The 72,089-nt window shown below is 33.9% G+C and overlaps 1 protein-coding gene across 4 annotated transcripts; it reads left to right on the forward strand.

Moving 5' to 3' along the window:
* The first annotated feature begins 15,903 nt into the window (after positions 1 to 15,903).
* LOC145258057 (small ubiquitin-related modifier 2-like) lies at positions 15,904 to 50,876 on the forward strand. Of its 4 annotated transcripts, none has more exons than XM_080115787.1 (5): positions 15,940 to 16,060; positions 28,445 to 28,550; positions 31,807 to 31,938; positions 48,201 to 48,272; positions 50,422 to 50,876. In XM_080115787.1, exons 3-5 carry the CDS (start codon positions 31,822 to 31,824, stop codon positions 50,488 to 50,490), a joined length of 258 nt encoding a protein of 85 aa, XP_079971913.1. In that variant the 5' UTR covers positions 15,940 to 16,060; positions 28,445 to 28,550; positions 31,807 to 31,821; the 3' UTR covers positions 50,491 to 50,876. The 4 variants fall into 4 exon arrangements, with proteins under 4 accessions (XP_079971910.1, XP_079971913.1, XP_079971917.1 ...); XM_080115791.1 differs by having other exon boundaries at positions 15,952 to 16,060; positions 28,445 to 28,486; XM_080115795.1 differs by having other exon boundaries at positions 15,965 to 16,060; positions 28,445 to 28,490.
* Positions 50,877 to 72,089: the final 21,213 nt, after the last annotated feature.

A 72,089-nucleotide genomic window follows, 5' to 3' on the forward strand; every position in this document is an offset into this window, starting at 1 on the left:
AGAACGTGTAATCTCTGAAAATGCTGGCCAGATCATGAGAATTAATGTTCATAAATAATTCAGGTATGTGTTGTGTTATTTACATCTGTTAAAATAACTGTTTGTCTACAACTGTTTCGATGCGTCCACGTCAATCGGTTCCTATTAGAACTGTTGCATAAATGTTAAAATATATAGCCTAGATGACCACAAGCAGACATATATTCACATACAACATATGACACGTTTTATAATATATCTTGATATACAACATCATAACTATCGACAGTATGGGAAAATAATGAAGCAATTCCTATACAAATCTTTCATGCTCTATATTTTCAACTAATACTGCAGCATGTTTTCATACAAGAATATGCACATTTTGTTACTATTTAATAAATATTACTATTTATTCCCTTTGACACACTCTCTCAAATATGTAATTTCACAGAGGTAGTAGTAAATATTTCCCTCTCTTTAAATTTAGTTCTCCCATGGACCCATAAATCTTTTTTTCACATCCCACCGGTGAATTATTTGCCTTCTTAAATACATCCATTTTGTATATATTACGTTTCAATAAAAACTTGAAATAACAAACGCTCCTATTTCATACTTAGTTTAACAGAATGACGTAATCATCAGTTGTCAATACACATTAACTGAGGCAGTCGCTCATTAGATTAACAATTTGTATTTTTGAACATGGACAGAAACATTTGCAGTTTCTCTTTCACATATGCTTAAACAAACTATTCTTCTTAAAAATGGTTTTATATCTTTAATTACCTTTTCTTCCTAATTTAAAACCCTAATTTACTTAATGCATTTCACTTACTAATCGAAAACACAGATGCACAATGATATGCCCACAATTCTATGGAAAGCAATGAAGTCTCTACTGATCATTTCATAAAACTGAATATGCATACATTTATTCAAAAAGAATATTTCATATTTTTTTAGTTAGAATTTTCCTATATCACCCTTGGCAATGCCGGGAAGCAGGCCCAGCTAGTATATATATATATATATATATATATATATATATATATATATATATATATATATATATATATATATATATATAACTCAAATGACATTGTAATGGGTGTTGTAACCTAACATCCAGTTTACGACTTCCGGTAACACATGCATACATAAACATAAATCCATAACAGCGTAAACAAATAAACACAAATATTGTTTTACTGTGTACGTTTTCAGCATCCCAATTGTTTTTTTTTTCGATTTTAAATCATCAAATAAACAATTTTTAATACTTTCAACATTTTTTTTACATCCTTTATTACCGTATTACGTTTAAGTTATTTAAATACAATGTTCTTACAAATAAATCTACTTTAACCCGTTGACAACCATAAGAGCATTTTACAACGGCGATTTACCCACCGCCTTTCTTTTTTTTTTAATTTATTCTCGATTTTTAATACACCTTTCTTAAAAAACATTCATACATTTTTTTTTCTACACTACCAACATAAATAAATAACCCCCAAAATATGTTTTTTTAAATTTGCGTTGCAAATAAATAATCAACGCGACAATAAAACGTATTGTTTTACTGTGTACATTTTCAGCACCCCAATTGTTTGGGGGTTTTTGCGTTTGAATTTAACTTTAAGTATTTTTTTTTGTGTTTGAATTTAACTTTAAGTATTATGGTATCTGTTCAGTGCACATTTACCTATAAGTATGGCAAACCACTTATAATTCAATGGCTGTAAGTCATAGAAATCTATCTATATTTTTTTTTCATTTTTTATACTTTGAAAGAAATGTTTCTGTTATGTAACAAAAAACTATTTCCTTTACATCACAAGTGTCACGCTCATACATTAATTCCATAGCTAATATAATATACTGGCCCAATGGGTTGCGGGTAGTCTAGTACATATATATATATATATATATATATATATATATATATATTAGCATGGGTGCCGGGTGTTGCCCAGATGTTTGGAGGTGTGTGTTAAACAAAAAAAAAAAAGTGGTAGTAGGAAGGCAGGCTCGAACCCATACCGCGAAGGAGGAAAAGAATGGAAAAAAACGTGATGTCTTCACTGTTACAACCACCGCCAAACCAGAAGTGATGTAGGTTTAAATGAAGCTAGACAATCGAAAAGAAGGGATCACTTTTGAAAATATCGGAGAAAAAAGTGACCCCTCCCTGTAGAAAAGTGCCCAGTTAAGGATGAAGAAATTAATGTTAATGTTTTTAGCCAATTTTTCGGTATTTGTCATCTGAAAGGTCGAGCTTAAAAACGATACTGATCTTATGAAAATCCGTTGCCTCTGTCGAAAGTTTTAGGCAGACATGCAAACATACATACATACATACATTTATACATTGGTAGCTCAAATTTTTTAGCCAAACCGATTAAAAAGCTTGCACTATCTCTGAATACCCTTTATGTAAAATTCCAAATGTTTAGACCAGTAATTGTCTTTAGTAATTTGGTAGAGACCGCAGAGGTCAATTTTTTAAAAACTTTGACCCCTATTATGACCCCTTAACATTTATTGTTTTGGGCTCAAATCAAGTTATTAAGTTAGATCCCTGTCCAAGGAACCTATATCCAAAATTTCAAGTGTTTATACCCAAAATTGGCGGAGGAGTTTGATAGAGTTCTCAAAGGCCAAATTGTTGAACTTTGACCCCTTAACAGCCAAATTTCTGGATTACAAAGATTTTCCCAAATCAAATTTCGAGTCGGTAGACTGAAAATTGACAGAGTTATTGTGTGGGGAAATGTACAAAGACACACACACACACACACACACACTTTCACTTTTATAGATATACTAGCATTTCAGACCGGCGTTGCCCAGGTGTTTGGAGATGTGTGTTGAGCAAAAAAAAAAAAAAAAAAAGTGGTAGTAGGAAGGCAGACCTGAACCCATACCGCAAAAGACGAAAAGAATGGGAAAAAAGTGACGTCTTTGCTGTTACAACAACCGCCAAACTGGAAGTGACGTACGTTATAATGAAGGCAAGACAATCGAAAGGAGAGGATGACTTTCAAAAATAGCGGCGAAAAAAACCGACCCCCCCCCCCATGTAAAAAAAGTGCCAAGTTGAAGGTGAAGATATTAATGTTTTTAGCCAATTTTTCAATATTTGTCATCTGAAAAGTAGAACTTAAAATTATACTGATCTAATAAAAATCCGTCGCCTCTGTCGAAAGATTTAGGTAGACATGCAAACATACATACATACACACATACATTTATATATTAATAACTAAAAATTTTCAACCCAAACCGATTAAAAAGCTTGCCCTATCTCTGAATACACTTTATGTAAAATTTCAAATGTTTAGACGAGAAATTTTTTGAGTAATTTTGTAGAGATCGCTAAGGTCAAATTTTTTCTAACTTTGACCCCTATTATGACTCCTTAACATTTACTGTTTTGGGCTCAAATCAAGTTATTAAGTTAGATCCATGTCCAAGGAACCTATATCTAAAGTTTCATTTGTTTATACCCAAAATTGGCGCTCTAGTAATGACGTGGGAGATCAACGAGGGGTTTCGGGAGCATCTATCCGACCGCTTCACCCAACTACCCAGACTCAGGGTCGAAGAGTTTGGCAGCTATTTGGTTGGCTCACCGCGCCTTGTGGCGGCTCGAGTGGCTAGTTGGTATGGTCAAGTTACGGAACATGAGATCATTACTGTGTTGAAGCAGATCGGCTAAAACAAGTACCTGGGGCTTGATCGACTTCCTTATGAATTCTACTTGAGGCTGTCGCCCATGTTGGTCCCTATTCTGAAGGATGTGTTCAACTACTGCTTTGCTCAGTGATCTTGTTGCGGGGTGGCCAGAAGGTGGTTAGCCAACTGACCGTGCAACTAAATATATATCAGACACAAGGACGAGGAAGAAAACAACAGGACAAAGAAGAATGACAAACTCGGGTGGTTTAGTTTAAAGACGAAGATTCGCCTTTTATTTAAGCAAACGAAAGGGTGGCAAATGCGAATTTTCTCACTGGGCGACGTTGGTCCGGGATCCGTCGCCGGTGTATTCTGTCAGGGGGATGCTTGTCGGTTCGCCGTAAGCTGGAATGACGTCGGAGGAATCGGCGTGGTAACTGATGCGGGTGATTGGTTGACTTGGGTCCGACTGGGATAGTACTGATACGTTAGCCTCAGGTTATGAGAGGAACGGACGGACAATTGGCAACACTGAGGTTTCAGCATTCATTAGGTACGGACGGGCGCTCGGATCGGACAGTCACTGAGGAAGAAGTCAGTGTATGAGAGGTACGGACGACATGGAGGACGGAGTCGTGGTTATGAGGTGGACTTCTACGGCGTGGAGACCGGAGCCACGGTAGTGGTGGTGGACTTCTACGGCGTGGAGACCGGAGCCACAGTAGTGGTGGTGGACTGGACTGCTACAGTGGTGAGACTGGAGTCACAGTGATTGCGCGAGCGTCGAACGGTTAAGGAACCGTGAGCAAGTGCAGAGCTTTGCCGAAAACCAAGCCAACGAGTGGCGAAAATATCGCCGAAAATATTCAGAGGGCTGCTAGATACTGGGGGCGGGCAGGAAGTTGTTTCTATTTCTAAACAACAGTTAATATTAATTCCCGGATGTGTTCTTTACGAACAGTCGATGCTGAAGGATTTCGTTGTTTGTATTTCACGAAGTTTTTCCAGGAAATTAAAGTTTGTTGTTTTTGTTTTTGTTGTAGAAAAGATGTTTTTTTTAAATTTCTTTTCTACAACGGGGCCCTGAAATCACGTGACAGCCGCCGACATTACTGCTACTGCTGATTTTGGCAAAGGCCGTCAATTGCTTGTCGTCTGTTGCGCTGTTGTTGTTGTTGTTGTTGTTGTTGTTGTTGTTGTTGTTGTTTACTTGCTACTGCTGATTTCGGCGGAGTCTGTTAATTGCTGGTCGTCTGTAGTGCTGTCGTTGTTGTTGTTGTTGTTTGTTAGCGGCCAAGCCGCGACAATCTATCCCTGGACAGGTGACCAAGAGAGTGATCACATAGCTGACGAATGGTCAACGGCATAGAGGGTTGGAAAATCTAGATGATTTTAGGCCCTTGACTCTGCTAAACACAGAGTTAAAGATTTGGTAAAAGTTCTTGCGAATCACTTGCAGGCGGTCATCACTGACTTGATCGAACAGCTCTTCTTTGGGATAAGTGTAAGCATTATGTTTGCAGGAAGGTCTGCGTTCAAAGTCTGAGTGAGGGAGGCCTGGGAGTGCCCAATCTCATGTGTCACAGACATGCTGAGGGGTTGGCATTCTTGTGTTGTTCACAAGAGGAGGACAATTCATGGGTCCCTGCAGTTGGAAGTGCCTTTCCCAACCTACAAACTCGATCCTTCGGTTAAAGGTCGACGTAGACCAAAGGGGAAACAAAAGTTCTTTACCGAATGCCGAGCCGCACTTAGAGCCTTGCCGGGGACCAGAGTCCTCGAACAGCCTAGGAAGAGCCTTTATCGGGAACTAGTGATGGATATCGCTTTGGATCCCCTGGGGAAGTGGATGGGATGGTTGAAGGAGGAGATCCGCTCACAGTGGAGTTGGGCGCCGAAACGGGACTTTCTTAATAACTCTGAATTTTCCATTACCTGGCGACTGGCCCGAAACGCACTGCTCCTCCTTCACAAACTTTACTATTTAGTTGAAATCATTCCTTCCTGTTGTCAGCTGTGCAATGAACGCACGCTATAAACATCGAGCATACTTTTTACTATTGTAGCCAATTCCAGGGACTTCTGATGTATGTCAGAGAGGTAACGGCTCGCATCGACGACAAGCGCCTGTTTGAACTGGATGCAACATACTTTGTGGACAACATGGATCCACCGCTGCCCAGGGAGAAAGGAATGGTTTTTCTAGCCAACCTAGCAGTAGCGAGAATAGTGATCTGGATCACACGCCTCAAAAAGGTTCATGAGAGGATATCTGTTCAGGATCGGGATCTGGTTGTTTATTTTAAATATTTGCTTAAATTAAAGATCAGATGCGATTGGAAGAGATTGCCTTGTGTGGACTTTGACAAGAGGTGGGAGCATAACACTAGTTTATGCTTCCATTGAGGAGCCAGGTTTGAATTCATGCTCCCTCCATAAAGCATAGCACGTGCGGTCCTGGGTCTTTCAGAACCCAATCCTCTAAGCTAGTATAGACACATAAAAAGACTCTTGACTGGTGATATGACTGAGAATCCATTACTCCCATTCTTTTTTTTTTGGTATTAGAGAACTTTCAAGTTTGTCCAACCCATGCTCCACTGTTATTTTTCATCCCCAGTCTTCCCACACTCGGAGGTCACCTTCCACCCTTTCTTCCTCTACACAATATTTTTTCTCCCAAAGTCCTATAGAAAATACCGCGATCCCAACTAGAGATCTTCCTGCTTGTTTTCAGTCCCCCAGAAAACAGTGGGCGATTTACCATTTTGATTAAAAACGGAGGAACCATCCTAACACATCCCACTAGGCATTATGTTTTGTTTAATTTTCCACCTTCACAAACATTTTATCTAGCCCCCCCCCCCCCCGCGAACTTTTTTGTACATATTTACATACCAAATTTAAAGACTTTCTCTTATTGAATTGAACTCTTTTCTTTTGCACACACACACACACACACACACACACACACACACACACACACACACACACACGCACACACACAAAATAACAAATGTATATATTTTTATTAAAATGCTGGGAAATGATTAAGTAGAGTGAATGTGGTAGTATGGTAAATATTGTCAGTCAAGAGTAATCTTCCAAAGTTCCAAATTACCATAGTTACAAAAGACCCTGCACCCTCCCCCTCCCCAAACGTCTTGTAGGGCCTTGTGCCTAAGTTTGTTTTTGTTTGTGAAATTTTTACTTTTAATTGTTAAAAAATTGATTGTAACTTTTTTTTAAACCAGAATAAACAATATGAACAAGATCAAAGTGTAGTATCTGTTCCCTTAGCATACTAACTTTTTTCACTTTGGACTGACATCCTTCTTGGGAAGTCAGGACTCAGGACCGACTCCATTGTGTGGTAATCAGGACCCAAAACCCGATCCCTTTTTTGGGAGTCTGAACTTTTGGGACCGACAACACTATCTTTGGTAGACGCGACCTGATTTTTTCCTTTGTTTACTCTTTGTTTCTGCTTCCTCTCTCCAAGCAGAAATGGTCTAATCTCTCCACATTTAATTTGCTTAGTAGCACTCTGACCTGCTAAGCACCCACTAAGTCTTCCTTCTCTGCTCTCCCTCTAACAGGGGATTGAGCTGATAACCGGGGTTCATTTCTCGCTTCTGTTTTGGGGTAATTGAGAATGGTTTGTTTACTAACTTTCTTCATTTCCGCCTTCCTTTCTCAGGGCAGAAATGGCTAAGCCCTCTTCCTAATTGCTCAGCAACACTCTGACCTGCCAGCACCTACTGCGTCTTCCTTCACTGATCTCTCCCTCACGGGGGATCTGAGCAGCTAACCCCGACGTCCCAGCAAGGGGAGGTCAAACCCACTTTCTCGCTTCCGATCCCACTCCTTCCTATCCACCCACCCATTTCCCCTATTTTTCTTCCCACATCTCCGTTACACTTTGGTCTATGTCACTGGGTCAGACGAGCACATATGCTGACTACAAGGATGCTGGCCAAGAAGAACCAACTACCTATCCAGCGAGACTCCACTCCCCAAGAAGAAGACTCCCCGAAAGGAGAGCCACACCTACCCAACCAGAGGAGGCCGAGAATAATGGGGCAGGGCCGCAGCCAGTGGCACTCCAAGTCACTGCTACACCAACAGCAACAGTACCACCAAACCGTCTCCCCAAGAGAGCAACTCCCCTGTGAAGGGAGCGGACAAGGAAGAGGATGCTATGGACATTCAAGGTGGATCACAGTCGATGGCACTTCAAGTTCCTCATTCCCCAGCACCACTGCATAAACATACCACTCCTGCTCCCCAAGAGGCCAGCTCCCCATCTTTGATTTTTAGTATTATAGAACCTTTGAGTTTGACAAACCCATGCTCCACTCTTTTATTTTTCATCCCCGGTCTTCCCACACTCGGAGGTCACCTTCCACCCTTTCTTCCTCTACACAATATTTTTTCTCCCAAAGTCCTATAGAAAATACCCCAATCACAACTACAGGTCTTCCTGCCTGTTTTCGGTCCCCTGGAAAACAGTGGGCGATCTACCATTTTGATTAAGATCAGGAGGGACCATACTAACACATCCCACTAGGCATTATGTTTTGTCCCCCCCCCACCTCCTCACGAACCTTTTTTGTATATATTTATATGCCAAATTTTAAGATTCTTTCTCAATGAATTGAACTCTCTTCTTTCGCACACACCCACACGTACACACAAAAAAAATGCACGCACACACACACACACACACACACACACACACACACACACACACACACACACACAAAATTTCAAATGTATATAATTTTATTTAAATGCTGGGAAATTGTAGGCATAGACCGATTCATACCATCCAAGAAATTCACACAAAAACGTAACAGCCACCCATGGTTCTCCCCAGAATGTGCTGCTGCCATCACACACAAAAATCACTTTTTCCATAGCTACCAACGTAATAGATGTACTGAGACTAAAGCTGCTTTCAGGACTGCCAGCAACCACTGTAAAAGAGTAATAAAAAATGCAAGAGAGCTATATGCTCAGTCCATTAAATCCAAAGTAGCTGAGCAGTGGCTTGGTTCCCACCAGTTTTGGCAAATAGCAAATAGGATCCTGAACAGAAGCATGCGTTCTATCCCAACCATCATCAATGGACCTGAGGTCATCTCGTCAGCATCAGACAAGGCCAAACTATTTGCCAAGAACTTTGCAGCTAATTCTACCCTATGCGATGAAGGCCATCAACTCCCTGTATTTCCTCCTATAACAGGCAACACGCTATGCAACATATATAAATACCTGTGCATGAGGTCGACAAGCTAATCAAGAACCTTGATTACAGTAAAGCAACTGGCCCTGACGGCACTCCAATTATAGTGTTGAAAATTCTTCAACCAGAACTTGCCTCCATACTTACAAAACTGTTTAAGCATTGCCTTAAGGAGAAGTGCTTTCCAACACCCTGGAAAACCTCATCAGTATGCCCTGTATTTAAGAATTCAGGTAATAAGTTATCTCCCCCTCAGTACAGACCAATAAGTCTCCTGTATGTTATGAATAAGCTGCTGGAATCCATATTAAATAAAGAAGTAGTCAACCACCTCAGCAGAAATAACCTTCTTAGTGACATGCAATATGGTTTCCGTTCTGCTAAATCTACAGCGGATGTGCTAACAGTTATATCTCATAGGATTAGTGAATCTCTCGACAAAGGCTTCCTTTCTAGGGCAATTGCTCTTGACATATCAAAGGCCTTTGATAAGGTATGGCATAAAGGCCTACTTCACAAGATTTCCAGCTATGGTATAACTGGAAATGTTTTCTCTATTAAATCATTTCTCTCTGATAGGCTCATAAGAGTAGTGGTTGATGAGCAAAAATCAGAAGGCCACAGTATTAATGCTGGAGTCCCTCAGGGGTCCATCCTGGGCCCAACTCTCTTCCTGATCTACATCAATGATCTCCCAAAACATATACTTAAATCATTTGTTGACATCTATGCTGATCACACGACCATCTATGGCAACACATCAAAGGCCGTAAATGACAAAGTTCTCTCTGATTCTCTCTCCTTTGATCTTGAGCGTGTGGTACCGTGGGGGAAGAGGTGGCTGGTAACTTTTAATGCATCTAAAACCAAGCTCCTATCTTTACATCATCAACGCTTTAATCCCCATCTGGCATCAATTGAAATGAATGGCTCTCGTCTTGGGGAGGCTCCATGTTTTAACAAGCTTCTGGGATTGACCTTTACTCCTGATCTGAAATGGAACATGTACATCAAGTCTGTTGCCAAGGTCGCTGGAAAAATGGTAGGATCCTTCTACCACTCCAGAAGATATTTCACTGCTGATGCAATTCTCTATCTGTATAAAAGCCGAGTACGTCCAAGGATGGCGTACTGCTGCCACATCTGGGTAGGAACTGCTAAAAGCAGCCTATTCTGCCTTGACAGAGTACAAATAGACTTTGTGGCTAAGTGGATGATGCCCTTTTCTCTTCCCTGCAACCTCTCTCCCATAGAAGAGACGTTGCGGGCCTGTCTTTGTTTTATCGTTACTTCAATGGCAAGTGCTCACCTGAGCTCCAATCTCTGGTCCCCCCCTCATCAATCTTTCATGATAAACACCCGTCTAGCTGAAACCACTGTCATTAATTTTCCCCACTCTTTATCTGTACCAAAATCAAAACGTAAATTCCATGAACAAAGCTTCTTTCTTACAAGTGCACGCCTGTGGAACTCTGTTCCGTTTGTCTGTTTCCCACCTGACTACAACTTGGATGTCTTCAAGTTCAACATAAACGAATTCGTGATGACCCGCCCCCTTAAGTAAGACACTTTATCTCCAGTACTAGTGATTACTACGATACTATCCCATTGATATAGCAATAACCCTTGTCCTCAAGTGGCTTCCGGGCCTTTATAAGTGGTGACTACCATGTAAAAGAAAAAAAAGATGAATAAGTAGGTTTAACCCCAAAGAGTGAATGCGGTATTGTGGTAAATGTTGCTAGTCATTGTAGGGCCTTGTGCCTAAGTTTGTTTTTGCTTGTGAAATTTTACTTTTAATTGTTAAAAAATTGATTGTAACTTTTTTAAAACCGGAATAAACTATATAAACAAGATCAAAGTTTAGTATCTGTTCCGATGCTACTTTTAAGTTAATTTGTCCTGGTCAATGGAGGGGAAACCCTCTATTCTGAGACAATTATTATTTTTGGTCTCAACCAGAGTGCCCCTTTTACCTTTTTCAGGGAGCTGGTTTAACCCCCATATTAAAAACGACCTTGTGTCACATTTTGCTTTCATGGAGAAGCAAATAAATACTAATATAAAGAAAAGGTTTTTAATATGAATATCAGTGCACACACACACAACAACTTTCTAGGAGTAACATAAAAATAAATATTTTAAATTATTTAAACTCTTCATCTTTATAAAATGTTGCAATTTTTATGGGCTTAAGTTTTCGTAACATGAAATATTAAGGGGGTGGAAGGTAGCATACCTAAAAAAATATCTCCCCTTACATATTTAACGAAAATTGCTTTTGAAATATAAGTTCATCTAGAAATGAGTAAGTATCGAAAATTTCATGAAACTCTGATCATTAGTTGATTTTTGCTAATTTTTTTTTTAAACACTGGTATGTTTATGCCTTCGAAATAATCACTACATAGGAAGGTTGTTTTAAGGAGTCGATAATGTAAACACTATCTCACATTTTCAATATTTTCGTACGCTGTAAAAATTTTATAAAATATTACTAGTTTATTTGAAGTTTGTGCAAGCCTGTTCTAGTCTCACACAAAACATGTGTTCACATCTCAAGCCACTTTTCTTGTTATGCACATATGTGCACACAAACATACGCACGCATGTACACCAACGTACATATATTCATGTTCACGTACATACACTCACATTCACGTGTATACACACACATGCTAACGTACACATGTATGCACACATGCGCAAAAGACCACCGGAAACAACTACAAAAGCAAGAGACCTGAGCTGTTTCCTTCTTTTCGATTCGGCTCCCGACCGGGGCGGTCGACAGACCAACCGCTTCATGTCCCCTGTTACTATGTGTAGGGCAAGAGCCAACAGACTGTACATACACCTAACACGCTTTCTCTCTCCATGGCCTGGATTGACTTTTTCACTCTCTCTCTCTCTCTCTCTCTCTCTACAACAATAGACTTTCCTTCTCACCAGTTAACAGCGAGAGACGCACGACAAACTAAACTTGTGCTGTACCCTTTTCTTTCATTTGTTTCTTCATGAAATAAATTTGGGTTCGTTTATTTCAATAAACGCATTGTTCATTCCTTTCTCAATTCATTTCTTCTATTTTGTACGACTGGGTGATATATATAATATATCCACCAGTCCACTACAAATTTGTGATCCGAACGTGAGATGAACATGCATTTCCTTCTATACCACAAGTCCCGCAACAAACTGGCAACTGACTGACGTGAAACGAACACGCATGATGACGCTACTTTTTTTAAATGAATTGTTTTGAGCGAGACGCACGTTTTATTTGATAAACAAAAAAAAAAAAAAAACGAACTTTTCAACAAAGAAAGACAACCAGTAAGCTACTACCGACAAGAATCTCAACAAGCAACAATGGCATCGAAACCCCCTTTTTCCTCTTCGTGCTAACGGACCTCATTTTCCAAAACTCTTTTCCATTTCAGACAACCGGCACATCACCCCGTTATTTTACTAAACACAAGCAATGTTGGGTATACAGACAGCGAGGAAAAAGAATTTCTCCACCAGCGGATGAACTACAATGACGAAACCCCTTGTCAGACTCGGCTAAGATAAATAAACACGGAGCTGTCGACTTCATACCGAATTAAAAAAAATTCGAGCTTGACAAACATTTTTCATGGTTTCCTGACATTACCCTGCAACAAACGCGAGAAGCAAAATCACATAGGCCTATACACATTCTCTCCTGCACAGCAGATGCAACAACAAAGTAACAATAACAGGACATCCCTATTAACACATAGGAAGAAGCTGAATCAACAATATGAGTTGAGATGCACCACGCACATGGATAAACTCACAACTGAAAGTTTCGTTGACAGCCGGCAACTGGACACTCACCGTTCAACATGAACGAATGTGCAACAAGCGCCCATACAGGCAATGTACACACACTACCGCAGGCTCACTTGCGAAGACACCGCAACTGCACACACCACGTCAACACGAACAAAAATTTTCCTTCAAAACAAAGAATTCACTTCACTGTCCAAGCAACTCGTTGCACATGTCAACATAAAAAAAACAAACATATGTAACTCTAAAAAAAGTAAACACCTTTTCCACGCGTAAGTAAATACTTTTTTAATGAACACACTCCATTTTTGAAACAACCACACCAACAATAAAAAAACAGGATGAAAAGTCAATTGCCCAAAACATTACTTATTTAAAAAAAAAAAAAATATATATATACACTGCATATTTTTTTCCCTAGGAATGGGAGTATTGTGCAAACCTGTTCTAGTCTCACACAAAACACACGTTCACATCTCAAGCCACTTTTCTTGTCATGCACATACGTGCACACAAACATACGCACGCATGTACACACACGTACATATATTCACGTTCACATACACACACTCACATTCACGTGCATACACACATACGCTAACGTACACACACGTATGCACACATGATTAACATCACTTCCCTTTAAAGGAAATGCACACATGCGCAAAAGACCACCGGAAACAACTACAAAAGCAAGAAACCTGAGCTGTTTCCTTCTTTTCGATTCGGCTCCCGACCTGGGCGGTCAACGGACCAACCGCTCCTTTGGGGCACGCTTCACGTCCCCTGCTACTATGTGTGGGGCAAGAGCCAACAGATTGTACGCACATCTTACACGCTTTCTCTCTCCATGGCCTGGATTGACTTTTTCACTCTCTCTCTCTTTCTTTCTCTCTCTCTCTCTCTCTCTACAACAATAGACTTTCCTTTTATTAGTTAACAGCGAGAGATGCACGCCAAACTAAATACATGCTGTACCCTTTTCTTTCATTTGTTTCTTCATGAAATAAATTTTAGTTTGTAAAAGAGATTTTGAAGGCAGTCACAATGCGAGGAATGAATTATAGTCGCTGTTGGTAAGAGGAGATGAGAAAAGTGGCGATTTACAAATCAATAAGTACATACATATATATATATATATATATATATATATATATATATATATTTTTTTTTTATATATATATTCATTCAGTTGTATGGTAAAATGTCTTACTTGTAACTTGTAAGTCTATGCGACGTATTCCATTATTAATTTCGGAAAATTTTCCCTTTTCAAATAGTGTGCGTAACAGGTTGATTCAAAGCATGCTGAAATTTTAGTTTGTTTATTTCAATAAACGCGTTGTTCGTTCCTTTCTCAATTCAATTCATTTTTCCTATTTTTTATGAGTGGGTGATATAATATATCCACCAGTCCGCTACAAATTGGTGACCCGAACGTGAGATGAACACAGATTTCCTTCCATACCACCAGTGCGCTATAAACTTTTTTTTTTTTTAATGGTATAAATATATTATAATGTAATATATAATATTAAATTAGATCATAGTTACATCATGTTACATACATGAGTAAATCTATGTTGCGTGTTGGAGGTCCCTAATAACAAGTTACGACGGCAAATGAAATGTAACTTATACAAAATAGTACCCGAGTTCCTGAAACGGAAAAATGGAAGAAAAAAAAAAAAAATTTATTTATATTTTATTTTTTTGGCCAAGATCAAAGTGTAGTATCTGTTCTTCAGATGCGGCACTTCCATTTCTCGTTCTCTTTCAGTGGAGGAGAAATCCTTCATGACTGAGGCAATTTTTATTTTTGTACCTTTTCTCCATGATAAAAAACGACCCTGGTGTCTAACTTTGTCCCGTGGGGAGGCATTGTAAATAGGCACAATTAAAGTAAAAATCAGTCCCGGGCAACACCGGGTTGTTATACAGTTTCGAATAATTCCTCTTTAACATCTATTTTCTTTACGGGCCTTCGTATTTTTGGACGTCACCTGGAAATAAAAACAGTTTTACTTCCTTATATTTAATGGAAGCGGAAATGATTAAAAAAATAATCAAATTTAAAAAACAAACAATGGAGGTTTTATTTTCATATTTTATTTAAACAAAACGTTAAACATATACAATAATTGAAAGTTATGAAATATTAAAAAAAAAAAAAAAACCGTTGAAAGAATCTTAATTTAATTAAGATTTATCAGGACTAAAATTATTGGTGCTAAAGATAAGTCCCATGGTCTAGTCGGTAAACTCCGGTAAAAATCTAGAACAGCCGATAGGCGATTACAAAATGGGACCCAGGTTCCTGAAACGGGAGAAGGAAAATAAAAACAAAAATAATCTTATTAATATTTTTATTGTTGAATACCTTTTCGGTAAATTATTGCTTTTTATGCATTTATTTTGTCGTAATTATTGTTTATTTTTCTTAAATTCATTCACATGGACATTTTATTTATTTTTGTAAATTGTAAGAAATAAAATGCAGCAATTTTTAATAAATAAATAAAATGTCCGCGTACGCGTAAGTGAAACAAAAATTAAAATTAACACTAGGAAACAATTATCATCAAAACATATATATATATATATATATATATATATATATATATATATATATATATATATATATATATATATATATACATACATAACTATGCAAAAATTTAAATAAATCAAAGAGATCCTGTTGCCTTGAATTGAAATAAACATTTTTTCGTTTTCCGTTTCAAGAACCGGAGTTTAATTTTGTATAATCGCCTTTCGGCTGTTGTAAATCGTTACCGAATTTTACCGAGCTAATTTCGGTAGCTATTGTGAGCTTATCTGTATAAGTACCAAATTATTATTATTATTATTATTATTATTATTATGAAGTAAATATTTTTCTGAAAAAAAAAAAAAAAAATCCTTCTCCTTTCGTGATTTATTACAAGTGTTCCTCTAATTAGTGTTCTCAATAAAAGAGGAAAATCATAACAGCTATTCTGATTGGACAAAAATGCCTTCCATATAAACAACTTGGTAATATAATAAAATAAAATATTAATATTTATATTTTAAGTATGGTTCGCTTTAATTGTTTTATATAAGAAATCTAATCTGTTATAAGTGATTAATTATTATTTTTTAAGTGCAACTAAATTAAAAAGGTCAGCATAAGGTCGCTTTTAAAGACCAATCAGTGTCAAGATAACATTTGCACCATTTAGAAAGAGAGTGCGCCATTTTTATACGTTGTCTTTTGAGGTTTGAAAGTCGGACCCCCCGAAAAAAAATACAGTTTGCTGCTGCATCATGCCTGATGAGAAGAAGGTAACAAGAAAATTATTAGACAGGAAATGTTCCTAACTATTTCATAGTTTTTCTTCTGGCGTCTTTTTTGTCCAATTTTCGACCGTGTTTTTCGACTTTTGGAATCTATGTATGGTGTGTGTGTGTGAAATCTCAGTGGGTCTACCCCCCCCCCCTCTCTTTTTTTTTTCCTCCCCGGCATTAGTCCACACCGGACTCGCGGTTTTAATTTTTCCTTGTTGAATCTACTACAAAAGTGATTGAGCCAAAAACTCTCTACTCCTCTCCTGTTATGTGTAATACATTATGCATAATACACAAGTTGTTTATTTTTATATATATATATATATATATATATATATACCGGTTCTAGTTTAGTATCGAGCACTGTTGGAGTGGCATATAATCTAGATTTATCAATAAAGAAGTTTAAACTTGTATTTATTACACAATGATAATTAAAATATTAAAAGTGCCTTAGCTTTCTTAATATTGTTAAAGCTCTGCCTGAAAGTATATCGAGCACTGTTATTTATATTGCATACAAAATTTGTTATTCGTCTCCTAACATATCATGGTTTTGATCTAACAGCTTCCTAAGAGACCCTCACTAAAAAAAAATATTTCAAAATACCATGCGTCCTATGACCAATTCATCTTCTCTATTATTAAAGTACAACTGATCTAAGGTTTTTAGATTAAACCTGCCTCACTACTTGTGGTAAAATACATTAATTTCCTGTCATCTAGGATGTCCCAAAATCTTTAATACAAAAATACATTGTTGCCAGTATTAAATCGTAATATTTCCGTACGCTTTCGCTTTACTATTAATACTGCTATTTTTTTTATGGCCTTTAGTTTCTCCTTTTTAAATATAAATCATGGCTAAATATTTTTTTCAACGTTAGTAATAAAATTGACGTTCAACTTCCATGAAATTGCTTTGTACGTTCTAAATTCTAAAAAAAAAAAAAAGACCCATTTTTAAAATTAACCCTTCCGTATTTTTCAGTACATTAAAACTTAGTTTTTTTTTTTGTTGTTTTTTTGTTAGATTGTTTTAATCTTTTTATATTAAATAGGAATTATGAGTTTTTTAAAACTTTTTATGCTAGCTATTAAATGTTGAATCTAATTCATTTCATGGCTCCATTCTCTTATTTTCTTAAAACGTTACTTCCTGAGAGTCTGGCTTCTTTGTTTGCCAACCTTGTGCTTATATTTAGTTTCTCTTTATTTTACCGCCGGATTTTTTTAATTTTATCTATTTGCATGACTTATCACTTGAGTCTTTATTCAAAATATTTATTCTTATATAAAGCCTGGAAATCATTGGTTGGAAATATAGATGCAGTACCTTATTTTTTTTTACTTTTTTTTGTTTTTGTTACTGGAATTAGGATTTTTATGAATAGAGACCGCGTCGGTTTTCCTTTTTAAATTTTTTTCCCCCCATGGAGGGTGCAACATCTATTACGAAAAATCTTAATCGTTTTTAATTTCCATTCATAAAAAAAATAGTCCCTTCTTACAGACTTTATCAAACCGATTGTTGCCGAAATAAACCTTAGAGGTAAATAAAGATCGGTCTTCAAAAACTCTAATAAAATTAATGTACATATAGAACATTATTGAGTTAAAATCAATGTAGGAAAGACGCTTTAAGTTTTTCCTTCTTGAGCGATACAAATAAAGCGTTCATTACACTTCCGGTCCAGTAAGAATCCATTTTAAAATCTTAATCTCCCCCCCCCCCCAGCAAATTTCAAGCGTGCATGTTTTTCTTTTTATAGATTACATGCGTAATTTTTAACTTGTATCTTAATATTGTTAAAAATATATCACAATATTTCATCGCATTGTTTAGACCTTCAATCTTTACATTACCCTAATTTTAAAGTTCAGGTACTTGTACACTTTGCCACCGTGCTGAAATATTATGAAAGCCATTCTGGTAAATTTTTACGACGTGCCCCACCCAGCGTATTATAAACACCCCGACCTACCCGTGTTAAGAACGGCTTTCGGAACACCCCACCCCAACCCGTTAACATGGGAAGGTTGGAGTTTTTATTCCGAAAGCCGGTCTTAACATGTGGTGGTTGGGGGGGGGGGGTTATACTACGCTGGGGCTGGTCGTGAAAAAATACTGTCATTCTTAACATGGGAGGGAGTTTTGTAACTATGTGCTTCCACCTAACAATTTAATAAATTACGTGAAGCTTGAATTTAACATGAAAAACTAAAAATAGCGCGGTGGCAAATGCACGAGTACCAAAGTTCATTTTGAAAGTTTGGCTGTTTTAATTTTTTCTCGAATTCATACGTTTATTCCATTGAGTTAAAGCTACATTTCAATGTAAAATGTTACAAATATTTAAAATATTAAGTTTGAATCTATACTTTGGACTATTCCATAGTTAATTTTTGCTAATAAAAATAACTTTCAAATATTCGTAAATCTTTGAAAGAAAATTATAGACTTTGAAAACCTACAGAATTCGCAACTTGTAGATTGGCTACGAAGTTGTTCAACAATTTTTACTTGTTTTTTCTATTTGCCGTCGTATTTTGATAGATCAATGTATAAAAAAAAAAAAAAGATATTAGGATTTTAAATCTTAAATTTTAATTTTCACATCTGTTCAGTTATTAATTGGCTCGTCTGAACGAGTTATGGGGTTTTCTCCCCTTCATCATCGTTAAAAAATAGAAAGAAAAAAAAACAAAATTGCATTCCTCCTCCTTCCGCCATATCGCCCCCCCCCCTTTTCATGGCGGTAGATTTTCTACTTTATTTATATTTTCGGTCACCCGAGATTTTTTTCCTCTCGTATTTATTCTCTTTAAAATTAAAAATCTGATAAAGCTGGTGGGTTCATTATAAAATTTGATCGTTTTTATTTATTTTTTTTGACACCACGTGACTTTAAAATTGACAAATTAAAGTTAATTTTAAAACTCACGTGGTGATACTACTGTTTCCCTCTCTTAAAATCGTCTTGACAAAAGAATCTTATCTCAATGAAATTTGTATTCATGTTTAACTTGGATTCCAATAAGATTCGTTCTCAGATATTGACTTTCTAAAAACGTCTTATTTGGCGCTCAATTCCCAAACTAGTTACTAACAACTTGTTTCTGTTTCCTCACCAACCTTGCCCATCTTGACTATTCTAGGTCAAGCCTTACAGAAAAAAAAAAGAAGCAATCTTTGAGGTTTTATTTGCCGGACAGTTTGATCAGTTTTGTTTGTTTTCCAGATTTTTCTAGCAAATTTTCAGACCTAAATTTGCTATCTGAATTTTGATATTTTTCGCTCATTTTATGGAAAATATTTTGTAAAGTGAAGAAACGAGTATTTAACAAATGCTACCAAAGGAAAAATAAATTGCTCTGCTACTTACCTGGATAGGGTTTTAGTAACTTAGTGTAACTCTGTAACGGTAACGCGTTTTAGCTTGGATGTCAAGTGTTACGTTAGAACAAAAATGGCGGATATAAAACTCTTAAATTCTTGATAGTCGCTTTAAAGTCGGAAATTAAACAATGATAGCCACCCAATCTAACTTATGGTACTTGTGCACTTTTGCCACCATGCTGAAATAACGTTATTTTGAAAGCCATTAACATGGGGAGGGTGTTTTGTAACTATTCTGTGCTTTCACCTAACAATTTAATAAAGATATCGTGAAGCTTTAATTTAATCTCCAAACTATTTTAAAATGGTGCGGTGCCGAAAGTGCACAAGCATCTAACTTTTTTTGTACTAGGGCACTTATTGGTCTGTGCTGAAATTGTTTAGAAAACCATTCTTAACATGGGGAGGATGTTTTGTACCTATTCTGTACTTTAATCTTACACTTTAATAAAAAAGATACCGTAAAACTTTCGACTTAAATACTATTTAAAAAATAGCACGGATCAATAAGTGCATTAGCATAGTTTTCATGTTTTTGACCACTTTTTCCTTTTAATTAACATTTCTCAAACTTTAAAAAATGTGAAAATTAATGAAAAGTATAGTCATTTTTAGCTAAGAGATAGCCAGAGTTTAAAGTTTTCCAAATAGGTTTATTAATCTGATTTTTTTTTTTTTTTTTTTTTAACCTTTAAACATTGCCACTAAGACATGATTGGGGACCACATCTGCAGGCGCATCCTAAGTGAAGATATGGGTACTAGGGCAGAAATAACGTTATTTAGAAAGCCATTCTTAACATGGGCAGGGGAGGGTGTTTTGTACCTATTCTATACTTCAACCTTACAATTGAATAAAAAATATAAAACTTTAATTAAACTTGGAAATACGATTTAAAAAAAATAACGCGGATCACTCTCTGCTGCAGTGCTGCACTGCTGCACTAGCACCCAAGATATGCACAGGGAGATGTTTGTTCACACTACATTTAAACTTCTGCAAGGACGGAATTCCAAAGTTTGAGGAAATAAGCTATTACAGTACAAGTAAAAATACATCTGGTATCTAGGGACCTCTACAGTGAAGGAGTGTGGTTTTGCTGATTGGCAGTTTAATCGAAACTACGTGGGGGGAGGGCAGTGTAGCAAGTGTAATGGAGTAACTTTCATTAGAGTATTTGTAAACCACAGATGCAAAGTTAGAATGATGTAAACATATTAAAGACTTAATTTTGGGACCCTCCCTCCAAAAGGAAAGCTGGTGTTTGCTGTACCAGTCCAGATATAACAGTACTCTATGCTTGAGCGGATGGTTGTTTTGTAAATAGTATTCTGACAGGTGTGATAAGCTTTTTAGCACGGTAAAGGGAGTCCACCCTTCCTTGCAGCAGTATTCTAGGTGTTTACAGCTTGCCTCTTGTAAATATGATGATATCTATATATGATTATTACAACTAAACATTAGTCGTTTGGGGGTAATGCAGAAATAATTTACTTGGCTGAAATAGGAATTAAAACAAAAACTTTATTACAGAAATTACCTTAATATATTTAAAATTTTGGATTTTCACTTTTTATGTAAAGTGTTAAATTAGATTTGTTGCTGAATGACTGCACTTAATATATAATTTGGTTACTTACGCAGAATACGAACCATGCTGTTTATAGGTAAGATTTTCATGTTAGGTTTTACGAGTTCTATTCAACTTTTAGGTGAAAGTACAGAATGGTCCTTAATTCATGCTAAGAATAGCATTTGAGCATTTTAGTTGTGGACAATATTTGTTTTGAAGTTTGAAGAATTGAATATTTATCGGAAAATGTCAGGTTTGTATAACTTTTTGGTAAAAACAAATATACTGAATTAACACAAAGTATTATGTATTAAATTAAAATTATAAAATTAATCCTAATTTCGAAATAAATTACAAGACTTTTTTTTTTCTTTTTTTTTTTTTTCCAAACGTTGGTGCCTCTTCGTTATTAGCACGAAATTCGGAAGTTAAATGAATTTTCATTAAAACATTGGTATCTATTTGTCATGTCTCAAATTAGTTAATGAATTTTAAATAAAACAAATTTTCAAGTTTTATTAAACTCTTTTCCCATATTTTTTTGGGAAAACGTGACTTAAACAAGGCAGTAACTCAGTTTGGAATTGACATTTTTAAATAACTCTTCAGCCTTTTTTTTTTTTTTTTTTTTTTTTTTTCAAAACTTCCAATTTTCGCTAAATTTCTTCGAAAATTATTTTCATTACTAATTTTCTGCCTTATCGTTTTTTTTTTTTGTGATAAAACAAATAGATACTATTGGTACTTGAAATTCACTTTCGCTCTGATTACTAAAAATGTACTCAAACTCTTTAAGGATTAATTTTTCTAAGAAAATTTTGAAATGAAGTTGGAAATTGTGCAGGTAAACCAACAAACGGTTAAAAATCAATATTACCATGGCCAATAAGTTACTTTTCTCCCGACATAACCGCGATGACTGTCAGCGGCCACCTTGTTGATTACAACAAAGTTGTAAAAAAAAAAAAAAAAAAAAAAATCAATGCTGTGAAATAAAAAGTTAGGTAGAAAAGTAACTTTTAATGAGAATGGTAACATTGTATATTTGACCCCCCCCCCCATAGTCTGTTGGCTTAACTGCACAATTTTCTAAAAGTTATAAAAATGTATAACTAAAAAAAAAAAACCTGATCTTTTTTGTTTTTAACAAATTTAAACATTGGTAATAAATCAAATTTAAAGCTTTGCTATTGAATTCTCCCTGTTCTGAATGGAGTTCTTAAAAAAAAAAAAAAAAAAAATGGAGTGGGGAGGGTCCACAATAACTAAAATGCGCAAGTGCCAAGTGTTATTTCAGCACGGTCGGTATTCTGCATAAGTATACCATAATTTTTTATTTTTCATTCAGGAAAATGATTTTTAAAAGAACTTCAATCGGTTTTTTATTGCTTATTGTACTTTCTGTAGTTTTGTCTTTTTGTCTCGTCCATTTACAAATTACTGCATGCATTGGTTAAAATATTTGCAACTTAAGTTTGTTTTTGTCTGTCGGTGAACACCAGTTGCTTAATGGACGATTTTTTATTTAAAAAAAAAAAAAAAAAAAAAAAAAATTAAGTCGTGATAACATGATTTTTCTCATGTGTACAAATAAACCATAATGCTTGCCTAGTTGCCTACCCACGGGGACAGACGTACGTTACGTTTTTAATGTGGGGAATTTCCGAGAGGGTGGGGGCACTCCGTCTACATCCCCTACGCAATAAACACTACAATCCTAGCTTTAATTTAAGCCGGAAATTAGGTTGTATTTTTGTTGGTTTAAACAATCAGTTAAAAAAAAAAAATTGGAGAATCTTGATTAATCTGTGCTTCATACCATGAAAACCAGGTTGTGAAATGTTGGCTAAAAACAAAATGATAAAACTATGAAATGCTTAATTTAAAGAAAACATTGTATACACGAAATATAAACGGCTAAAATTTTATCAAGAAATAAATCTTATGACAAGAGACGATTGGTGCATTAGTGTCAGAAAATCACCATTAAAATGCATGATGAAAACTTGAATATTTAGACTTACTATCTTTTGAAACTTATAACTACTTTTAAAAAAAAAAATGTAATTCACCCCCCCCCCTTTTTTTTTTAAATCGGTTTTCTTTAAAAAAGATTTCAAGAAAATCAACGAATTTTAACTTACTTTGAATATATTAATTCCAAAAAATCACTTACCTATATAAAAAAAATACTTATCAATGGGTACTTCGATTCTTCATTAAGAATTTATCCATATTTATATTTTATATTCCATGTCCTTTTTAAATAAAATACTTTAAGCAAGGATTAAAAAATAGCACATCAGATGTTTCAAAAGGGGAATAAAGGGAGGTAAATGTCTCCTTTTATTAGTTAAAAACTATGGTGGCCTGTAAGGGCCAGAATTAATATCCCTTTCTATTGCTGGCTGTAAACAAGTTAGTCACTATAGGCCATTGTATCTGAAAAATGATCACATTTCACAGTTTTTGCCAATAAAAAAAATTCCACTCTACCAAATTTCGATTTAAAAAAAAAAAAAAAAAAAAATTCTCTCTTAAAGAAATACAGGAGTTTTTTATTCAATATATTTTATTTTGTCTTTATGAAGTGATTTTTTTTTTTTTTTTTTTTTTTTTTTTGTCTAAAAAAAAAAAAAAACAACCCATTGAATGAAGCAGAAAAAATTGTAGGTATTCAATCTTTTCAGGACAAAAATTAAATGTGAGGTTTCACTTAAAAAAAAATCAACGTGGTTTTTAAAAGGTTTAAACTTTTGACTTTACAGGTAAATTTGCACAACTTTTTTTCTTTTTTTTTTATTAGATTATTTTATTTATTGATCTTTTATCTTCAATTTGTGATATATAAACCTTGGATGAGAAAATTTCAATGTGGGGTGTGAGTGAATTTAAAAAAAAAGTTTGTCTAGAATATTCAGTTTATTGGAAAGAGCATAAAATTTTGCATTAAAAACTGTAAAAATTGAGCCAATAGAAATATTTTGATAGACTTTTAAATTGAAAAAATTTAACTTGTAAAATTCAATTCATTTTCTTACGTTAAAAAAATATCTGCATGAGCACGCACAGGCACTTTGTAAACGCTGTTTTTCAAAAAAAAAAAAAACTTATAGTTTATTTTGGAAGCATATTCCATAAAGAAATTAAACAAACTGCTTTAAAAAGAGAAATTACGAGTTTTGTATATTTTATTTGCAGTTTTGTGTTAAGGGTGCCAAAAATTCTGACACACTTATTTGTGCATCTTCATAAACTAAAACGAAAATCTCTAATGGCTAAAGAAAAAAAAAAAATGGTAGTAAGGCGACAATTCTTAAATTTCATAAAAATATTCCAATTTTTTGTAATTTGGTGTACACTAATATTTTTCAATACTAAGTTTTCCTGTCGTTTTCATTTTAACTGCCATAAGCTAACAGAATGCAATTTCGGGCTTGAATTGGTAAAAGCTGCATATTTTGATAAGGGTCAAAGTGTAATATCTGTTTTGACTTGCAACACATTTTGAACGGACTAAATTTTTGTATTCAATTTAGTACCTCTCTTTGGAAAGTCCCCCCCCCCCCTGTGAAAAAACTTGGCACTTTTTGCATGACAACATGAGGCGATTGAGAAGAGTTATCGGGCCCCTGTTCTTGTTGGCCCTTTTTGTAAACCTCAAATAGTGTCTCCAAGAATGCAAAAATATATAACACAAAAACATGAAAAGCAAAACATTTGTATAAAAAATGTTTTAACATTTCTTTTCAATGAGTGATTTATAACTGAAAATAAAATGTTAACAAAAGATTGTTTTTAAAATTAATTGGGATTTTTTTTCCAGTAAGATTGTATAAAATGTAGCAACCGATTTCTAAATCGGCAATGGTGTGGTCAGAATGAAGAATATGCTAAAAACATGAAACATTTCCAGAATAAAATTTATAAAAATACATCAAAATATAATTTTAAGACCATGAAACGTTTATAGAAGTTCACAAATAAATTTTTTTCTTGTAAAGAACATTTGTATACACAAATACATCGATATAATTTGAAAATATAAAATGTATCGTAATTTAGTTTCAATATTTTTTTTTTTTTTTTAAGAAAAATTTTCACAAACTTTTAAGAGAAATACGAGTTATCGACCCATGTTTTTGGACTAATAAACACCCTCTATTGGCCGTTCTTGAAACTAAAATTCACACCTTTGGCTGAAGTTTCCTACAGAAGTGCCAAAAAAAAAAAATCAAGTGAAAACCTTGATTGGTGGAGATTCAGAAGGCGCCCTCCTTTATTTTAGTTTTTCCAAAACTTGCAGTGGTCATTATCACACTTCAAGTGCTCAAATTTTTTATTTGAACATCTTTATTCACCAAAAGCTTATGCTATTTTACCTTTTTAGTTAGCTGGTGTAACTAATCCCTCCTCTTAAAATGCTGCTTCTTTCCTTTTATGTCAGTTGCACCAGTAGGTGTATCAGAATTTTGGGGGGAATTTGACACCCCTAACACAAAACTGCGAATAAAAAAACTCGTAATTTCTCTTTCAAGTAGGTTGTTTATTTTCTTTATGGAATATATTTCCAAAATAAACTAAAGTTGTTTAAAAAGAAAAAAAAAATTATTTTTTAAACTGTTTACAAAGTGTCAGCGCGCCTTCATGCAGCCTTTTTTTTTTTTTTTTATGTAATGAAATCAATTGAATTTTACGAGTTAAATATTTTTCAATTTTTAAAAATTGAAAAATATTTAACTCGTAAATTCTATCAATTTTTCTATTGGTTCAATTTTTACGATATTTTCAGGGTCAATGTAAAATTTTATGCTCTTTCCAATAAACCAAATATAATATTTATTTTGGGCAAACGTTTTTTAAGTGAAAGCTTGTTAAGTAAATATTGGATGCTGACGACAATTTTTCTATTTCATTCAATGTTTTCTTTAAGATATTAAAAAAATTCACTCGATAAAGAATTAAAATATATTAAAGTAAAAATTTATGTATTTCTTGAGAAAAGAAGAAAAAATTCAACTTTTTTTTTTTTTTTTTCGTTTAAGGCAAAAACTTGTAAAATTTGACTTTTTGATCTATGGGGACACCTATTTCTTCACGCACAAGGCTAGACGGCTAATGTGAACACAACGTTTTTACTTCCTTGTGTCCATCAGTATTTCAAAACAAGAACATCACTTCCGGTATTTCGCTAACAATGTAAAGCTGCTTGCATAACGGCGGCTTTTTCAAATAGTCATTTAAAAATTTTCTTTTTAAAAAATAAATGGGATTTAAAATATAAATATGGATAAATTCTTAACAATGAAGAATGGAAGTACACATTGAATAGTATTTTTTATAGGTAAGTGATTTTTTTTGGAATCTATATTTTTATAATCAAAGTAAAATTTCGTTGATTTTCTTGAAATCTTTTTAAAGAAAACCAATTTAAAAAAACAAATATTGCATCATTTGCTATTGAACCTTTTTTTTTTTTTTTTTTTTTTTTTTTTAATCTGGTCTTTGCTCCTTTTAATTGAAAAAAAAATTAGGGTTTGAATTCCATTTTTCAAGTAGTTATAAGCTTGGAAAGATAGGAGTCCGAATTATTCAATTTTTTTTTTTTTTTTTTTTTTTAACGCATTTTTAATGTATGTTTCTGACACGCCTATTGCACCAGCTATTTTAAAAGTTAAAAACGATGCTATCTGTTTTGAACTTAAGAGCGTTGTCCATGACTCAATAAAAACAAGTTACAACAGCTGAAAAACAATGGTACAAATGAAACCAACGTTCAAGAAACAAAAATAAAATTTAAAGCCTTTCTTTTTTTTTTTTCTTTTTTTTTTGTCTGTGTGTGCATAATTTCTTTTATACAATCTTTTGGTTAGATATTACTACTTGAAATAAGTTTCAAGACACAATACTTTTACAGTTTACGCCTTAAAATAACGTTCTTTATGTAGTGTCCATTTTTTAAAGTGAAGATGCTCATGTGTTTAAAAGTGAAATATATGTACTTATTGTTATTTTGCGATTTCTAAAAAAAAAAAAAAAAAAAAACTTCCACACCTTGCAACAATTTCAGTTTTAACTATGAAAATTAAACAAATCTTTTTTTTTTTTTTTTTTTTTTTTTTTTTTAAATCTGTAAATGTAAAAATTGGAATGTGTACATTAATTTTTCTATATATATATATATATATATATAATTTTTTTTTTCTTTTTCTTCCCTTCTAATTTTAATTTATGGAGGGGATAAGTAGAAAAAATAAATTCAACACCGAAACATTTTAAATTTATTAAAATTTAAATCTATGATAAAACCGTGATTATTATATATATATATATATATATATGGTACTAGTGCAGAGAGTGATCCGCGCTATTTTTTTAAATCGTATTTCCAAGTTGAAAGTTTTTTATATTTTTTATTCAATTGTAAGGTTGAAGTATAGAATAGGTACAAAACACCCTCCCCATGTTTAGAATGTTTTTTTAAATGTTATTATTTACGTCCGGATCACTCTCTGCACTAGTACCATATATATATAATGATTTTCAAAGAATTAGGTACCTGAAAAAATAGTCTCGTATTTTTTGTATCCTGAACACTTATGTATAGACAAATTTTCCTTTGTCAGCTGAAAATTTCGTAAAGTTCCACTGTACATAGATATTAAATAAATTTATAATTTTAATAAGTATATCTGTATGCATACCAAAAATTTAGCAAATGACATTCATATTTTTAACCAGCTGTCAATTTTAATGTGTGCACGAATTGATGACATCACCCCCACCCCAATGTAGGAAACTGGAATTCTCCACAATCTATAAATTGCAAAAGTGTCTAAAACAATTGTGTAAATGTTTTTCAGCTGTTCTTGTAATTTGTTACCAAACTTTACTAATCCAGTATTGTCTGCACACATACCTTTTTTCTAACGTGCTTCTGACATATTCAAATTCAATAATCTAACATTTTCTAGGTAAAAGTGCTTTTTGTAATTTGTACACTATTTTCATTGCACTGGGATTCTTTTACAAGATATTTCAGCCTTCATGGTTTGAATTTTAAACTCATAATTAGCAAAAAAAAAAAACTATAGATTTAATCTATAACAACCATGTTTTATATCTTCCAGATAACTGTTCAAATAATGGTAGTTTCAGCAGAATAATTTAAATATTGTATTTCTTAAATGCCCAACTAATTAATACTGCCTGTCCCATATCGTAGCAGTGATAGAACTAAATCTAATTCTGATAACTTTAATCTAATAACGTTATCAATAAAATAAAGACAATTCTTTTATAAGAAAACCTTTTGTTCACCATTTTATTTTCCCTTTTTCTTGAGTTGCCTAGTTCTACTTTTGTTCCCACTTAACCACATGCTGTGTAACTTTCTCGTTGAATCTAGAGTTCCTGTCACTGACCCTGCTTTGGCTTACCTAAAGAATTAGCAAGTATTTCCATTTCTGAAATTCCCCTGTCCATCCAAATCCTAATCCAGTAAATTTATTGCTGTAAGTTTTGAAGCAGATCATTTCATTTCGTTCCATTTCTCTGGTGTTAAAAAAAAAAAAAAAAAAAAAAAAAAAAATTACAACCGATATATTTGCTTTGTAAACGTCTTCTAACTGCTTTTTATTAATAAAAAAATATAGACTTGATGTAGTCAACAACAGCGAATCAGAAACAACTTTTTCATATCTTACCAAACATTTTATTTTTCCATTTTCTTTTGTCTTGATACTCCTTTGCTGTGCATGCTTTGGCAAATTATTTCATTTGTGCTTTGCATTTTTATATTTTCATTAAATTCCTCTTATTCTGCCTTCTTTCAGCTGTCTGCTCTGGGTGGTTGCCTATTCATACTTGTATAGACCTCTATCCATAACCGGCTCAGATTATCTTTGGAAAAGTAATCTAGCAGTGCTGGTCCTAATATAGAATTTAGCCACTAAATTTCAATAGACAATCTATTCCATGCTGATTCTGTCAACATTAGCAAATATATTGAATGTCCTGCACAAAAATAAGTTAATGGGGAACCTATACGTGATTGAAGCCAAGTACCTAATTTTTGTATTAGAATCGGTATCCTTATTTTTCACAACTTAGGCAGCCATGGCTAGTGGTCTATAAAAGTACTTTTTTTTTTCTTTTTTTCTTTTTTTTTTTTTTTTTTTTTTTTCTATCCTCACTTTTAATTCGCCATCTTTTAATATCTTGGCATGAAATAAACAACAATGCTCTAACAAATTCTCTTAACTAGAAAGCTTTATATGTAATTATAAGTACTTTTAAAAACTTACTTGACATGTTCTTGTGCAATATTTTTATGCATACTTCCTCTTCCTTATGAAAATCTTATGCCTGGTTTGGTTTATCCGTTTTTACAGCATATGAATTTAAAAGCAAATTTAATAGGTCATTTTAACTTTATATTGTAAACTTTTCAACTGTTGTGCATTAGCTATTTCCTAGTTAATAATAGTGCATAAATAGATCTTTGGGATATCAGTGTATGATGCTGATTTTATTGTAGTATGCAGTAATAACTAGTAAACGAATCCTGCAATGGGTGTGGGATAAGAATTCAAACTTCTTGAGCAACATGAGTGTTAATTTTAATCTGAAACGGAATTTTTTTTAGTTCCAGTTGAATTTACCAGTTCTCAAATCTTTTTTTCAAAAATAATTTTGATTTGAAAATGATACAAGTCATTGTTTTAAAGCTTAGCTTAAAACTTTGACATATTAACATTCACTTTTAGCCAATTTTAGTTTAATGGAAAATTCTCACCATAAACCATTTTTTATAAGTGGCAATTCAATATTGATTTGGAACAATTGAGCTCAACATGTAGCTTTCTGATAAGTCTTGTTCTTACCATGTTTTTAATCATTTGCTGCTTTTATTTTCTGACTTGCCATATTAGGACTAACATTTATTACATGATTATGCATGTCACTATTGGGAGCCATTAAAATAATTATTAGTGCAAAATTATGAGGTATTTAAAAAAAAAATAAAAAATAAAAACTAGGTTCATATTTCTGGAATTATGAAACTTTATGGTAAGATTCCACTTATTAACTTGATATTTTCAGGGAGGAAAGGATAATTTAATTATATCCTTAATTGTTAATACTAAATCTTTTTGCTAGAAGTTCTTTTTGTATTAACTTTGGTTCATATTAAGTTTTGTGTAATTCTATTACAATTCTCTCTTCCCCCCCCCCCCCGTTATTCTCCCTTCACTCCAGATCCTTATTAAAATTGTCATATGCCCTGCTCCTTATTCACGTGTAGGTATGTCTGAGATTTGCTTTATTATAAAATCCTGATTTTAAAGCATTTACATTCCAGATAATTTATCCTTTCTAAATGATTTTAACATGACAAGCTACAAAAGTTTTACTGATATTAAAAAAATATTACAATCTAAACATTTTGTACCATTTCTTATTCTTACATAACCAGTCTTATTGTTTTATCAGTTACAATTAAGTCGGTTTACATAATTATTGGGTTTTAAATAGTGAAAATTGGATTTTTAACAAGGTTTTAAAAAATTTCAGGAAAAAATATTTTTCATGGTTTCTATTTTTGGTCCTTAGAAATTTACATTTTAAACTTAAGCAACAGATAAGTGTTACTTTTAATCTGAAACAGGATTTTTTTTTTTTAAGTTCCAGTAGAATTTACCAATTCTGAAATCTTTTTTAAAAAATAATTTTGATTTAGAAATTATAAAATTCATATTGTTTTTGTTTTAAAGCTTGGTTTAAAACTTTGAAATATATTTTAACATTCACTTTTACCCCATTTTAGTTTGTAATGGAAAATTCTCTCACCATAAACCATTTTTTAACGGGCAATTCAATATTGATTTGGAACAATTGGGCTCAACATATTGATTTTTGGAACATTTGGAAGCATTCAATCTATAATAAATTAATAACTTAACAATTTTGAGATTTTTCATTATCAGGAAATCCCATGCAAAATTTGATACAAAATTTATGCCTTGTATGGTGGTAATGTTAAACAGATTTGTATTTTTTTAAAAATTTTTATTTTAATTTTATTTTATTTTTTTTTTTTTTTTTTATATCTCAAATGAGGTTCAGATATTTCTATTTAAATTAATCTTTCATTTAAATGATGAAAAATTGATAATGTTTAGTAGGCAAACTTTATTTTAAGAGCAAAATGTCTACTCTGGGATCTTTTCCATCCCAGGCATTTTTTATCTACATTTGTTTAGATCATATGAAGAACCACTTTTTTTATTTTAAATTCTTGCATGTATCTTGCATTACAAGGTTTCTTAAGCATTTTTTATCGTTTGATCTTAAATGACATGAAAAATTTTATTCAATGGATGAAATGTTTTCGCTTTGGTTATGTGTTTTGATGACTCTCTTTCTCCATGTGATAACATCTTTAACACGTGTGATAAACATTGTAATTATTGGCTCTTTGCTTTATGTTGTTAAACATTAAGAATATTCCATATTTCCTGCTGATTAGTTGGTCAATAACAAGTTCCAACTTGTCAAATTGGAGTGGTATTTAATTGTTCATCTCCATGTGCCCTCATTCCTATCCCCCCCCCCCCCCGGCCCATTTTATCCTTTTTTTTTTTTTCTTTCAGATTGGTGTGTTTTTTTTTTTTGTTTTTTTTTTTTTTTTTTTTTTTTTTTTTTGTTTGTTGTTGTTGAAATTGCAATTTTTATTGCAACATTTTACTTTTTTTTTTTCTTTTTCAGATTGATGACGTAAAAATGGACAGTGAACATGTCAATCTGAAGGTGGTGGGCCAAGATGGCAGTGTAGTGCATTTTAAAATCAGAAAGCATACAGCGTTAAAGAAACTAATGCAGGCTTATTGTGAAAGAGCCGTAAGTTTTCTAGTTTTCCTATTTCTAGGAAACAAATTACTAATATTTGGTTAAATATAATAAGCATTAAAATTTCTATAAAGGAAGGAAAATCTGAAAATGTTTTCTATTTTAAAATGTTTGTCCACAAAGTTGTGTAGATAACTTTCTAACTGGTACCAACTTTTATTTAAAGTTAGTGTTTCAAGAATTGAAACTGTCTTATTTCTTTCACATTTCACCCATATAAAGATAGTGGGGGTGGAAAATAGATTTTCAAAATGTATGATTCTTGAATGTTTTATGGCAATAAATCCTATATTTGTCTAAAATTTTATCTGTTCTTCCAGTGCTTTTTTTTTTTTTCTTAGGAAATCTTAAATTGCTGTTGCACTGAAATCAATACCTTACTCTTTGTAATGCACAGAATATTGTTAAAGTGATCGTGTGTAGAAGGTTAGATACCAATCAATGTATCCTAAATTACTGATTTTGGGTTGTGTGTTTTTTTTTGGGGGGGTGATCAAAACAACTGTTTTTTTAAAAAAAACATTGGCTGGGTGTTTGGAGGTGTAAAAAGTTTTCGTAGGAAAGTAGGCTTGAGCCCCCAAACCTTTGACATGGAGGTGGAAACGAAATGGAAAAAACTCGTGGGACCTAACCATCTCGTCCACGAGAAGAGGAATAAAAAGCATTTTAATTTAACGTTTATAAAATGAAATTGACGGGTGCGAGAAACTTAAATCGCATGATGTTTGACCTTGAAACATGATGCGGCTGCAAGCCAGTTTTCGCTTGTTTTATACTCAAAAGAAAGATACACGGGACGCTCTAAAAATCTGGAAAAAAATAGTGCGTGAAAGTCGGGCAAATTATTGAATATTTATCTTCCCAAAGTGGAGCAAATTAAATAGACAGGCGAGATCTGTTAACTCGGAAATATTATGATTTATGTGATATAAAGTTTTAAGTGAGCCGACCGAGCACTTCTGGAAAAAGCCTTTCTTGGACATACACAAAAGGCGAACATACATATACACATTTTCGCTTTTATATATATAGATGGTGATCTTTAAATAAGGTCATGCTGCATTTTCTGATAGTGTTTCATACTTGGTCTTGTGTAGATTATAGGTCTTTTTCTTGATTCACGTGTGATGCGATCGTGACACATGCGCGCACACACACACACACACACACACACACACACACACACACACACACATCCTTCAGTTACTAAAGTGTTCTTTTTTGACTCAGCACTAAATAGTATAATTTTTGAATAATTTTTTTTAATACACTTATTAGTCTTGAAGGTCACCCTACGATAAGAGTTGAGTTTAACAGGTAGATTGAAATGCCAAGTGGAATAGTAACAATGGTTGCAACTCTTAATGTTTAAGAGGATGGCTCAACAAGAATTTGTTTACATGACTTAAGTGACTGTTATGGTCAGCTGAGTAGTAGCCCTGGTGGTACTCTTCCACAGATGGGTAGTTCTAGGAATAAAGCTTTGCTCGTGGAAATTCTGCTGAGGTTTAGATACAAAAAGAAAAGGAATTTATTGACAGTGGTTGTAGCTAGACAAGATTTTGTATGTCTTACATGCGGCATAGATTGAAGCTTAGTTGAGCACATGCCATGAAAATAACACTAAAAAGACTATCAGCGTTTCTGTTAGATGGGCTCTCAAAAGAGGACATTACTCACTAGATTCCAAAATATGGTTTATATCCTTTCATGGTAGGAAAAGGTACTCTTAAGTGGCAATTTCCCAGATGTGTCAAGAGTATTTCATCTTGGGACATATTTGACTCTTATATGTGTAGAGGATTATGCTAGAATTAAGGTACATTTTGGAACTGTAGAATGAGCCAACTATTTTTCTAGTAACTTAACGTGTTTGTAAATCTATTTCGGGGTGTAAGGTAAAGGTTAGTTCCGAAAGCTTATCAAAGCAGGGATCATCTTACAAAAAACTGTTCCTTTCAATTAGAACAAAGTCGCAATCTGAACATTCATGGTGAAAAGGGCTTATATATATATATATATATATATAATGACTCCTTGAAAGTACGGCCCTGTCGGTGGGGCATTAGAATACGCCGACTGCCCCCCTGCAGAGGGTAAAAGTCCCTCAATGGGGGTCCTGGATATGACCTTAAACTATATCCAGTGGTGAGGCCCCAGCTTGTGGGCTTTGGGGAGTGTGGAGCCACCCTTTAATTACCATTGCTCCCAGGTCCACTCTGACCCGGAGTGGTAGTACTGTTAGGGTTCCAACTATGGGTTAAATAGAAACCAACGTGAAAACAACAAATATATTCTATTAGAAAAAATTTTCAAAATCTTTGGATTCGGCATTAAATAACCCGGAAAGGGTTGATATGCCGTAAAACAAAAACAACCAACCTTGAAAGTAAACAGCCCCCCCCCCCCCTCCTCCTTTAAAAAAAAAATGTGATTCTGAAGATTAGGAAGAGTTATGCTCACCGATTTTTTTTTTTTTTTTTTTTTTTTTTTTTTTTTTTTTTTTTTTTTTTTTTTTTTTTTTTGTTACAAGGAAGTCACCACTTATCAAGGCCTGGAGGCCACTCGGGGATAAGGGTTATTGCAATTGCTAGTAATGGAGAGCTGATAGTGTCTTAAGGGGGTGGTTCATCAGGAACTTATTTATGTTAGACTTGAAGACGTCTAAGTTGTAGTCAGATGGGAAACAGGTAAACGGAAGAGTTCCACAGGTGTGCACTTCTAAGAAAGCTTTCTTTATGGAATCTGTTTTGATTTAGGCACAGATAAAGAGTGGGGAAAATTACTGACAGTGGTTTCAGCTAAGCGGGTGTTTTTCGTGAAAGATTTGCGGGGAGGGGGGGCAGAGATTGGAGCTCAGGTGAGCACTTCCCATGGAAATAACGATAAAAGGACAGGCTTGTAACATCCCTTCTGTGGGAGAGAGGTTGCAGGAAAAGAAAAGGGCATCCCCCACTAGGCTACGAAGTCTTATTTTGTACTCTGTCCACGCAGGATAAGCTTCTTTTTTTTTTTTTTTTTTTTTTAAAGCAGCTCCTGCCTAGGTATGACAGCAGTACTCCATCCTTGGATATACTTGGCTTTTATATAGATAGAGAATTGCATCAGCAGTGAGATATCTACTGGAGTGGTAGAAGGATCCCACCATTTTTCCAGCAACCTTGGCAACAAATTTGATGTATGTGTTCCATTTCAGATCAGGAGTAAAGGTCAATCCCAGAAGCTTGTCAAAACATGGAGCCTCCCCAAGATGAGAGCCATCCATTTCAATTGATGCCAGATGGGAATCAGAGCGTTGATAATATAAAGATACGAGCTTGGTTTTAGATGCATTAAAAGTAACCAGCCACCTCTCTCCCCCCCCCCCATTTTACCACCCACTCAAGATCAGAGGAGAGAGAATCAGAACTTTGTCATTGACGGCCTTTGATGTGTTGCCATAGATGGTTGTCTCATCAGCATAGATGTCAACGAATACGAATGATTTAAGTATGTGTTTTGGGAGATCGTTGATGTATATCAGGAAGAGAGTTGGGCCCAGGATGAACCCTTGAGGAATACCCGCATTAATATTGTGGGCTTCTCATTTCTACCCATCAACCACTCTTATGAGCCTATCAGAGAGAAATGATTTAATTGAGAAAACATTTCCAGTTATGCTGTAGCTGGAAATCTTGTGAAGTAGGCCTTTATGCCATACCTTATCAAAGGTCTTTGTTATGTCAAGAGCAATTGCCCTAGAAAGAAAGCTTTTGTTGAGAGATTCACTAATCCTATGAGATATAACTGTTAGCACAACTGCTGTAGATCTAACAGAACGGAAACCATATTGCATGTCACTAAGAAAGCTATTTCTGCTGAGGTGGTTGATTACTTTATTTAATATGGATCCCAGCAATCTACTCATGACACGCAGGAGACTTGTTGGTCTGTACTGAGAGGGAGATGACCTGTCACCTGAATTCTTAAATACAGGGCATACTGATGAGGTTTTCTAGGGTGTTGGGAAGCACTTCTCCTTAAGACCACGCTTAAACAGTTTTGTAAGTATGGGGGCAAGTTCTGGTTGAAGCTTTTTCAACACTATAATTGGAATGCCATCAGGGCTAGTTGCTTAACTGGAATCAAGGTTCACGCACAGATATTTGTATGTTGCATAGCGTGTTTGTTATAGGAGGAAATACGGGAAATTGATGAATGGTTCAAAACGGCAATTGAAGTACATGTTCACATCCGGAAATTCTATAGCAAACCCCACTCTCCCTATTGGTTTACTTCTACTTGTGCAGCTACCATTGCTCAAAGACAGCATGCATACTGCAGATTTAACTGACATACTTCCATTTCTAACAAGTTTATAGAAGCTAGAAGTAATTGTAAGAGAAATAGGGACAGCTAAGAGCAGACTATACTGCAACCAACAGAAAACACGTCAAAGCACAGAAATTAGGAACCCATGATTTTTGGAAGAATACTTAACATAATTAAATCCTTAAGAGAAGAATCCAGGCTGTCCTCTACAGTTGTACTTCTAAACAATGATATAAATGTGGGAGTACCTCCGAAGTCTATTCTTGGACCTTTATTATTCCTGATATTCAGAAATGACCTCCCTGATAAATTATTTCTGAAATGGGTATATTTGCTGATGACACCATGCTCTATAAAAAGCACGAGGAGAAAACAAATGAACACATATCTAAAGAAATGGCAGAAACACTAGAGGAAGACCTCCAATCTGTAGTGGAATGGGTGACACAAATCGATGGTCACATTCAATGCTGCTAAGACTGTTTCCTCCAATAATTACCAGAAATCTTCTCTGCCACCAATAGCAATTGCTAAAGACATTACCTGAAAGTACTTCTTTTAAACTCCTCAGCCTAACGTTCACAGGAAACATGGAGTTGGAACCAATACATTGAGAGCATTGCTAAGGCTGCTGCAAAGAAGGTGGGCTCTCTCTCTCTCTATTGTGCTAGAAAGCTACTTGCGCCTGAAAGTATTCTGTACCTCTATAAGGCGCCCATGTATGGAGTATTGTCACATTTGGACTGGTGCATCTGCTACTAGTATCTCGCTCTGGGATAGGGTTCAAAGGAGTCGCCAACTTGATAGGTCCTGAACTGTCATATAAACTTCAGCCTCTGTCCCATCGAAACGTTGCATCCCTTTGCCTGTTCTTAGCAATACACACGGACAATAAAATGCTTTGGATAATTACAGATTTCAAAGGGGGTTCTGCTAAAATTGTCATTTTAAAAACCGAAGCACTTTAAGTCCTCCAAATACCACGGAATTATTTGGAAATGAATTAATAATGTACATGATATATTTTAATAGTTTTGAGCAAATGAAGTAATAAAAATTTTAACATCATAAAACTGGGTTTTTGGTAAGATTTTGTAATGAAAAAAATGGTTAACTGCCCTAAAATAACTAGAATGGCTCAAAATGGGAAATCATTTTACATTAAATTCTAAAATAATACTTGTTTATCTTTCATTAAAGTTTTTCAAGGTGTTCACACATAATTGCCTACAAAGGCAAAATCACATTTTGGGAGGTAGTCAGATGGGGTGAGTGGGGGCTAACAGAAGCTATTAATCTACAATAATACCAAAGAAATATTGCAATATATTCATTTTTAAACAGGCCTAGATTTTGATTTCAGTTATTTGTACATATAATGCATTACAATTCCGCTTTGATTTCTAACTTTTCTTCTAATGGATACATGGCATTTTTAAGGAATTGCAGCATATTTGTGAAACCATTAATTTATGGAGATTTTCAGTAGCATACTCTAGTTTCTAGCACAAAAATACACTTATCTGGTAAATTTCATGGCTTAATCTTGTGTTTTAACAAATATATAACATTTTTACTGAAAAAGTAGTGCAAAAAATGTGACAAAATGCATATGGTCTTAAAGATGGAAAAATACCCAAACGTGTGAGGCACAAAAGTCATAATACCAATATTGAAATACTGAAAGCCATTTCAATTTTTTAATGTGTATTGCTACTGTTCTAAAAGTATTTTAATGATAAATGCTCTGAACTACAAGCACTTGTACTCCCTCGATGTAAATATCCCCGACAAGCAACTAAATCCCACCTCTGAACAAAGCTTCTTTCTTAGAACTGCACGCCTGTGGAACTCAGTTCTGTCTGCCTGCTTCCCTTCTGGCTACAACCTGGATGTCTTCAAGTCTAACATAAACAAATTCCTGATGAACCGCTCCCCCTTAAGTAGACACTTTTATTAAATCCCCACACTAATGTACTGTACATGCAATAACCCTTATCCCTGAGTGGCTTCCGGGCCTTGATAAGTATTGATCACCTTGTAAAAAATAAAAATTTTTTAAACCCTATACAGATCCATAGATATAAGAAAGCCTTCTACTCCAATAGTTTCTTCCCCAGAATTGCTAGACTCTGGAACTCCCTTCGGAGATTCTGCTTTCCCAAACTGTACTGACATGAAGAAGTTCCCGTGTAATGCGAACAGACATCTTGCTGCTCATCCACCTTCATAATATCCCTGCAACTACTGTCCCCCCCCCCTTCCTTCTTACTTCAAAGTGGCACTGTGCCTTGTTTGGGGTGAAAATGGAATTTCAAAAAAAATTTAAATTGTGCCAAATCCTGTTAAAGGCTTTTGATATGTCGTGCTATTGCTCTAGAAACAACTCACGGCGAATTTTACTAAAAATATGACTAAAATTATGTCCGATCTATGACGCCTGACTGCTCCTGCTGTTTGTCATATAGAAATAATGTGTAAAGTTGCTTGTATCAGCAGAATCTGATTGGACATTATAGTTGTACATAATGAGCTTTACTAAAAATGTATGACTAAATTATAATTTGCTCCTGCTGTTGATTTGCTAGTAAAGCAACTTTGACACTAACAGACTACTGGGTTTGTCAGCACAAAATATTGTAAAAATCTGTTTTCTGTTTAAAACAAAATGAATTTATAAGTTTCAGTCAAGTTTTGGCAAATATCTTTTAGATTCATGTAAAAAGTATTTACAAAAAAAAAATTTTTTTTTTTTTTTTTCCAAATATTAAAGTAAATAAATAGATACATAAGTATTTATATAATGAAATCTGTAAAGACTTGATTTTACTAATTATGCACTGCTAAAAATTAAGCAAGATTGTATGTCTAATTAAATCCTAAAAGACGGAGACAATTATTTGGCACACTGTATTGGAAAAAATAATTGTCATTAAATGTTTAGTCAAAGCAACTTTAACAGTTTAGAGTTTAATTTTAAAAAATAAAACAAAATACAAGCAGTAGTCTATAATAACTTTAAAGTTTCAGAAAACTAAAAGGCTTCTTTTTTTTTTTTTTTTTTTTTTTTTATACGGAACTTTATGCAAGATTATTAAAAAAAACAAAACTTTTTTTTAAAAAATAGTTTACTTATTCTCCCAAAAGCAGTTAGACACTGTTTTAGACACGCACTGTATTAGAAATATTGCTTCCGTCTTTAAGAATTTCTACTTTAACAAAGATCGTTTAGTGTTACAAAAATTCAAATTTCACTTGTAGGTCACTTACAAAGGTCACTTGTAAAATTTAATTTGCTAAAAAAAAATTCTTGGATGAAAGTTGTGACTGATTAAATTTGTTTTGTTTTTGTATTTCAATAATAAAGAAAAAAGTGGCACACGGGATTGGAAAAAATCTCTGCTTTTAAGGATTTACCAAAAATAATTGTAACTGTGAGTAATGTATTTTATTAGCGCTATATTTTGCACTGATGAACTCAATAGATCGCCCATGTAAGAGAATGTTTAATAAAAATTAAGTGTTCTTTAGTAAATAAATCTGTTTAGTTATGGACTTGAAAGATATTTGCCAAAAATAACCTCTCCAAATTTCTGAGTAAATTTGTTTTATTTATTACTAGCTGTACCTGGCCACGCATTGCTGTGGCTCCATTTGTTAAAATGAAACACATTCCTCAAGAAAAATTGCATTTTGTATTTACTTTTAATATTTTCTGCAATTTTTTTCCTCAAAAGATTCGTTTTTTACCATAAATTGTTTTTTGCAGGAAAACTTGCATTTTTTAAGAAAATTGGCAGTAAACATTTATTTTTGCAAACGGAATTTTTTATTACAAAAGCTGAATACTTTATATGAACACTGTAAATAGTTAAGTGAAAGTAGAGAAATTTTTTTTTTTTTTTTTTTCAAGAGAATGTACAAATTTAATTTTTTGTCAACAGATGTTAAAATAAACAGAAAAATATACTCCCATCATTAATTAATTTATATTTTGATAAATTTTTATACAATGTTTTGTTTGTTTTTGGTTATCAAATAGCACTCGCCCATATTAAACCCTGATGAATTGTTTATATTTTTAAATGCAGTAATTCTCGATGTGAGTCGGTAAATATGTTAAAGCACACCTAAATTGATTTGTTACTAATTTGTGCTAAAAATAGCGTCAGTAGTGAAATTAATTTTGGTATGAGTTATGTTGTAACGATGTTTACAACTGCAATGCAATCTGAAAAATGGAAACATGCAAAGAAACTAAACGAAAACATACGAAACACAGTAAACCAGAACGTCGGTTTTTAGAGATGCATAGAGAAATGCATTGTTTACATTTTGAAATGTAGTAATGATCGATGGGAGTCTGTAAATATGTTAAAGCGCCCCTAAATTGATTTGTTCATAATCGCTGTAATTGAAAAATTGACATCTTACAATCTGTAATGCGTTAACCAGAAAATTAATATGTAAAGCAGTAATCGGGGGAGGGGAAAAAAGTAAACAAAAAATGAAAGCAGCGAATGAAACGGAATGTAAAGGAAATGATATATGTTAATGAAAGAAAAAGAAAAGGAGAGAAACGTTTTTTTTTTTTTTTTTTTTTTTTTTATCCTAGTTAATGTTTCGAAATTAATTGTAAATAAGCAATGTATAATTATGCGTTGTTTCCCGTAGTAGGAAGCATTTCAGTTTTTGTATGTAACTACAAAACCCCTAACCGGTGTGCGCTTGTATTCAAAGCGGCAGTGTTAATGGGGAGCAGGGGGGAGGAGTAATCAAATGGAGAGAAAAGATTTTACAATTTCCATCGATTCTTACAGGTTTTGGCAGTGAACTCTCACCAGAAAAAATATAGGAATGTACGATTATCGAGGAAGTGTAGAGATAATAGGCCTATAGCACACCTCAGATAATGTGCTGCAGTTTGTGCATATTACATATGTATGAAATGTCTCGAATTTTAATCCTATTACGGTCAAACTCAGAGGGGGGAAAATGACTTCATTTTATTTATATAGAAGACAGATAGAAGACAAGATTGTTTTACGATATTTTACACTGACTGACCCAGTTGATAGCCTGTTGAAGTTGCTTTAATCAGCAGCTGTGGCAATTTAGTTGTACATTGATAGTGCCTAATTTTTAGTTTTACATTCTTAGTAAAACCGATTTGACAACTTATCACAGGTTCAAGCAGCTTACTTATGCAAAGAATTGGTCTGTACTGAGATGCTGAAGACAGATCTATACTTAGCACACTTGACAGTTTTCCAAGGTGTTGGGAAGCATTTCTCCATTAGGCAACAGTTAAACATCTTTTGTAAGAATAGTAGTTAGTTCCTGTTGCAGCTTTTTAATCACTGTGGTTGGAATGTTATCAGTCAGCTACTTTGCTGGCATTGAAGTTCTTTATAACTTTGACAACATCCTGGACATGTATGTGGATGTTGCTCAGTGTATTTTCACTCGTAGTGGTGGTTGGGGGGAGGGGTATAAATAAGCAGCTCAGGCTACAAAGGATGGAATTTTTTGTAATGCTCTATACAAAGTTTTTATCGGATGCTGTGGAAATCTGGTTGCCTAATGCTGGTTGGAAGGACTACTTGTTGTTCACCAAAACTTGTGGGAACCCAGCTTCTGTTCAGCTACTTAAAAAGTTAATCATATGATTGGTTTTCTATAATCCTTTTGCAATGGTTGCTGATAGTCCTAAAAGTGCTTTTGATTTCAGAACGTCTATTTTGTTATATTTTAACAAAATAGATGTGATTCTGTGAATAATGACTGATATATTCTGTGATGTACCTGCAACTAGCCATTTGGTTTCTGTTGGAATTTTTTGGAGTATGAATCTCTATCCTAACAATTAACCAATTTGTTAAATCAGATGCTATATAGGATCCATTGTTTTCAAACATGGAATGCAGAAGAATTTCAGATATGAAAGATCTGAGGCTCTCCCAGTCAACAAATATAGTGATGAAGAAGGATATGAGGTCCTGATGTACTGTTTTTTGTTTTTTATTTTGTGTCAACTGAATGATGCGACAATCTTGTATGAGCACAGTTCAAGGCAAATTGTCAAAAAGATCAAGAAGTCTTATAAAATGTTTTTCAGTATTGTTTGATAACTACCTGTTGGATCTTAAAGGGAAAAATTGACAAAACCTCCTTTCATCATACCTTGAGTGAACTAGCCATTCAACATTGAATACTAAAATCTCCCAGCATAAATGATGGCAGAAAGATGAACAGGCAGAATAGTCAGTTCAACAATAGATTTTTTTTTTTTTTTTCATATAGACAATTGAGGGTAAATATGAATGTACATGCTACTCGGAAACGTGTATATGGTAATTTAGCTCTTTGATGTCCCTAATCCCTAATAGATAAAAATTCCATAGCGATGTTGAGGGTCAGCTTTTGAGGTCATGTTTGAGTCACCTTTTAATCATGAAATCTATAGAAATGCAAACCAATGCCAGTTTTGCAAAAGAATAGGTTTAGTTTGGTCTCTCATTGAGATTTCAATCTCAAGATTGGATGGAATGTAGAATCCTGATATTGGAAAAGATAATGAAGGTCTGTCAGAAGTTTGGGTTCTGGGTTTATGCTTATTTTGTGAAGAAATCGACTTTTCAATATTTTCCCTTGAATTTTTTGTTAATTTTAACTGAAAATTTCTATTTTGCAGATTATTATAGCATATAAGTGGAAAAATTAATCCTAAATATGGTAGGACCGCATCTTCGCGAGGATATAAAAAACCTGATTACAGGATTAAGGCAGCCCAAAATGACTTGCAAGCAGATTTTTTATATTTTAACAAAAGAAAAAGTGAAAATATCACTTTCTGTAGTGAAGCGAATTGGTCAAAAGTTCAAAGTCGAATGCTTGGTAAAAGGAAAATTTGTCTGGTCGCCCGAGAGCATTCACTTTGAAAGACTACCACAGGCTTAAATTGTTTTGAAGTATTGAAAGAACTTATGTTGACCATAGCAAAGAATTCAAAATGGCCTCGAAATTTTTTTTAGATATACAATATCTAGACGAATGAAAGAAATGGGATTTTCTCCTAAAAGGTGTGCAAAGAAGCCATTTTTATCTAATAAGAACATCAATGATAGAAAGATTTTTCTTGTATTATAGCAAGAAAGATACAGACTGATTCAGGAATATTTTCTGGTCAGATAAATCAAGATTGTCTTGTTGATACTCCCGAATGGTGCAATCGAAGAATTGGAGAAAGATTTTCACCAAGTTGCATAAAAACAAGTTAAACACGAGAATGGAGAGATAATGGTATGGGGAACTTTTTCTGCAACAGGAGTTAAGGAACTTATTAGATGTGAGTCAATCAATGCAAAAGAATACATTCGAATATTAGAAACAGGACTGTTACCAAGTATCCAGAAGCTGGGAATATCTCAGAACATTATTTTTCAACACAATAATGCCCCTGCACACACTGCTAAAGTCACAAAAAAATGGTGTTCTGATAATTCAATTAATGTGATATTTTGGCCACGTCAAAGTCCTGATTTAAACCCAATTGAGAATATGTGGTCCATAATCTCTTGCATTGGATGGGAGAACCTTTTCGAACAATAACAAACTGGGAAGCTGTGCAAAGAAAATGGAATATCATCTCCTCTTTAGTGTTCCGCTTTGGTCTCCATTTCTTTGTTTTTGTTTTAAAAAATCTTGTCTTGAGTCTGACAAAAGGATGCGCTGAAAGAAAATAACTAAATGAAGAAAAGACGTTCTTGTCTTACAGGGTGTGGACAACCTTAAAGTCCTTGAATTTAGGTTTTTGCCTTGAAGGTTTTATTTCTATTACCTTAAATCTTTGAAAATATGAAAAATGTCTTGAAAAGGCCTTAAATCATTCTTTGTCAGTAAAAAATTTGAAATATTAATAAAATGAAATTCTCTTAAAATATTCAAATATTAAAATGGAATAGAAGTATATTGTTCTGAAATTGCATTGTATTATTGTGGATACAAGTTATTTCTCGCTTGGGGGCGGGGGTCTAATCTCCCTCTCTTTTTTGCTTATTTATAATTTAATTTGGGGGGGGTAGTGGTCACTGCTATAAATAAGTGACCACACACACATTAGAAATCTTTCTATGCCCGGACGGGACTTTCTTATCCCCCCCCCCTTTAAAAATTTTGCTAATCAAAAACAAGGCTGGCCATCTTTCTTGGAAATTTAAAAGCTGTAAAGGGTTAACTACTTAAAAACGCCAAAAAAATAATGCAGGTAGGTTGCAAAGCAACTTTTATGGCCTATGGTAACATTTATTTGCTGTATATTTGATTTGAACACTTCAAATTGCTGTGAATTGTAAAACAAACCCCAAATATTCTTTTGAAAACTTGAATTTTGTCTCTAATGCCTTGAAAAACTTAGAAAAGCCTTAAAGTCCTTAAAAAGGGACATTGAAAATCTGTACAAACCCTGATTTTAGAAAAACAAACTTCTATTCTTACTATATCGGCCACCACTCTTAAAAATATTTAAAATTTAATCTCTTGAGATCGGTCTTCTCATCAATAACAATTCTTTTAGTTCTTTACATAAAATGTGTATATGATATTAGTTTCAGTAAATCTCGTTTGGTTGTATATTGGTCTCCACTCGCATTTTAACTTTCCAAAATTTGAGTAACTAAGCTGGTAGCTTTAAACATTCCACATAATCATTCTTTTTTTTATACCATAAACCAATGGTTCCTTTTAGTTTGCAAACCTTGGGTCTGCAATTAAAAAAAAAAAAAAAAATTTTTTTTTTTTTTTTTTTTTTTTTTTTTTTTTTTAAACCCCGCCCCCTTCCAGACAAGACATATCAGTACTCTGTAAATATAAAAGCGAAAATGTGTGTTCGCTTTTTCTGTGTCTACAAAAGGCTTCTTTCAGAAGCGGTCGGTCGGTTCACAACTCTTTATATCACATAAATCGTAATATCTCAGTTAACAACGAAGCTCGCCTGTCTATTTAATTTGCTCGATTTCGGGAAGATAAATATTCAATATTTGTCGCTCGCCGCATGTGGGTTAGTCTTTTTCCTATAACATCTTGGGGGGGGGGGCGTTCAGTAGTAAATGAAATTCCCGCAGTCAAACTTGACCTCATTTTAACTCATTAAAACGTGCACCTGCTAAATCCAAGTAATTAAATAAATTTAAACGCGTTTCCGTTAGCATGTCGCGGTGGGGCAATGGTTAACGTCGCATGGGTTGTTTTTTTTTTTTGTTTTTTTTTTCTTCACAACTTTGCCTCAACGGTTCAGGTTCAATCCTCATGCTTACTTTTTTTTTTCTTTTTAATTATTAAAGAAAAGGAGCTTAGTCTTAGAATTAAATGTTACCATCCACTTACAGCCAGATCGCACTATCGACTAATTGTTTTCTAGGTTTTGTATATTACTTTGGATACGTGTACATTTGTTTTCCCCTCATGTCTATTATAGGGTAGTTTCATTAACATGCTCATCTGAGACGCAATTTTATCAGGGAGGTCATTTATGAATATCAGAAATAGCTGTCCAAATCTTTTATGAATTCATTTATTTCATCATCTAGAGGAAAACCTATAGACTCCTTTCTAAAGATGAATATGCATGTATTTGTTTTAGTACTTTCAAAGTTGGTTAAAACAACTTGAAGAATTGGGTGTAGATTGGGTTCAAGTATTAAAAATGGATTTTTATATCCTAAAAAAAAATTTTGATCGTGTAATTTGGCTAAAAATTGTGCATATTTTTTTTTTTGTTTGAGACCTCCCATTGATATTGGAAAAAGATTTACAAGCAAATATTCAGCAAAGTAGCCAATTCCAGATTTCAAATTGATAAATTAAAAAAAACAAATCCAGATAAATTACCCAAATCCATGCATGTTTCAATCTTGTTTATAGATATTAGACTATTTATAATATAATGAGCTGTAGTTATAACTCAGGCTTTTTTTTTTTTTTTTTTTTTTTTTTTTTTTTTTTTTTTTTTTTTTTTTTTTTTTGTAATGTATAAATCGTGGAATTCAGGAACTTCAAACAATCGTGTCTCTATTTGAAATCGGAACACCTGTGATGATGGATATGTCAGACCTTTTCTAAATTTTTCTCAAATTAATGTCATTGAGGGTATAGGGTACAAAATGTCTGATTGGAGGTCAATAGGGGTTGGGTGGTGGCTGAATTTCTCAAACTATACAGTACTTTCGGTTGAATTATCAGTATTTGTGCTGCTGTAAACAAGTTTTCTATCTGCAGATACCTGTCACATTTTCATGTTTTACTTTTGTGAACACTTTTTTCTTGGTTTTGTACTAAAAATCTTTCAGTTACTTTAAACTGATTTACTTCCAAGTGATTTAAATTTCATACTTTTTTTTTCCTTAAATCAAACCTATGATAGCATGTGCCTGTCCTCATAATCTGTGGCTAGAATAGTACTTATGCCCCTTTTATTATATTATTTACCTTTTAAGAAAAAGACAAATCAATAAAACCTTACTAAGGTCTTTGCCAGTCAGCTTGAATTTCTTTTATTTCTCTTATTGCCCACCCCCTTCCCCCTTCTTAAAATGTTAATTTTGTCATACTTAAACCAATTCATGGGTAGGAGAGATACTCATTTCAATGTATACCCCATTTAGGTTGGTAAATTTGAAGTCCCTGCCCTCCTCCTCATCCATTGGCCACTCTCATTACTTAAAAACGTTTGTTCCTCTTTCTAGATTCATGTTTTACTTTCTATCATTGATAACATTACATTACCTTAATGTTTGCCGCTTGATGTCACAGACATGGGGAAATTATTATTTATCACTTGTTTAAGCTTCCCTTATATTTTTGACCAAATTCGGTTTCATACTAATAGAGCTGTAGTTTTAAGATTGAAACCATGATACCTATTTTTAAAGAGAAGCAAATCTGGTTTGTATTACTGTACACATAGATTCGAAAAAGTTGTCAAAAAACAAATATATAACAAATATTATCAAAGGCAAGATAAGTTACTTTTCTACCAAACTGGATACATTTTTTTGTTTTTATTCAATGTAACATGTTTATTCAGCTCGAAAAACATGCAGTGTTTACCGATGTATTGGAAAATTCAAAATGGCGCCCGACACTCTCTTTAACATGGTAAGTTTGGGAAAAGGTGTTATAAATAATAAACTAGATAAAATACTATTTAAAAAACACCAAATATATGTCAACTTATGTCACGGTAGCATATAATGAGCGAATTTCTAACAGTATTTTGTCTAGTTTATTATTTATAACATCTTTTCCTGAACTTACCGTGTTAAAGAGAGTGTCGGGCGCCATTTTGAATTTTCCAATACATCGGTAAAAACTGTATGCTTTTCGATCTGAATAAACACGTTACCTTGAATAAAAACACGAAAAATATATCCAGTTAGGTAGAAAAGTAACTTATCTTGCCTTTGTTAACATTTATTTGTTATATATTTGTTTTTTTAACAACTTTTTCGAATCTGTGTACAGTAATACAAACCCAGCAAATCTAATGTTCTTTTAAAAAAAACCAAAAAAAAAACCCAAAGACCTCTTACCTCCATCTGTTTTTCTTTTGATCCTCCAAGTAGAATTCACTTTCTAACATCTTTTAAACAACACCTTTTGTCTCTCTTCAGTCATACTAAATTTTATCTAACTGGGTTCAATCTTAAGGAGCTAAACAAATTAACTAAAAGAATATATGAAGTTATGAAACTTACATGAACAATTTACCTCAGCAATTAAGGAGTTTAATTTTAAATTCTCACATTATCAATAACAATGTTGCTTGACTATGGCCTAACGTATTGTAAATATAACAATTAGAATAATGGCCTGAAACGTGTGTATCCTCTTGAAAATATAAACATTTTTCTTATAAAGTAAATTACGCAATTTTGTTTTTGCAGGGTGTTCGGCCAGGTTCTGTGAGATTCATGTTTGATGGACAAGCGATAGGAGAGAAAGATACGCCTTCACAGGTTGGTTACTTTTGTCTTTTGAATGAAGTATTTTCTTACTGGCAAATTACTTGATCTCAATAAGCATAAAAAGGATTATAGAATAACATTTTGATATTCACAACATTATTGCTTGTCATAGCATTTTTTTAACCTAAATAGGAATATCCTAAATAGAATTTTTTGCCTATTTCATAGAATAACCATATAAGTGTTCCTTGGTAATTGTTATTTGAGCAAAAGGCTTGCTACCATTTTTTTTTTTTTTTTTTTTTTTTTTTTTTAGTTGATATGGCGATTTATTTTTAAATAAAAATGTAAAAATTACTGTAAATAAATGAAACTGCTTAAAATATAAAATTTTAAATTTAAATCAAATATTTCCCTTATATTTGATTTGGAGAGGTTCTGCTATAATTTAAAAGGTCATACGCACTGTTAGAAATGTTTAATAACCCTTATCCCCGAGTGGCTTCTGGGCCTTGATAAGTGTTGACCTCCATGTCAAAAAAAAAAAAAAACTAACAAGGGTAAATTTTAGATGAGCAATAACAATTTTCAATGAAATACAAAAAGTAGCAATTCTGTAAAATAAATGCTTCATATTTTACACTTCTATGCATCTCACTATTTTCGATGTTAGAAGTTCTGTTAAGTGATAGTCTTTTCCTATGAAACCATGGAGTGCCAACTTGTTGAAAACTTGAATAAATGCTATGGAATCTACAGGTTGGAGAATCGATGTTACAAAGTGATAAATTGGTGCTTGTAGTGTTGGAAAGTTTTTGTAGGAAAATAGTACTTGTCTTGTAAGCATTAGGTATGCAAGTACAGTTGAATTATAGGTAAGTTGAGAGATCGTTTCTTGGCAAGAATTCTAAGACAATGAAGATGAATGAAAAATGTGGAGTAGGTTTGAATACTTACCTAGGTGATACCATTGAGAATGGATGAAATTCAGGGAACTTCTGCCATTATTAACGAGCTGCAGAGCATCATCACTGAATTAAGGGAATATTCTATCAAGCATGTAGATGCGATCTGGAAATGAAGTCTGGTCAGTGATTGGTTGAGGACACAAGTGATATGTTTAAAGAAATAATTAGATCTAATTATTTTAAACGAAGATTAAATATGGAAAATATGTGGAGAACAGGAGACTTGGTTAATTTGGTCACATTGAACGAGAGTTCTTGGATTAGATGTAAAACAGTTGAACTTGGAAGTCCAAAGGGAAAAATTGTAGGAAGTATTGAGAAAAGGGGATAAATAATATATTGTATAAAAATGTAATAGTTCAACTAGATTATCAAGCCGATTTTATAGTTTACAAGTTTCTCCCTTTTTGATAGAATCTGTCTATTTAAGTTCAATTTTTCAGTATAATTCTGTGTTTTTATTTGTGGTCCCCTGAGAAAAATGAGGTTGGACCTGTAATTTCACCCTTGTCCATTTGTTTGTCTGCACTTTTTTTCAATAACTATGCCTTAGAATTTTTTAAATTTTGCACTAGCAGTAAACATGAGTAAAAAAAAAAAAAGTAACAAATTTTCCGGGGAAAACTCCGATTGACCCCCTAGGAGTGCCTTTCGAGTTAACATGGCTAAAATTGATACTTTTGTGCGTATTAAAAAAAAAAAAAAAATTTCTTCCTAGGGGGGCTTAAATGATTGGATTTTTTAGACTGTTTTTTATGGATCTTTAGCTGGTTAAAAAATTTTTTAAGGGGTCAAAATTGAAAAAAAAAAAAAAATTGTACATTCATCTTAATTTATTTTTTATTTTCAATTAGTTCATATGGGTGTCATGTTGGTACAGTGGGATAATGTCACCAGCTTTGAATGCTACAATTTTGCTTTTGGTTTCGATTCTAGCTGATAACACACAAATACTTTTTTACTTTCGAAATCACAACTCTATAATATATACGAAATCTGGACAAATTAAAATATATTTTAAGCATATTTTACGACCCCCCCCCCCCCAATCTGTTAAATGTCTTTATGAATTTGTCTCAAATCGGGTATTCCACTATTGTTTTCTTAAATTTGTTCATGGATGTCCAAAAACTGGTATTACTCACTTTTATTTTATATACACTGGCAATAATTAGATATTTTGTTTCTTTTTCTACTGTCTTTATAAATGTTTTTTTTTTTTTTAATTTCAGTTGGAAATGGAGGACAACGACACAATAGATGTGTTCCAGCAACAGACTGGTGGCAGAGAGGTGTGCTGAATGGCTGGTCATGTTTCATATTTCTGTACATGTTGGCTCCTTCTCTGTTAATCCTCTCCTTTCCTCTTCTCATGCTGTCCATGTGTTGTCATGTGCCTGCTGCTTCCCACTGTGCCGTTGGCCACTACCAGAGATCATTACCGTTGCTACTGCTGCTGCTGGCACTGCCTCGTTGTCGAAATGCGTCTGTCCGCTGCCGACACGGTGATTAGCAACCCTTCACTGACAGTTGATGTGTAATGGCACCAGTTGGTGTGAGACTACATGCACCGATTTCATTTAGAATCATTTTAAGCTACTTTCTCTATCTCTCTCTCTCTTTCTCTCTCTCATATATATGTACTTTGTAATCATTTTTCCACAAAATAAAATATGATTAATGTTTATTTGCTTGTATGAATGATCTTGTTTTTACTTCTATCCGACTCCATCCTCACACACATTGTCAGTCGTCTCTCCCTCCCTTCTTTTTAATACTTGTTCCTGTTTTCAGTGTCTTTATTTAAAAAAAAATCTTTTTAAAGGTTCTTCCCTCCATTAATGACATTAATATACTCATGATCTTAATTAAGTTATGGTAAATTTATTGCCAATACCGGTGTTACAGCTGTTTAAAAAATTTTTCACTACTAAATCTTCAATAGTTAATATTTTAGACTTTGTTTTAATTAGCTTGCAAGCCTTCTAAAATTAAATTTGAATGTCTGTTGATAAATGACATGAAAGGTTGGTACTTAGAGGGAACTTAAAAAAACAAAAAAAAACTATACTATTATGATTGTAACAATGTGTTGTGTTCAAATCTAGAACTGCTAGACTATTGAACTATATATTTTCCTGCCTTCTGGAACCGTGAATTCTTTATATATAGAATTTGAAAAGATAATTGGATCTAATTAACCAACCTGAATGTATTCCGTTGGTTTTTATTATGGTGCTCAAACATAGTGCATAAAACGACAGGTTTGAAAACTATTTAATTGCAGAAAATGAAGTCAACAAATTCGCTGAAAAGCAACTATTGAGGTACTAAGAGTATTTCTCTTTAAATAGCTGTATTCAATCAGTAAGGATAAGAAACAATACAAAATCTTGGCATTCACTAATTTTTATTAGAACATGATTTAATCTTATTTACAGTCATCTTTCAGATGATTTAGCACTATATCTTGAGTGTTTTCTTCCTGTAATGATAAAGGATGTTTTATTACCGGCGTCTAATTATATTTCTCATTGTAATGGTAATAACTATTGGTATTGTAATTTGGGTTGCTTTACATTGGTTGTTACTAAGCAAAACTTGTAAAAATTAAAAATTTCCTTGCACTACCAAGGGCAGATAAACCCAACATTACTACTAAAAAAGTTATTTTACATAATTGAAAGATCTAAAACAACCTTATGTAGGAATTGCATAGCATTTTAATAGAATGCTAGTATTTTCTTTTTTTACTGATATTGCTTAGTTTAGACAAAATGGACAATCTTTCGAAGACATATTATATATATATTGCCAAATCTTAAATCTATTGTGGACAGTTTTTTTTTTTCTCCAATCTCGTTAGTCCAAATCCAATATGCACTTAAAATTTTAACTTTATATATTTTTTATTTAGTGATAAGTTTTTTTGTTTTTTTTTTTTTTAAATTAAAATTTGTCTCCCTTGAAATTTTAATCGGCTCTTACTAAAACTTTGCTTTTTATTTTTTAATTTTTTTTTTAAGTTTTAAATTTAACTGATTTTCAAGTTTGCACACGGTCAAAATTTTATTAGATGAAATTTACCACCTACTGTATTATTTTCTTCCATTTTTCCATAAGTTTTTATATTTTATGTAATAATAGTAAGTAGTTGGAATCGTTCACAAAGTAATAATAAAAAAAACTATGAACAATGTTTTTGTTTTGTTTTTGTTTTTCTTAAATTTCAATTTAAAGTGTGCAGAAATACTAGATGTGTTTCTTTAAAAAAAAAAAAAAAAAAAAAAAAAAAATAGAATGCTTATTTAAATCAATTTTTCTAATTTGATGGTAATTGGGTATTTTCTTTCTCTTGCACATCTCATAACAGACATTTTTCAAATCCTTTGCATTGCAATATTAAATAGCTTATAGACTTCTGTCCCCTTGTTTGTATGTTCACATTTCTTTTACCATACAACTGTAAATTGTTAAATTAGATGTCATCTATAATATAAATTTCACCTGTCTGTTTAAGTGTATGTTTGTATACCTTGCAAAAACTTTCGACAGAGGTGATGGATTTTCACGAGATTGGTATCGGTTTGAACCTCAACCCTTCGGATGAAAAATATAAAAAATTTGATTGTCTAGCCTCAATTTACCTCCATCACTTCCCGTTTGGTGATGGCTGCAACAGCTAACGCGTTCCTTTTTTTTTTTTTTTTTTTTTTTTTTTTTCCTCCTTCACAGTTCGAGCCTGCCTGCCTACTAGCACTTTTTTTTTTCCTCAACAAACACCTGGGCAATGTCGGGCACCCAGGCTACTTTATTTGAAAAGTTAAAAATCTTGAATGTTACGCACCATGGTGTATGTCTACTGAATTAAATAACTATGAAACTAGAAAGTGTTAAATCTAATTACTCTACTTAGAGGGAAATACCTAATTGATCTACTTGGCTCCCACTTTCAGGAAGTTAGATATTAGGTCATTTTATAGTGGGCACTTTGTATGGATGCAAAATTTGTTAATTAATAAAGAATAATGCCTTGTAAAATGGAACTTTGGGTCTATTCCAGAAATATCTAATTGATGTTTTTTTTTTTTTTTTTTTTTTTTTTAACTATTTGAGATTTTAAGTCTGTAAAAGACTGCAGATGTGAATTCTGTTTATTTATTCAGGCAGAAATCTTAAATGACTCTTTTCACCAAAGAATAACTTTATCTTGGACACCCGTCCCCTTGGGTGGAGAGGGTGTGAATTAGTTTGGAAACCTAAGAAAAATATATTTTACCAGTCAGAACAAATTATTAGCAAATTTTTTATGTATTGTTTTAAAAGCTAGTTGCAATTTTTATTTTAAAAAGAAAAAAAAAAAAAAGTTTAACTATTACCTCTGACCGTAATTAACTTTTCAAGATTGCATTTATAATAAAACATACGTGCAAATTAATCCTAATGATATGAAGTATAAAGGGGTCTTTTTTTTTTTTACCCAACTCAAACCCCAGAAACTAAGAAATATTTTGACATTAATTTTCTGGTTAAATGTACAGGAAATGCCTTGGAGCTCAAATTTCAAATTAGATATTTGAAATGAACTTGAAACCAACTCAAATTTCAAACATCTATAAATTACTAGGTGCACTTTCTCGCATGCATAACAAATATAAAAACACAACCTGAATACTCGATCAGAGTAAGATTGTTTGAGACTATACAATTCAAAATTTGAATAGTCTCCTGAGTAGTAGGATGTTCAGCTTATTACGAAAGTCAGGTTTTCTTAATGGTATTGACCTTGGCATTGAAAAGGAATATTATTAACAATAAAGTATAGAGAGGACACTAAAATTTCCACAGGATCTCCATTTAGTAGAATAAGAACCCTAAAATTCTCAATTCTACCAAACTAAATGCTATACATAAAAGAGCAGTAATCAAATTATATTTACATTTGGATCAAAAGAAAACAGGTAAGTGCTTGGAGATACGGGAGCAGTAATTGCTGGCTTATCTTTCTTATTAGTTTTTATCGCTGACATTGATATTGAAAGCTAGCTTTTTCTACTAAAAAAAATTAAAACAAACTTAATAGATGAAAGTGTATATGTGAGCAACTTCATAAATGTTTGCATATTTGAAAAACGAATTTTTTTTTTTTTTTTTTTTAATGGTTTATTTGATTGGTTTTAACTATTACATTCAGTTCTATTTATGTAGAGTTTGTGTATTGTGCATAATTGCATAGCATTTAGGATGAAAAGTTCTAGCATGTGTGTGGAATGGACTCTACAAAACTTTTTGTTCTGTAGACTTGAAACTTGATATTTGGACAAATTTGATTTGGTTTTTAGCCTTATTAAAACTGCTAAGAGTTCAAAATTGAAAAAAAAATTTACTAACCTGTTTTATACATGCACACCTATGCATTTGTTAAAGTCACTTACTTTTCAATGTTTTCTTATCCATCTGTCAATAGTGCAAACAGTAACTACTCGGACTGGAGTGTTAAATGTTTGGTTTCGATTCTAACTGATGGTACCCAAGTAATTTTTTCATCTTTGAAATCATTACTATATATAGGGGATTGGCTCTTAATAAAATGACATTTCATTAAAAAGTGTATTTAATGGTGAATGGCATGTATGTGTGTGTGTGTGTGTGTGTGTGTGTGTATATATATATATAATATATATATATATAATATATATATATTATATATATATATATTATATATAAAGTATGCCGGTCTGTCATAAAATGTTTAAATTATGCAGCCAATTCTTTAGTATATTGTACCTAATGCATAGTGTGTGTATATTATATATATTAGTAGTGATAGTGATCTCAGGTATTTAAAAAAAAAAAAAAAAAAAAAAAAAACGTAAGCTAGAACCAAAACCTTTTACTCTAGTTCTATTCAGTGCCATTTGCCCTAAGGACAGATGGATATATAAATTTTCACTCTGTTCAATGTATAAATGCATATTTGCGCATGCGTAGAGGAGCCTGCCAATGTATAAATACATATTTGCGCATGCGTAGAGGAGCCTGCCAAGTTTCAATTTTGACTCTTATCAGCCCCCCCCCCTTTTTATCCTAAAAACTGAATTGAATTTGGTCCAAATCCCTTTTATATCAAGTTTATACTAAAGATTGGCAGTAGTATAATAGATTGATCCATACACACAGAAAAGATAACTTCAATGTTTTTTCTCTCTCTCATACATATATATATATATATATATATATAATTATAATTCGTATTCCTGTCTGATTATTTGTTTACAGTTTAATTAATATATATATATATATATATATACACGAAAGTTCCATTACTTTAATGATTTGTGTAAAATAGACGATTGAGAGATGACGTCATTTGCATATTACATTAAGGAAAATCGATTTAAATAGCGGTGTTTTAGTTAGTTTTTTAGTTTTCTATTTAAGTTTATTTAAATTTGATTTATATTGATAACATTTAAGTTTATTTTTCCCAACATCGATTTTTTTTTTTTTTTTTTTTTTTTTTTTTTTTTTATTATTATAAAACAGTTTGAGTTTTTGAGTTATTTCCCTTTCTCCTTTGTTTTTCTTTTTCGGCGGATAATCAAACTAAAAATAATTCACACAAACTTTTAAGCATGATTTTTGGAATCAGTTCAAATAAAATAATTTCCGTGATTTCGCGATTAACATTTTGGTCCAGTGGATTTTTATTTTAAAATAAACAATCCAATTCAACTACGATTCTTTATTTAAAAACAAACAAACAAAAAAAAAAAAAACTTTCATTTACGTTTTTTTACCAGTTTTTTTTTTCTTCACATATTTTTGACATGGTAACTGCTACTTTTTTTTTTTTTCTTCTTTTAATAACACAATAAGTCATAACTCACACGTTTTTATGTTATAAAAATGATATTTCGGTTTACACAAATTCTATCTTGGTATTTTTGAAACCAAATTTAGTTTGTTTTTGTTGCAACAAACCATAATAACAAATCTTTCTAGACTGTCAGAATTTTATCTTGTTTCCAGATAAATTTAACGCGAAAGTAACTAGCCTGGGGGGGGGGGGTAAAGAATAAAATATAAAGGTCTTGTTTCAAAACGAAGAGATTTTACAATAAAATTAGTTGCAAATTTTTCCCCTCTGCGGGCATTAAATTCAAAGAACACCAGGGTAACATATAATGAAAAAAATAACACTGGTTCTTATATTAAAATGTCGTATCCATGAACAAACAATATTATGATTCAAAATAGTAGTTCCTAATCACACTCTCATATGTAATAAATTTTAGGAGCGTACACACAAATTGAAAGCCAGTCAGGCACGTGCCTTTTTCTTTTTTATCTCGATTTTAAAGTCCTTTTAAATCATTATACTCCTTCCAATTATGTGCAGACCGTAGCAACGTAATATAAGGTCTTTTTCAAAAATTACACTCCTTCCAAATACGTGCAAACTGTAGCCACGTATTATATTATGTCGCATGTCCGGGGTATTCTTGCCGGGTTTTCTTTGAAGGAGGCTCATCAAAATTCCATTTTCAGCGCCGGGCAATAAAACGAACATCCAATATCCTCATCGCCGGAATTTCAAAAGAGGACGAATCTCATGCTGGGCTCATGACGTCATCAAGGAGCTAGCATTTCCCTTTTCTTCAAATTAAAGGGAGTTTTGTACAAACCCAAAAATGTGCGATACTAAGAATCATAAAAGATAGAAAATACAAAAAATCAAATATAAGAACCAGACTATAAACAATAAATGTAAACTGGGGGAATGCACTATTATTGGTACAAAAAATTTTTCAACATTCTCCCCTGACAGGAAATGGCAGTCAACCTACAGTTGGATGACACCTGTAAAATTTACAATACAAAAATTTTTCTTTATATATACATATACCACACAATGTATGGTCAGAAGAACTCCAGGAAACACATATCAGAACAAAAAAAGCAGAAAAATTCAAATAAGCTTATTCTATAAAAATTCACATGAAAGCCTTCATGTTTTAGGTTTGAACAGAGGAGTCCCTAACCAGATTCATAAATTTAAAACTAATGGTCAGATGTAAGGTCGCAACAGATGTTTGAACAGAGAATATTCCGCCAGATAATTAACTACTTACATATAAAGGAGTATAAAGACTTGAGAAGTTCACCTACCATCTAACCTTCTCATCCTTATATTATTTCTGGTGAACACCAAAATATCTCAGCTCCCTTGTAACCACAATAGCCCAGTGAGATCAACATTGGTGCTACAAGAGGGACGACTCCAATCAACTCTATGCTTTGATAAGTTCTTCAACTTGGTAGAATGAAATAAAACTGAAATCCAAACCCTGCACAAATTATGCAAGGCAATTACAGTTTTAAACGTTTCTTTAGCTATATACATATAGCCAAACAAAGTTGAGTATAGGTGTCAGAAAGATGTAATACTTATGGAAGACTCCTATCAAGGAGAGATCCAATCTTCTTGTGTTCAGCATTGAAACAAACATCTCAGCATCAGAAAACTCACTTCTAATTAAGTATAAGATCGTCCTGAGCGCCTCAGAAACATCCCAGGACAAATCGATCTTGACTTCGATAACTCTTGCAATACTGCAGGAAACTACGTCAAGGCAGATCTTCAAAAAACATTTCAAAACAAAAACACCTGCATGTGACTCCAAAACAGGAAACGTTCTACTTAAAGGAGCAACTTCATAGAATGAAGGTTCTGCAAGCGATCTCTGCACAACATATCCTACATCCTCGTAGGAACTCGGAGAAGCTGAACTACACACCATGTAGTCAGCGAATTCGACAGGATCCATCATGGGATTCTTTATCGAGTTACACTCAACATGAATCTGGATGCCCCAGTCCAACTTGAGTTCACATAACTCTTCAAAAACCATTCTCCTCTTGGTTTTTACATGTTGACAGGTGGATATAGTACTTTCTGCCCTATACCCTTGGAGAATTTCTCCCCCAGTGCTAACATTAGCACTCAAAGAAGTGCACAAAACTTGCACTTTTACACAGGATTGACTCCTATCCTTCAACCACTGGCTATTGTCAGAACTACAAGACCTGTGTAATATCTCACCGTCATGATTAAGTTCCCCAGTATTCTGACAAGGTTGCGGTAGATAACCGCACATGCGAGTTTTCGAACTTACGTTGTTAGAGGGTAAAATAATTCCAACATTCCACGGAAATCGCTCCATAAATTTCACAATATTCATGCCCACACGTAACAAGTCGTGGACACGAGTGGTATTATTCATGATACCTGGGAATCTCACTCCCAATACATTTTTCTTTAAAATATTACTGGCAAACTGCCCGCCAGAAAAATCAAACTTCAGCGCCTGACTACGCAGATCCTCTGAAATGGCACTTGCAACACTGCTTTCAGACTGTGATGCAACATTTTCCAAGTCAAACTTGCCAGCATTCAGCAAACCGTCTTCAGAGTCTGGACATTTGGGCTTAGTAGTTGGTAACTCACCAAGCATCTCCCTAGGGGTTTCAAATATCACAGGGTTCCACAAGGAATCACACTCTACACCATCTGCCAACCTCGAGAGAATGAATCGAACCTGGGACGAGAACACTACAACATTAATAGCATCCGGTTCTACAAGCAAACAGTCCACGTCCTCATGCAAGGAACGATCACTCAACAACTCAGTTATGTTATCTACCAATGATAACCATTCATAAAATAAGGTTTAGGCTGCAACCGCAACAAATCTAAGACAACGATAATATGCTACTGCTGGATGGAGCTGAAGGGAACGGCTATTGCTGCTGCCGCTGCTGCTGCTAGAAAGTTGAGGGGAACGGCTGTCGCTGCTGCTGCTGCAAAGAGTTGAGGGGAACAGCTGTGTCCGCTTCTGCTGGTAGCGAGGCGACCTGCTCTGGCCAGCGATCTGCTGGAAAACTGGCTTTTTCTCTGACGGCCGGCTTATTTATACAGCACGTGCGGACGTAGTAAAAGGCACATCGGCTCCAGCGTCAAAATGGCCGTCATATTTTTTATTTGTGTTTGTTTTTCGTGCTTTAATGAATTGTAGAGAATTATCTGTTTGGTGTGTGTATGCATGTGTTACATCGATTTAAAGCTGAGAAAGTTGTGAATGTAACCTAGTCGGTGTCGTATTGTTGGGGTGTTTTGTGGAATCACTATTTGCGTTTTTATGCTATCTGAGTTGCGTTTACGGTAGTGTCTGTGATTTTTTCTTTTGTTTTTTTTTTCTTTTGCTGTGCAGCTTTCTCTGGAGGTTTTCTATGTTGAAGTAAGGTGCGAGTTATTCTAATGATGTGTGTATCTAAAGAGATGGGATTTGAAATTGTCCTGTGTATTTATTATGTTTGACTACGTTGTAACGGCGAACAGATTTGTCTTAGGGTCGCCATTGTTGCTGCCGTCATTGCCTTGCTGATTTCTGGTTTATTCATGGAAATGTGGAGAGATATGCGAATATAACACCAACATCGTGCAGCGTTTGTTTTTTCAAAATATGGACTAAATCCAAACAAGTACAAAAAATAGGCGTTCAAATATTATGCACAAAAAAATGCACACACAAAGGTTACAAAGGTATTTGCATAAAATTCCTTCCTCATAGCACAAACAAAACAAGACCAATACAGCATATTGAGCCGTGAAAATATCAAGGGATACAATCCCCAGTTACAAATTAAAAGGGTCACTATGACTAAAAAATTAAAATTAAGTGGATTTAAAATAAAAACTTCTATATGGAAGTTAATTGACTAGAAAATGAATAACGTTTTATGCTTTTATGGCAATATCCTCACTGAAATGTAACCTAAGAAAAAAGTGGGAAGAGAGTTTAAATATACAACTACGTCGGGGGAGGGTACATGACACTTCTGTCACATGCGTATCTTTGAGTGAATCCAAATAACCAAATGCAAATACAGGCTACGGCGAAGAAAAGGTTTTTTTCACAAACACAGTCGCAAAGCAAATGGGTATGATCTCGCTATTGAAAATTATAAATATGTTCAACGTATAAGAAATCCTTTTTTACAATAAAATACGAAAGTAATCGCACACATGCGAATTCAACAAGTTTTAGGTAAAGTAGACTTCAACACATAATACAATATCTGTGATACTATCGTCCAGGTAATTCACAAGTACATGTGAGAGAACACACGTGTTCATTATAAATCAAGATATATACTTATTCCCCCCTTTTTATATATATATATATATATATATATATATATATATATATATATATATACTAGCAATGGGTGCTTGCAGGTGTATGCTGAGCAAAAAAAAAACAACATAATTTTTTTAAATTTGACCCCTATTATAACCCCTTAACATTTATTGTTTAGGGCTCAAATCAAGTTATTAAGTTAGATACATGTCCAAGGAACCTATATCTAAAATTTCAAGTGTTTAGACCCCAAGTTGTCGGAGGAGTTTGGTAGAGTTCTCAAAGGTCAAATCGTTGAACTTTGACCCCTTAACAGCCAAATTTCGGTCCGAAAGCTGATTACGTCGATTTTCCCAAATCTCAGTAGCCTGTATATCAAATTTCGAGTCTGTAGACTAAAAATTGACAGAGTTATTGTGTATGGAAATGTACACAGACACACACACACACACACACAGACACGTTCACTTTTATATATATATATAGATAGATATTGGGGAAAAATACAAACATATAACTAACACCAGTTTCGGACACAGCGTCTCGAGGGTATAGTTAGATAAAAGTCGTTTCTTAAAGTGGGGGAAAATCCAGCTTCCAAAAAATATTGAACACACTGGATTAGGACAAAAAATAAAATTACCTCAGTCTAGCAGGATCTCTTATTCGCTGACTAGGGACAGAAAATGCTATAGTTTCTCCCAACGTAAATCGCAATAGCCGTGGAATTTCAACTAATGCAAGTAAAATGTAAATTATATTTCGAAAGAGAGTTACGAAAGTTACAACTTCAATTCTAAAGGGGAGAAAATGGAAAGTATATACATATTTCTTAATCTCTTTTTATGAGGAAAAATATATATGAAAAATTGTGCGCTATACTAGGCGTACGTAAAAAGTATTAGACAGATGTAAATAAAGACATTAGACGCACATAAAAATGCTAAATTCAGGAATAAACTAATATATAACATTCCAGTCTCTGTACAGACGTACTATGTTAAATTCGGGAATTTTTGTTAAGCGAATGTCAAATATTTGAAACACACAGAATTACCAGTCACCTTAACTCAATGGTGTAGCAGTCGTCGAAACTTCTAGGAGGATGCTAAGTTACAAGTTAATAATGTGGAAAGGGAGGTTACAGAAAGAGCCAACAAGTGGGTCAGTGATATGAGTGTATTTAACACTAGCTAAGTAACGCATTGACAGAATGAGAATAAAACTGGTCTCGACATAGGAAAGGGGAAAGTACGCGTATCGTATAGAGCGAATAGTAACTTAATTCACTAAAAATTATTCAAGCAGAGCACTTAATTTGAAAAGTATTCTGAAATAAGGGACATGAATTTGCTAAATGCCTTTAAACGACGGAAGAAAACTTACAAAATGCCTTGAAATAAAAGCAGTAAACTTACAAAATGCTTCTAAATAAGGGAAAATAAATGTGGAAAATGTATGGCGGTTATCATAAATTTTAATGACGTTTGAAAAAGGGTCACCATTTCGGTCGGTCCCCTTTTTGGGGCACCTCCAACATTAGAGAGAGAACAAGAGTGCTGATAAAGAACGGTTGTGGAAAAGAAAACATTGGTTATAATTAAGTGCAACGAGTTTTTAGGATTGATGATTTTTTATAAAGATTTCCAAGATATAGGGTACAAAGAGGATGGTACATTTCTTTGATAAAAGTCTGTACCCAGGGAAACTGGTCCATCGCATGTGGATGCTTCTATCGTTCCCGCATTTCTGAGACAGATTTCTTCTTTGTATCTCCCTCCAGGACCGTCCTCTCTTCCGATTGGCTGAAACCTCTGGTCACGTTGAGAGAAGAAAGAAAGGGAAAAGTAGAAGAGTAGGGAGAAAGAGAGAAATAAGGGAAGCATACCGTAGCAGCATTATAGTAGTAGTTCACTACACAAGCCCCCTCCAAATAATGGAGTTAAGTACCCTCCACAGAATTATTAAATATGTGTATTGCCTAAATTTGTTTAAAAATAAAAGTACTCACTTTTTTTTTTCCACATTACTTTTCTACCAGATCTAGACTTATATGTGTCAGCAATTTTATCTTCAACTTTGTTGGTATCGTCTGTCTTAATAAGTTTATCATTAGTAGTACCGTCATTTGTCTGTGACTTCTCAGTCGGTCTAATTTTATTATTACTAGTTGGTTCTATGTATGGCTTTAATCTATCTATTGATACGTGTGTATGAGTACCATTGTTCATATCGATCTGATAATGCTTATCTGATTGAGTCAAAACTTTATAAGGACCTGAGTACGGTGCTTCTAATGATTTCCTAACTCGATCAATTCTGAGCCATACTTTTTCATAGGAAGATAAGCCTTTCGGTATAAATGTTTTGGGACTGTCATGGATATATCCTTTTTCATTGTTGAGTTCTTCAATTTGGGACATCCATTCACACAAATTACGTATGTACTGGTTATTAACTGAAGTTTCTCCTACTTTCTGCTTGTGTATCAACTGCTGAGGAATCAATATCGGAGCTCCAGTAACAGACATAAAAGGGAAAAGCTAGATTCATTAGGGGTGCTATGTATACCCAGCAGAATCACCGGTATCGCTTTCATCCATGATTCTTTTCGAGCCATTATTGCCACTTTAAGAGTATGGTGTGCTCTTTCGATCATCCCGTTACTTTGAGGGTGATATGAAGTTGTCCTCAATCGGTAAAAACCTACTACCTTGGCTAATTCCTGGAACAATTCGCTCTCAAACTGACTACCTCTGTCAGTTACAACGTACCAGGATGCGCCAAGCTATGTAAACTGTTGAAAATAGCTTGATGAAGCTCTTTTGGGATAAACGGTCTGGGGTACTTAGTTGAAGTATCGCATAGGACTGAGCCGACTTTGCTTGACACACAGTATTCTTTCAAATTAGTGTATGACTTTATTTCGTCATCACCTTTTTGTGCCTGGGCTATTTCAGCCAAGTTGCATGCATCTATCTGCACAGCTAATGCAGGCCGAGACATACAGTCTGCAACTATATTCTCAGCTCCTTTAATGTACTCCACATTAGCAATATATTCAGTAAGCACTGATAAGTGTCACTGTTGTCGATCTGACTTTGCTAGTGTCTAACTATAAAAGGCTCCGCATAATGGCTTATGATCAGTGAATAATGTCACGTGACGACCTTCTATGAGGAAGCGGAAATGTATCACTGAAAAATAAGCTGCTAGTAGCTCTCTGTCAAACGTGGAATACTTGGCTTGGGTTTGAGAAAATTTCTTGGAAAAGAAACCTATAGGTACTGGTTTCTTATCTATCAACTGGTGTAATGCAGCACCAGCGGTGTATTGACTAGCATCTGTAACTAAGTGGTATTCTGTAGCTGAAGACTGTGGATGAAGTAAAGGCCGTAATTTCCGATAATTTGCTTTGAAGGCATTAGTTTCTTCTTCATTAAGCTCGGTCTTTGCTTCAGGATCCAACCTCATCCGTTCAGATAGTGGTAAAATTATGGATGCATAATTAGGGACTAATTTGCGATAAAAACCTGTCATCCCCAGAAATCTACGTAAGCTTTTTGAGTCCTTAGGTATTGGAAAATTTTCCAATTCTTTGATTTTCTTTAAAGTAGGCAACAAGCCTTTTTTTTGCTTACATGAAAACCTAAGAAATCTAACTCTGGTACTTCGAATACACACTTATCTAAGGAAATCTTAAAATTGTTATCACTAAGGATCCTAAATACTCTATCTAAATCTTCCTTGTGCTATTGCTCACTTTCGCTAAAAACTAGTATGTCATCTAAATATATAAATATGCAATTTAATTTTTAAAATATTTTATCCATAAAATGCTGAAATGTAGCCGCAGCCAAATGACATGTAATTAAACTCAAACAAATCAAAAGGTGTCACTACTGCTGTCTTAGGCACATCTTCAGGGTGTACCTTAATCTGATGATATGCTGCAGTTAAATCTATTTTGGAAAAATATTGTTTATTAGCTAACTGTGTGCAGAAGGAATTTATATTGTGTACCGGGTTGCGGTCTGTTTTGGTAATGCTATTTAACACACGGAAATCACTGCACACTCGATATGACCCATCCGGCTTCTTCACCAAGTGCAAAGGGGTTGCCCACTCACTACTGGAAGGCTGGATAACTCCGGTATTTAGTAATTTTTAAAATTTTGCCTGTGCTGTGTCTAACTTAGGACCGGAAAGATGTCTGGCTTTAGCAAAGACTAGTACGTGACTGTATCAATCCTGTGATACACTCCACCATAGTCTTTGTTTGTGTCGCTATGTGGTGAAAGCACATTATTATATTTACCTATTACTTCTGTAACATAATCCGCTAGGTCTATTTTGTTAATCACTACAGCATTGGTTCCCGTTACTGCATTGACTGTAATTTCACGCTCCGTTACGTTATCATGGATGGATCTATTTTTACAATCCACTATAATGTTTAATTTGTTTAAGAAGTCAAATCCTAACAAAGGGTTAGTGACATCTGCAATCATGAAACTCCATTGAAAAGATCTTCTCAAATGGGGTATCTTAACTTCGAGGTTTGTCTGACCATAGCATTTTATGCTTTCACCGTTAGCGGTAGAGATATGAACAGGAGTTGGCTCCAGAGTAATTCCATTTACTATGGAATGTCGTAAAATGGAAACACTGGCTCCTGTATCTATGATAAAATTGACTTTAGACGCTCCTATTTTAGCAGAAACTTCTAATAATGGTGGCACTACTGGAGCAAATGTAGTCCGCCTTTCTAGTTTTCCGAATCACTAGGGGCGGGAGAGGAAGGGCGTGAGTTAGGCAGAGTCTGTAAGCTACTCTTTTTCTTTGGCCACTTACACCATGGCTTATACATACGAGCCTCCTCCGCAAAATATATATGGGCTCTACATATCTTCGGATGCTATTTCCTTCTATATGGACATAGGCCGGCTAGAATGGTTTCACTAGACTGTCTGGTGGTAATCTGGGCGTTTGTCTGAGCTCGACTCTCAACCGCCTGAAATACTGATGTATTTTCTATTAACGGCATCAAGTTGCCGGATAGTCAACCCAACTCCGTTAACGGCATTTCAATGTGGGCTGCTATTACTGGGGTGATTTGCTTCGGAAGTGCGTGTATGAATTTATGGTGCACTATCTTGTCGCTTGCCCCTATTCTATGTGCGACCATTACCATCTCCTGGAGGTATAATGATGGACGACCAGCTAATGTAGTGGTCCTCATCAACTTCTCCAGGAGTTCAGGTCTGGTCTTTTCATATGCAGACAACACAGACTCCTTTAACGTCGCATAGTTTAACGACTGCAGAATTGCTGGATGTATATTTGTTACCACGTCAGGCGGCAATGCGCTGATAACCGTATAGAACTTAGTTTCATTGCTCGTAATGTGTCTGAGATGGAATTGAGCTTCTATTATCGAAAACCATCCCTTGACATTTGTCTTCATAAATTGTGGGGGTTTTACGCTAAACTGTTGTGCATCCATTATTATTATTACTAATTATTATTATTAATTATTATTATTACTATTATTAGTACTATTAATTATTATTATTATTATTATTATTATTATTAATTATTATTATTCCTATGATTATTATTAGTTACTATTATTATTATTTTTTTTTTTGTTATTATTTATTTGTAGCTGCGACTAAAGGAAATGACTGGCATGTGATAAACAAGAAGAGAGAAAAGGCGAGTACTAACCAGAGGTTAATTTCAGCAGGTGCTTGGAGAAATAGCGTCAATTAAAATTTAAAAAAAAAAAAAAATTTATACATATATAAATATATATATGTGTGTGTGTGAATATATAGTCAATCTTCTTAAAGAAAAAAAACTGAGTTCGTCGATGCACACACGTGTTCCAAAATTAGCTTCACATGCGTGCGTGTGGAAGTTTTTTTTTGTGTGCGGGTGTGTGACCACACGTGTTCCAAAATTGGCTTCACCCGCGTGCGTCTGGAAGGTTCCTTTTTCTGTTTACGGGTGTGTGTGTGTTTTAGAATGAAATTTTGGATTCTGTATTGATTCTTAAAGTCACTTTTTGTTGTTACAGAATAGTTTTTAGACCAGATTTTATTTTAGTCATTTATCTGGTGAAAATCACGTAACAAAAAAGTTCTGTTTTTATTTTTTATTTTTACTGCTTATTTTTCTTGTTTGTTTGTTGTGCCTTATTTAGCATAAACCGTTTCACAAAAGTAGCAAAAATATATATATTATCGGCCTTTCTTAGAAAGCGGATTTATATATAGTTTTTTTTTGTAAGGTTCTACTGTAGTTTTAGAAAGGCCTTTTCTTCTTTTTCTTTTTATTTTACTCTGTCACGTTCTCATCATTTTTTTTTTTTTTTGTTCATTGAAGATTGCGTGTATATACACATGTCGGACGTTCACCAAATTATGGCGATTACCATAAATTTTAACGACGTTTGAAAAAGGGTCACCATTTCAGTCGGTCCCCTTTTTGGGGCACCTCCGACATTAGAGAGAGAACAAGAGTGCTGAAAAAGAACGGTTGTGGAAAAGAAAACATTGGTTATAATTAAGTGCGACGAGACTTTAGGATTGATGATTTTTTATAAAGATTTCCAAGATATAGGGTACAGAGAGGATGGTACATTTCTTTGATAAAAGTCTTTACCCAGGGAAACTGGTCCGTCGCATGTGGATGCTTCTATTGTTCCCGCATGTCTGAGACAAATTTCTTCTTTGTATCTCCCTCCAGGACCGTCCTCTCTTCCGATTGGCTGAAACCTCTGGTCACGTTGAGAGAAGAAAGAAAGGGAAAAGTAGAAGAGCAGGGAGAAAGAGAGAAATAAGGGAAGCATACCGTAGCAGCATTATAGTAGTAGTTCACTACAAATACTTTTAAATAAAGGGGAAAAACATTCTAAACTACTTTTAAATGAAGGGGTGAAAATTTGGAAAATGCCTTTAAATAACGGAAAAAATTCACAGTAGTTGAACGAATCTAAGAGACAAGTTGATAGTGTCAGATAGCGGAGGTAACAGAAATTTCAAGAGGTTAAATTTAATCCTAACTTGAAAGAAACAGAATTAAAACATATTTCGATTAGAAAAAGGTACACTTAATTTTCAAAGTGTCCCAAATAACGGACAAAAAATTGTTAAATGTATTTAATAGGGGAAAAAATTTTGCAAAATTCTCTCAAATAAAAGCAGAATTTTTCCAAACTACTTTTACATAAAGGGAAAAAATTTGCAAAATGCATTTAATATAGGGACAAAATTTGCAAAATGTCGGAAATTTATCTTGTTTCCAGATAAATTCGACGCGAAAGTAACTAGCCTGAAAAAAAAATAAAAGCATGAAATAAAAAGGGGAGGGGAGTAAAGATTAAAATATAAAGGTCTTGTTTCAAAACGAAGAAGAGATTTTATTAATAATAAAATTAGTTGCAAATTTTTTCCCTCTGCGGGCATTAAGTTCAAAGAACGCCAAGGTAACATATAATGAAAAAAATAACACTGGTTCTCATATTAAAATGTCGTATCCATATACTCCTTCCAATTATGTGCAGACCGTAGCCATGTAATATAAGGTCTTTTAAAAATTACACTCCTTCCAAATATGTGCAAACTGTAGCCACGTATTATAATGTCTTCATAAGTTCACCTTGTTGCATGTCCGGGGTATTCTTGCTGGGTTTTCTTCTTTGAAGGAGGCTTGTCAAAATTCAATTTTCAGCGCCGGGCAATGAAACGAAGTCTAATATCCTCGTCACCGGAATTTCAAAAGAGGACGAATCTCACGCTGGGCTCGTGACGTCATCGAGGAGCTAGCATTTCCCTTTTCTTCAAATTAAAGGGAGTTTTGTACAAACCCAAAATGTACGAAACTAAGAATCATAAAAGATACAAAATACAAAAAATCAAATATAAGAACCAGAATATAAATAATAAATGTATTGATACAAAAAAATTCTAACAAGACTGAGGGAGCATAAAAGAAATTCGTTTGAACTGGAATATAGTCATAAAAAGGTGCTCAATATCCGGAGAATAGCTTCTCTTCGTATCCCTTTTGCCAAAATATCTGGTTGAGAATTTGTCACGTACTTCTTTTTTTTTTTTTCAGGGTACATTTTCGTGTTTTCATTCAGTCTTTTATTTTTGAAATTGTTGTGGTAATAATAATAATGAAAAACTGGTCAATATTCTTAGTATAGCAGGTGTGGCCAAACCGAACTTCATGTCGACCCTAGCAACACTGGGTATCCATGCTAGTAATATATATAACTGGCTTGGAAATTTTTCAGATCTCCAAAAGGATGTTCCAGCGCTGTCAATAGGGTCATGGTTCTCTTTCAGAAAATATTGGTATTTCATCTCCAAAGAAAGTAACAATTGTAGCTAGTGAATTCATTATCACAGTGATCAACCTACAAAGTGGTGTGGATTATAGCCTGATTTCCTGGGTTTTGTTTACCTTGACTTTTACATAGTTCATTCTTGTTTGGCTATCAGTAATGCTTTTGTTTCCCATTTTTTTTTTTTTTAGATACCCGACATCAATTTCTACAATGGACGAGATAGGCAGAATGTATAGAAAAATCCATACAACTTAATCTAATCCCTGAATTATGAGATTGACTTCTCATTAACATTGCTCAGCCTTGAATTTTATACTAGATTTAAACGTTTTACCCCCAAAACTTTAAAACAAACAGTGATATTACTCTACATTAATAAAATGCCTGTATGTCTTTACCTGGTCTAGGCTAAGAAAGGCCCTTCCCCCAAATTCGGCATGCAGATAATCTGACACTCTAGGTCATAACCTTTGTAAAAGTAACCTAGCTCAACCCTGAATCTTTCAAAAGAAGACATATCTTGTGGAGAATTTTGTTTTAACAGCAAATCAACCTTTTTGTGATGTTTTTTTATGCTTAAACATTAATTATTATAAATGATTAATTCTATATATTAATATTACTAGCAATGGTGCCCGGTGTTGCCCTGGTGTTTGGAGGTTAGTGTTGGGCAAAAAACAAAAATAAAGTGGTAGTACTGTGAAGGAGGAAAAGAAGGGGAAAAAAACGTGACGTCTTTGCTGTTACGACCACCGGCAAACCGGAAGTGATGTAGGTTTAAATTAAGGCTCGACAATCGAAAAGAGGGGATGACTTTCGAAAATATCGGTGAAAAAAGTAACCCCTCCCAGTTGAAAAGTGTCCAATTGAGGGTGAAGAAATTAATGTTTTTAGTCAATTTTTCAGCATTTGTGTCTGAAGGGTCAAGCTTAAAAACGATACTGATCTTGTGAAAATCCGTCGCCTTTGTCGAAAGTTTTAGGCAGACATGCAAACATGCGTACATGCATACATTTATATATTGGTAGTTAAAATTTTCGACCCAAACCGATTAAAAAGCTTGCCCTATCTCTGAATACCCTTTATGTAAAATTTCAAATGTTTAGACCTGAAATTGTCTGAGTAATTTGGTAGAGACCGCAGAGGTCAATTTTTAAAAACACTTTGAACCTTATTTTGACCCCTATTTTAACCCCTTAACATTTATTGTTTTGTGCTGAAATCAAGTTATTAAGTTAGATCCATCTCCAAAGAACCTATATCTAAAATTTCAATTGTTTATACCCAAAATTGTCGGAGGAGTTTCGTAGAGTTCTGAAAGGTCAAATCGTTGAACTTTGAGCCCTTAATCGCCAAATTTATAGCCGAGAATAGATTACAAAGATTTTCCCAAATCTCAATACCCTGTATATCAACTTTCGAGTTTGTAGACTGAAAATTGACAGAGTTATTGCGTATGGAAATGTACACACACACACACACACACACACACACACACACACACACACACACACACACACACACACACACACACACACACAGAGACACGTTCACTTTTATAGATATATAGATAGATAGATAGATAGATAGATAGATAGATAGTGTATGTGTTTATTGTGTGTCACGCTTACATCATTTTTTTTTTCTGAGTGACTGCTTAATTGTTACTAGCCTGGATGCCTGGCGTTGCCCGGGTGTTTGGAGGTGTGTTTTGAGCAAAAAAAAAAAAAAAAAAGTGGTAGCACGCAGGCAGGCAGGCTTGAACCCGTACCGCGAAGAAGGAAAAGAATGTGAAAAAAAAAAAATGTGATGTTTTTTGCTGTTGCCCCCATTGCCAAACCAGAAGTGATATAGGTTTGAATTAATGCTAGACAATCGAAAAGAGGCAATGACTTTTGAAAATATTGGTGAAAAAAGCGATCCCTCCCTGGAGAAAAGAGCCCAATTGAAGGTAAAGGAATTAATGTTTTTTACCCAATTTTTCGATATTTGTTATCCAAAGGGTCGAGCTTCAAAATGATACCAATCCCGTGAAAATCCGTTGCCTCTGTCGAAAGTTTTAGGCAGGCATACGAACATACATACAACTTTATAAGAATTGATTCTATAGTAATATATGAAGTCTACATAAATTAAAATGTAATTAAGTGTATTTTATAACTAGGTTATGCCGGGCGTCCCTGCTAGATATCAGGGTGCCTCCATTTACGCTGAACATTTACAGAATGCCAACATCAATATATTATTAATTTTAATTTATTTATTGCGGACTATTATCCTCATCTTTTCTTAGTTGTTTCACAACGTTTCGGCCAACTATTCCTCTGGCCTTCATCAGGTGGTAACTACGACTGGATTAGAACTCTGAATCTCCTAACTGCATCCACTGCAATTACTGTTCCGTAATTGTTGTTGTCTCACCACGTTTTGGCCAAGTAAGCCTCTGGCAGGCTTTGAATAGGATTGAAACCGCTATCTTCAAACAATTCTCACCTGGAATCATAGAGATTCAATGTTTCTATCAACTGCTTCAGGGGCCCGAAGCACGATCAAGGTTGAATTTTTTGGTGTTATAAACTCATGTTTTATTTATTATCTGCTCTTCCAGGGTCAGGTGCGTACCGAATTAATTCCAATTAAATAATATATATATATATATATCAATATATTACATATGAAAGAGTCCGCTATGGAATTTGCACAGGTCCCACTAGTTCTATATAATTAATTGAACTGAAGGTGCTATTTTTTATGCAGTTCAAATCTTTGCAAAGAAGTTTTTTTTTTTTTTGATGAATATAAAAACTATAGAATTAATTTTGACTATGCGTTACATGTATTGAGTGTCATAGGGTATGTAAACTCAACAGTAAAGGCAATGAAATAAAAAAAAAAAAAAGAAGTCAAATGGCTCATGTAAGCGGGCTTTGAATTCAAAAATTGCATGGAATAAAAATTAATCTCAAGTGACATTAAAATGGGATCAAATAAAAATTGGGTACTTGTGTAGATTTTGAATCTGATGTATCTAAGTGTCCATTCAGCTTTGGTCGGAATACATCAACCGTTTGCTTGTAATCTGATGTAAGACACAGATCAGCCAATTAAAATGTGTGGCAATGAACGAGCAGATAACTTTCCGATAAATATTGGAAGAAAAAAAAATAGATGTTACATAGCATAGATGTTGCCAAGGTCGCTGGAAAGATGGTGGGATCCTTCTACCGCTCAAGAAGATATCTCACTACTGATGCAATTCTCTATCTATATAAAAGCCAAGTACGCCCAAGGATGGAATATTGCTGCCATATCTGGGCAGGAGCTGCTAAAAACA

This window comes from Euprymna scolopes, chromosome 3 (genome assembly GCF_053919585.1).
Source record: "Euprymna scolopes isolate OS-2025 chromosome 3, ASM5391958v1, whole genome shotgun sequence".
Lineage (NCBI taxonomy): Eukaryota > Metazoa > Mollusca > Cephalopoda > Sepiida > Sepiolidae > Euprymna > Euprymna scolopes.

Bases quoted from the DNA above. Each gene is read 5' to 3' on its own strand.
- LOC145258057 (XM_080115784.1), top strand. The intron at 31,939-48,200 runs GTAAGTTTTCTA...TTGTTTTTGCAG, and splicing joins AGGCTTATTGTGAAAGAGCC to GGTGTTCGGCCAGGTTCTGT. The intron at 48,273-50,421 runs GTTGGTTACTTT...TTTTAATTTCAG, and splicing joins AGAAAGATACGCCTTCACAG to TTGGAAATGGAGGACAACGA.